The sequence below is a fragment of the Lygodium microphyllum genome, chromosome 26 (genome assembly GCF_053477565.2).
Source record: "Lygodium microphyllum isolate KBCC chromosome 26, Lygodium_microphyllum_v1.1.10, whole genome shotgun sequence".
Taxonomy (NCBI): domain Eukaryota; kingdom Viridiplantae; phylum Streptophyta; class Polypodiopsida; order Schizaeales; family Lygodiaceae; genus Lygodium; species Lygodium microphyllum.
The window spans coordinates 4190131-4262219 of NC_141160.1; the positions used below are offsets into that span (position 1 = coordinate 4190131).

General features: G+C 40.0%; 1 protein-coding gene across 2 annotated transcripts; it reads left to right on the plus strand.

Moving 5' to 3' along the window:
* Window positions 1–23537: 23537 nt before the first annotated feature.
* LOC148012955 (kinesin-like protein KIN-12B) lies at window positions 23538–36975 on the plus strand. 2 transcript variants are annotated; one of them, XM_087667957.1, is made up of 17 exons: window positions 23538–24571; window positions 24793–24936; window positions 25012–25095; window positions 25199–25324; window positions 25451–25510; window positions 32333–32386; window positions 32483–32575; window positions 32674–32769; window positions 32857–33002; window positions 33096–33245; window positions 33343–33472; window positions 33551–33644; window positions 33750–34333; window positions 34449–34508; window positions 34669–34821; window positions 34921–35739; window positions 36075–36975. In XM_087667957.1, the coding sequence occupies exons 1-17, from the start codon at window positions 24125–24127 to the stop codon at window positions 36435–36437; spliced, it is 3603 nt and encodes a 1200-aa protein (XP_087524083.1). In that variant the 5' UTR covers window positions 23538–24124; the 3' UTR covers window positions 36438–36975. The 2 variants fall into 2 exon arrangements, with proteins under 2 accessions (XP_087524083.1, XP_087524084.1); XM_087667958.1 differs by lacking the exons at window positions 23538–24571; window positions 24793–24936 and having other exon boundaries at window positions 25032–25095; window positions 25179–25324; window positions 36075–36974.
* Window positions 36976–72089: the final 35114 nt, after the last annotated feature.

Consider the following 72089-nt stretch of genomic DNA (forward strand, 5'->3'; position numbering starts at 1 on the left):
GTCGATTGTGTTTATCTATTAAAAAAAAGAAAATTAAAGAAAAGAAGAAAAGAAAGAAAAAGAAAGAAAAGGAAAAGACTAAGTTTGTGAAATCATTCGAGTGCCACAATCACTGCACCTAGGATTTTTTACCGAGCCCCATTCTCCACTTCATGCTTAGGGCACCTCAAGGGCAAGACTTCCAGACCTGTCTCCCCCTAAGCCATGCACCGCACCTACAATGATGCACAAAATGGGTCTTCAAGTCTAGGACAACACCATAGGCTTTGACCCAACTCCCAGTTCCACTAGCACGAGCACAATGCACCACACAACAAGGTAGATACTCCCCCTAGGTAGCACACTTCTTTTCTTTTCAGGTACAAACAAAGGCAGTAAACCATCAGCTTCGGAGGCCCCGTCATCCACTCAATTCTCGGCCTCCACCACCTCAACATTTTAATCGGCTTCTCTCCAACGAGATAATCCCCTTGACTCCCCGTCATCATCAACTCACCAACCACCCTTTAGATCACCGAGCCCTCATCAACACAGACACACAAGTGCCATGGGACTGGAACTCATCTAGGAGGGGAGTAATGTTAACCCCAATTCGAGATGGAGAAAAAGAAGTCCAAAGAAAAAGCTAAGTCAAAGGCAAAAGCACATTTTTAAATGCAAGGCGCCTATAAAACTTTTGTAAAAGAGTGCCAGGATCCCTCCTGTGCAAATTGTAAAGGGTAGATGGGTGTAGGTAAAGAGAAAGGGCAACTAGAAGGGAATGGGAAAAAAGGACCTTGCCACAATGCCCGGTCATGTAAAAAAGGGAATGGGTGCCCAAAGGGACACGGGTTTTATATATAAACTCAAAAAGTGAATAAGAAGCTCATTCTTTCTTGCCTTCTTGCTTGTGCTTGAGTGAGGGAGTGTGAATGAGTGTGTGAGGGTGAGGGTGAGGGGTGGAGAAACTCCCACTATCTTCTCTCTTCTCTCTTCTCTCTTCTCTCTTCTTCTTCTTCTTCTCTTCTCTTCTCTTCTCTTGTCTCGTGCGGCTATGGAGGATTGAGCTTGAAGGAGAGGGATTGAGGTTGCTCAAGCTTGCATCATGAATCGTGGAGCTACCGGTGTGCACGAGGGAGGAGGGTACTCGATCGGGCATCGAGGTAAGCTCACTACACTCGTAGAGAGGGATAGCACATCGGCTATGTGAGAGATAGCCATTAGTGCTCGGGTTGAAATGCTTGAAAAAATATGCAATGCGTGTGTCTTGGCGATCGAGCAGCGTGAGCTCCCATCAATGCATCATGCAACCACCTCGCAAGCATGAACTACAGTAACTCCAAACCCTTAGGGCATAGAACATGTTGCTAACATGGAATATGCTCAAATTCTAATCACATTGCCTCTCATTGCCTTCTAATGATCTCATATCTATGAAGCCACTTCTCCATGGATACATGGTGTAACATAGAAAAGCAATTCAACTTCTCCTTCATGGTTCCATCCATCCACTTCTCTATCCCATTTCCAACTACCATGTCCCCATTTAGTCTTTCATCATCCTTGAGGATCCATAGTAATATATTGTATGTATCCATTATCAAAAGCCACTCAGAAACATGTACCAAGTCCTACGACACTAGCTAGCCTTTAGCCATCCTACCCTCTAGATGAGCTCACTATCACACAAAGCCTTTCAAGCTTTTCATGAAGTGCTCCAAAAAGAATATCCATTGGATATGTATTAGTCCTACAACCTCCACTTTTTCCACAAGATGCACTAGGAGGTGGGTCTATATCATAAGCATGCTTATGGGTAAGTATTTCTCAAAAAGAAATATTGTCTCCACTACTCCCTGCCTTACAAATTCAATTGAGAATGTCCTTATCTCCTTCTATGAGATCCACTATACTAAATTCAACAATTTATAAATGGTTGAATGTATCTCTCAAGTAAGCCAACCCACAATCACAATAGTATGACCTATCACAAATTTAATGCATTATATTTTAGATCAATGCAAAATATAAAATATAAGGAGGAGATAATCAAGTTAATGACTATCTTAGCTAGTACAAACCATGCATATATTATGCTAATCATGGGAATGATAGTTGGTCAACTTTAGAAAATGTGGTCATAAGAGAGTGGATCACTCCCATTGATGTGGGAATAGACCTAATGATTTTCTTCATTGTGTGCTCCTGTTTAGTAGATAGGATGCAAGGAGCACGAGGTAGTTGTATATGACCGTTTAGTAGATAGGATGCAAGGAGCACGAGGTAGTTGTATATGACCGTTTGGTAGATAGGATGCAAGGAGCACGAGGTAGTTGTATATGACCGTTAGAGCTTGTTGTGGTGGCTAATACACCTCGATCTTACCTATCTCTTTTAAGTCCATCCTTGCCCTTACAGTGTCTCTCTTTACTATGATATGGTCTCACAATAAGCTACCAACATTCTTAAAAATGTGTATGGAATCCAAAATATGATTGATTTATAAATGAGTCCAATATGGTAGCTCATAGAAAATTGAGAACCATTGCATTCCACTTGGAAGTGACTCTTCATGGACTATCTTCCACTCATACTCACATCATTGGGCATTCATCCTTGCAGTAGTTAATAAGGACCACTAGCCACATACTATAAGAGGTCAAGAGCAATCCGAATGGATTTATGCCATCCATATTAAGACCAAATTGAAAATTCATTGCCTCTCTTACAAAGTCTAAAAACATGGAATTAATGTGATGACATGCAAGCAAGTCTACTAGTTTACATTGGATACCATCCATTCATCTATGTTGTGCATATTATGTTTTCAAGCTTACCATAACTAACATATGAACATGTGATGGGCACTATGAGTAGAAAGTGTTTTAGAACCTTCTAAGGGATAGTTTGACCGTTAGAGCTTGTTGTGGTGGCTAATACACCTCGATCTTACCTATCTCTTTTAAGTCCATCCTTGCCCTTACAGTGTCGCTCTTTACTATGATATGGTCTCACAATAAGCTACCAACATTCTTAAAAATGTGTATGGAATCCAAAATATGATTGATTTATAAATGAGTCCAATATGGTAGCTCATAGAAAATTGAGAACCATTGCATTCCACTTGGAAGTGACTCTTCATGGACTATCTTCCACTCATACTCACATCATTGGGCATTCATCCTTGCAAGAGGTCATCCAAGGAATCCTTCACACAAATCATGGTTTTTTGGTAAGAATACCACATGCCCCTAATAAACTATTTTTCATATTATTATCTGAGACCTTTAGGAGTCTAGCACATACGGGACACAATATGCTAACCTAAGGTGACCAGCCCTTCAACAATCACTGCATCTAGTCAACGTGAACATAGAACTACATTACTAGAGAAAGCAATGATAATGGGGGCTTGTTTACATGAGCACTCCCCAAAAACAAGAAGGTCCTGCATGATCCATATAAGAATGGCCCTTATATTAGTGCATCGCCTCTTAGAATGCTTGCTCATGTATTCCATGATAATTCTCTCCTCCCACAACATCTTAAGCCCATCAACTAATGGACAAAGATAAACATCCATGTTCTTGATTGGAAAAATGTTGTAGTTAACAAGGACCACTAGCCACATACTATAAGAGGTCAAGAGCAATCCAAATGGATTTATGCCATCCATATTAAGACCAAATTGAAAATTCCTTGCCTCTCTTACAAAGTCTAAAAACATGGAATTAATGTGATGACATGCATGCAAGTCTACTAGTTTACATTGGATACCATCCATTCATATATGTTGTGCATATTATGTTTTCAAGCTTACCATAACTAACATATGAACATGTGATGGGCACTATGAGTAGAAAGTGTTTTAGAACCTTCTAAGGGATTGTTTGACCGTTAGAGCTTGTTGTGGTGGCTAATACACCTCGATCTTACCTATCTCTTTTAAGTCCATCCTTGCCCTTACAGTGTCTCTCTTTACTATGATATGGTCTCACAATAAGCTACCAACATTCTTAAAAATGTGTATGGAATCCAAAATATGATTGATTTATAAATGAGTCCAATATGGTAGCTCATAGAAAATTGAGAACCATTGCATTCCACTTGGAAGTGACTCTTCATGGACTATCTTCCACTCATACTCACATCATTGGGCATTCATCCTTGCAAGAGGTCATCCAAGGAATCCTTCACACAAATCATAGTTTTTTGGTAAGAATACCACATGCCCCTAATAAACTATTTTTCATATTATCATCGGAGACCTTTAGGAGTCTAGCACATACGGGACACAATATGCTAACCTAAGGTGACCATCCCTTCAACAATCATTGCATCTAGTCAACGTGAACATAGAACTACATTACTAGAGAAAGCAATGATAATGGGGACTTGTTTACATGAGCACTCCCCAAAAACAAGAAGGTCCTGCATGATCCATATAAGAACGGCCCTTATATTAGTGCATGGCCTCTTAGAATGCTTGCTCATGTCTTCCATGATAATTCTCTCCTCCCACAACATCTTAAGCCCATCAACTAATGGACAAAGATAAACATCCATGTTCTTGATTGGCAAAATGTTGTAGTTAATAAGGACCACTAGCCACATACTATAAGAGGTCAAGAGCAATCCGAATGGATTTATGCCATCCATATTAAGACCAAATTGAAAATTCTTTGCCTCTCTTACAAAGTCTAAAAACATGGAATTAATGTGAGGACATGCATGCAAGTCTACTAGTTTACATTGGATACCATCCATTCATCTATGTTGTGCATATTATGTTTTCAAGCTTACCATAACTAACATATGAACATGTGATGGGCACTATGAGTAGAAAGTGTTTAAGAACCTTCTAAGGGATTGTTTGACCGTTAGAGCTTGTTGTGGTGGCTAATACACCTCGATCTTACCTATCTCTTTTAAGTCCATCCTTGCCCTTACAGTGTCTCTCTTTACTATGATATGGTCTCACAATAAGCTACCAACATTCTTAAAAATGTGTATGGAATCCAAAATATGATTGATTTATAAATGAGTCAAATATGGTAGCTCATAGAAAGTTGAGAACCATTGCATTCCACTTGGAAGTGACTCTTCATGGACTATCTTCCACTCATACTCACATCATTGGGCATTCATCCTTGCAAGAGGTCATCCAAGGAATCCTTCACACAAATCATAGTTTTTTGGTAAGAATACCACATGCCCCTAATAAACTATTTTTCATATTATTATCTGAGACCTTTAGGAGTCTAGCACATACGGGACACAATATGCTAACCTAAGGTGACCAGCCCTTCAACAATCACTGCATCTAGTCAATGTGAACATAGAACTACATTACTAGAGAAAGCAATGATAATGGGGGCTTGTTTACATGAGCACTCCCCAAAAACAAGAAGGTCCTGCATGATCCATATAAGAACGGCCCTTATATTAGTGCATCGCCTCTTAGAATGCTTGCTTATGTCTTCCATGATAATTCTCTCCTCCCACAACATCTTAAGCCCATCAACTAATGGACAAAGATAAACATCCATGTTCTTGATTGGCAAAATGTTGTAGTTAATAAGGACCACTAGCCACATACTATAAGAGGTCAAGAGCAATCCGAATGGATTTATGCCATCCATATTAAGACCAAATTGAAAATTCCTTGCCTCTCTTACAAAGTCTAAAAAAATGGAATATATGTGATGACATGCATGCAAGTCTACTAGTTTACATTGGATACCATCCATTCATCTATGTTGTGCATATTATGTTTTCAAGCTTACCATAGCTAACATATGAACATGTGATGGGCACTATGAGTAGAAAGTGTTTAAGAACCTTCTAAGGGATTGTTTGACCGTTAGAGCTTGTTGTGGTGGCTAATACACCTCGATCTTACCTATCTCTTTTAAGTCCATCCTTGCCCTTACAGTGTCTCTCTTTACTATGATATGGTCTCACAATAAGCTACCAACATTCTTAAAAATGTGTATGGAATCCAAATTATGATTGATTTATAAATGAGTCCAATATGGTAGCTCATAGAAAATTGAGAACCATTGCATTCCACTTGGAAGTGACTCTTCATGGACTATCTTCCACTCATACTCACATCATTGGGCATTCATCCTTGCAAGAGGTCATCCAAGGAATCCTTCACACAAATCATAGTTTTTTGGTAAGAATACCACATGCCCCTAATAAACTATTTTTCATATTATTATCGGAGACCTTTAGGAGTCTAGCACATACGGGACACAATATGCTAACCTAAGGTGACCAGCCCTTCAACAATCACTGCATCTAGTCAACGTGAACATAGAACTACATTACTAGAGAAAGCAATGATAATGGGGGCTTGTTTACATGAGCACTCCCCAAAAACAAGAAGGTCCTGCATGATCCATATAAGAATGGCCCTTATATTAGTGCATCGCCTCTTAGAATGCTTGCTCATGTCTTCCATGATAATTCTCTCCTCCCACAACATCTTAAGCCCATCAACTAATGGACAAAGATAAACATCCATGTTCTTGATTGGCAAAATGTTGTAGTTAATAAGGACCAGTAGCCACATACTATAAGAGGTCAAGAGAAATCCAAATGGATTTATGCCATCCATATTAAGACCAAATTGAAAATTCCTTGCCTCTCTTACAAAGTCTAAAAACATGGAATTAATGTGATGGCATGCATGCAAGTCTACTAGTTTACGTTGGATACCATCCATTCATCTATGTTGTGCATATTATGTTTTCAAGCTTACCATAACTAACATATGAACATGTGATGGGCACTATGAGTAGATAGTGTTTAAGAACCTTCTAAGGGATTATTTGACCTTACAGGTCTTGTCAATACCTATCAATACCACACTTCAAGCATGTAGCCATGGATTCATTTTCTCCTTAAAAGAGCACGCAATCAGACACAGCCATGTATGCTCTTGTAATCCATGGCTAGCTTATGCAACACTAGCCTTGCATCATCACAAGATCATGCATAGTGTTTTCGAATGATCGTGTTGAGGTTTAAGAGCCTCATCGTATCTAGTTGCTTGAAGAGCCCTATCACGCATTGCTTGTGCTACTTAGTCATGTGTGGATCAAGCACAAGATTTTGAGCTCTTGGAGTGAGACTGCCTTTCTTGGGTTGAAGTAATTGGAATTGTTCTTCAAAGCCACTGTCACTATCTCTTGTGGGCTAATGATCCTTGTTGCCAAATATATTGGGTCAAAAGTTGGGGGTGGATTTGGGAGGTGGGTAGACATTGGTGTTGAAAAGTGGATTATCTACTATGGTGTCGTAAGACAACCTAAGGGATTCTATAGTCACGAAGTCCTCATTATGAAAATAAGTGCTTGTTGAGTTCAAGACATCTTCATGAATTGTGCTAAATGGGTGAGCTTCACCAAGTTAGGAGGTAGGGGTATGATATCATGTTATATAGTGGCAAGGATGTGACCTCTCCTTGGAAGCGGAGGCATCGATTACATTTCCCACTTCTTTAGTCTCAACTCTTGATGTTTGGTTGTGGATCTCTTTTGCATGTAGAGGAGAGAGACAAGTCTAATAGGAAACTTTCCCATTGCAAACTCCTCTAGTAACTAGTTTATCATCACTCCCAATCAAGCTCCTTAGAGCTAAGCCATGCTTAGGTCAATTGACCTAGGCATGGTTGGTAAAGTCCAAGTTAAGTAGGTGTGGTATGGCAACTTTGACTTCGAGCTCAAATTTTGAAACTTGGCACAGTCTATGGAGTTGCATTGTTTCTGGTGCAACTAGAGTTTGCTTGGCCACTTGACTGCCATGTGGTAGTCAAGTGGCTGATGATTGGGCATGTTTACTTGCTATTCCAAAAAGGAAGCTAGTCGTCCACACCATGTCTCACATTCTTCCATAGGCAAAAAATGCATGAGAGAGAGAGAGAGAGAGTGTGTGTGTGTGTGTGTGTGTGTGTGTGTGTGCGCACGCACACACACACACATGTAGACATGAGGAAGGCTAGGACATGCACATTCCCATCTGCCCCACACAAAAGAAGGTATGTCCTTTCTCATGTACACCACTCTCTCTTTTTAGTTGCCCACCTCTCATGTGACAGAACATACATCCCCTTCTTATGCATGAACATGAACTGTCATCTATGCCCCGTGAAATGACCCTGCCTTACCTATGTTATGCTGCTTTTAGGGTTACCTAAAAAGAATAATTCATAAGCATCTATCCCCATGAGAAGCCCCTACATGACCCAAAAAACTTGGCATTGACATCAGAAAAAGTATTTGTAAAAAGAATTTGGGATTGCATGGCCTACACACTACTCAAAATGACTACATCTCTATCATAAGTGTTATTTGTGCATTGTAGGCAATAATACAATGTGGCTTGCCAAAATACACAAAAAAAATGCAACGAGTCTACTTTTCTTTTTGTTCACCTTTTCCCATTCTCTACATACCACTCCAAACTACTTCTTTGCTTTAGCAGTCTAGAGCAATCTAAATGTAGCTTCATGTTCCAATTAGGGTTGGATGTTTCAACATAATACTTAAACCACCATGATTGTTGCGTTTGGAATGAGCAAAGCCTTTTTTTCCCTTGCAAAATATGTCCTATGAATGTTCCTTTTGTTTCTATTTGCACTTGTTCATGTTTTGTAAAACGCCTTGTATACAAATATGCATCAATTTGGCTTTCTTCTATAAACATTGCATCTATCATTGTTGTTCTTTCATAATGTGCCAATTGTCTTTGCTTGCAAGCATGCAATGATATGTTCTAATCAAGGTTTTCTTATTTTGATCTCAATAAAACCCTAAAAATAGCATCACACAATTCACTAGTTCATCCCACAATTGTTACATGACAATCTAAGCATTTTCTTCCCACCTTCTGTCTATGCAGTGATGTTCTTGTTGTATTTTTAACATGAGCCAATACATTTATGAGTTGCATATTTTTGCCTTTTCTTTGTGTTAATAGGAGATTAATATTTTCATGTTGGGTCCTCAGAATTGCCCACTCATAGTAATACACATCTTTATTTAAGGGAACATCCAAAACATGTTCTTGTCCATTTACTTTTAATCACACTTGGTTATTTACTTCCATAAAATAGTTCTTGATATATGTTGCCTCAATGAAGTTGTTTCTATTATTGTTTATATTCAGGTTAACCTGTCTATCTATAACATGTCTTTTTGTTTGGCACTTGCGTGCTCGCAAATACCTCCTCAAGGGCCTAGGTCCTCCAACACAAGTGCCACATCCTCCCTTGCAAGTGGAGGAACACTCCCTATCCCAAAAAAATGACTCTATAGATATAGTCCCCTTCTCATAAGATCCTGACAAAGCCTTTCAAGGCTTCCAAAGGTGTCTCATGAACTTTCCCACTTATAAGTCCCCTATTATGTCCCTCGCTCCATCATCTCCTATAGGACAACCCACCAATTTCCACCATCTTCTCATGCCTCAAAGCCTACTAGGTGCCCCTCCCACTAATACATTTGAGCATCTTTCTCCTATTTCCACTCCATTTCCATGCCTAACATGCTCGTTGCTTGTTTGGCTGAGACCTATCAAATTTTCATCATCCTCCTTTCACCCAACCATGCCCTATGACACCTTTACAGTTGGGCGAGATGTTTTAGGTGATGCTGCTAGTGCCTCCTTGCACCAACCTTTCCCCCTTTCCTAGCAATTCTTCTAACACATATATTGTGCCTAATTTTCCCACTCCTTAACATTGGTCTCCATCTCCACTGTCCATAACTCCTTTATATTCCAATAATGCAAGTCCCACAACACCATCCTCCCCACAAGCCAATAGGGCACCTAGGGGCAAGACATCTTCTTCTGCACCACCTAAACCAACCGATGATAAGAATAATATCCAATCTCAGACCACACGAAGGTCTGATTGGGATTTAGGGTTGACTTTTTGCTTTTTTTAAATGCAAATCGCCATATAATGATGCATGTGTACTGGGTGAATTGAGACAAAAACTTGGAATGAGTAGTGGGAGGACATGGTGTAGAGATTGAGAGAGGCAAAGACAGAGTGAAGAGCAAGCATGCTCTCTTCTTCTTTCATCCATTATCTCATAACCACACACATAGTATAAGTGCATACAATAGTACTAAGGATGTCCCACACTTGCTGATACAACTGGACAAGGCTAATGTCGCGGTCATACATACTAACATGAGAATAATATGAGCTTGATATTCTAACACTCCCCCTCAAGCTCAAATCATCTGATGAACTCCAAGTAGCTATCTAAAACTACTAAACTTATCTTTACCCAAAGACTTGGTAAAGATATCTGTAACATGTTCATCAGTCTTTACATGCATAAGATCTACTCTTCTTGCAAGAACCATCTCTCTAATAAAATGGTAGTGTACCTCTATGTGTTTTGTCCTAGCATGGCATACTGGATTCGTTGCCAGGAGTACACTACTGAGATTGTCACATAATAAGGTCACTGGAGCATCCACCTGAATATCCAAATTAGCCATAAGCTTGAGCAGCCATGAAATCTCACATGCTGCCAATGCCAGGAGTACACTCACTGAGATTGCCAGGAGTACACTACTGAGATTCTCACATAATAAGGTCACTGGAGCATCCACATGAATATCCAAATTAGCCATAAGCTTGAGCAGCCATGAAATATCACATGCTGCCAATGCAGCACCCCTGTACTCTGCCTCAGTACTAGACAATGCAACTGTTGGTTGCTTCTTGCTGCTCCAGCTGATCATGCCACTTCCAAAGCCAAAAGCATAACCACTCGTAGATCTGCGATCATATGAGCATCCTGCCCAATCTGCATCTGTGTATCCAACCAGTTTCAAGGGCTTATTTCTCATATAGAACGGCCCATAATCTACAATGGACTTAATATATCTCATAATCCGCCTAACAGCATCCAAATGTGGCTTCCTGGGCTTTTGCATAAACTGACTTATGAGCCCAACTGCATAACTCAAATCTGGCCTAGTGATAGTCAAGTAGATCAGACTTCCAACCATCTGCCTGTACATAGTCACATCCTGAATTTAAGCTCCAGTGCTAATGTCCAACTTGACATTCTGATCAAGGGGTGTATCCAATGGTTTGCATTCAGCCATGCCATACTTTTTCAGCATTTCCATGGCATAATGTTTCTACATCAGCCATAAACCATTTTCAGCCTTAATTACCTCAATACCCAAAAAATACTTCAATTCACCTAGATCTTTCATGTCAAATTCAAATTTCAGCATCTTCATTACATGCCATATGCCCAAGTCATCATTACCAGTGATTATCAAATCATCAACATATATGACCAGCACTACCAAGCCACTATCAGTCTTCTTTGTAAATAGGTTGTGATCACCCCTACCAACAGTAAATCCCAACCTCTGCAAGTAGTTACTGATCCTAGCATGCCAAGCTCTCAGAGCCTGCTTCAGCCCGTACAGTGCCTTTTTCAACTTGCATACATAATGCTAAAAATCAGGGTGAACATACCCTTCTGGCTGAACCATATAAACATCCTTTTCTTAGTCACCATTAAGAAAGGCATTCTTCACATCCATCTGCTATAATTTCTAGCCTCTAGCAGCAGCCAAAGCAATCACAGTGTGTATGGTTGCCATCTTGGCAACAGGGCTGAATGTTTCTTCATAATCAAGTCCATACTGTTGGGCATACCCCTTAGCAACCAGCCTAGCTTTGTACCTTTCCACACTGCCATCCGACTTGCATTTGATTTTGTAGACCCATTTGCAGCCAATGGTCTTTTTTCCTTCAGGCAGTGGCACAAGATCCCATGTCTTATATTTAGCCAAGGCATTCATTTCTTCATCCATGGCTGCACACCAGTTCTCATCTTCCACTACTTCAGCATATGTACCTGGTTCTTTGATCTCCATCACTTTTGTCATGTAAGCATAATGCTTTGCAGTGTAGCCACTATATGTCAACTTGTCAACAGGGTATCTGACCCTCTGTGAGCATCTAGGCTATGGTGCACTACTCGATTCCCCTCTCTCATGAGGCGGAATGTACCTGCTCTGCCTTGAGCCAGGCATATAGACAGTCGGAATACCGAGTTCACTGTCTAAAGTGTCAGCAAACTCATATCCATAAGTCATTCTACCAGGTGTCATCATCCCAGATACATCCTCAGTAACTTTCTCTTTTCCTTTGTTGTCCACGACATCATATCTCTCCCTCACTGACATACTGGTGTCAGTGGATGGTGAGCTCCTCAATCTCCCTGTCCATGGGGATACTGTCTGACTACTAGGTCCTATTATAGCAGTGCTCTGCTACATATCAACTATAGATACATGAGTAGAAGGCATATCTGATGGCATTGTAGCCGGTGATACATACCAAGAACCCATCTTATCAAAAATAACATCCATGCTCACCAAGGTCTCCCTGGTAGAGGGATCATAGCATTTGTATGCCTTCTTCTCCTGCGAATATCCAATGAAAACACACTTATGCGCTTTTGGATCCAGCTTCTTCCTTTTTTCATCTGGAATATGCACATAAGCAAGACAGCCAAAGACTTTCATGTGACTTACATCCGGCTTATAGCCATACAGCTTCTCAAATAGTGTCATCTCATGAATACCTGCAGTGGGAGTCCGATTCAAGATATACATGGCTGTCATAACAGCCTCAGCCCAATAATAGAGTGGCATCTTCTTCTCATTCATCATGGCACGAGTAGCTTCCATCAAGACCCTGTTCTTTCTTTCAGATACCCCATTCTGCTGAGGAGTGTAGCTTCAGGTAAGCTGCCTACATATGCCATTTTCAGTCAAAAAGTTGTCAAACTCATTTGACACATACTCCCCACCGCTATCTGATCTTAAGCAAGAGATATAGCAGTCAAATTCCTTTTCAACTTGCTTTTTAAATTGCTAAAAAATAGCAAACACCTCGTCCTTTGTCTTCAAAATGTAAACCCAAGTATAGCCACTGTAATCATCAATGAATGTCATATAATACGTTGAGCCTCCCATGGATGCATTATGGGCTGGCCCCCAAACATCAGAGTGCACTAACTGCAACGAACGTGTACTCTGCCTTACATGCCTGACAAATGGCAACCTTGACTGCTTACCAAACTGGCAAGCATCGCATATATGACCAATATCTGAATATTGGAACTTGGGTAAACCTGTAACGAGCTGTTTTTTCTACATAATTTGCAGCCTTTGCAAATTCACATGCCCCACTCTCTTGTGCCAAATTTCCAAATCTCTGAGAGTGCTAGAACCATGGGCAAACATAGCTGAATTCAGCTCTGTCAAGGTAGCATCAAGAGTAAACATTCTACCATTCCTGTGGCCACGAGCTATCAACTTACATCCATTGCCAAACTCTTCAATAAAGCAACCATGCTTGTTGAATCTAACTTGCAAGTTCTGCTCCATCATCTAACCAATAGACAGTAAGTTCTTCGTAATCGAAGAAACATGCAATACATCATGCAAATTTTTCTTTCTGCCATCATGAACCACAAGAGACACTTTGTCTTTATGATCAATGCTATGCTGCATGTCATCACCTGTACAGACATATCCATGTTTTTCAACCACCATATCAGTGAACCAATCACCGTGAGGAGTCATGTGGTTCAATGCCCTTGAATCAATGTACCAAACTGCATCATCAGTGCATTTTTCAGCAACTCTGTCTTTTACATACTACATGGCAAACAATCTATCTCCTGAAGTATCATCTGCCTAACTAGACGTAGAAAAATGTCCATGTTGTTTGCCTTTCTAATTGCCCTGCTTCTTCCAGCAATCCTTGGCAATATGCCCATACTTCCCACAGTAATGACAATCCTTATCCTTGTTCGGATTGTCAGATGGACGCTGTTGTTGCCAGGAGACTCTACCTCTAGGGCTAGATGTAGAGATTGAGAGAGGTAGTGCAACACTCTACGAGCTCTTTCTGTCCAAGCTTGGTGTAATCGTCTCTGATCAGCCGTAGGTCGATCTGGGAGCTCACGTTCAGCTTCTGCTCCAGTCTCACCAACTCCCAATAGCCTTTCCCTATTAAGAAGTTCTCCATGCGGAACTTCCATATGGCATAATTGTTACTGTCAAGCTTTTCCCCCACTATCTGGGTTATGTTGTCAGTCCTCTCTGCATTAACCATGTCGTATACTTTGTCTGACTACCTGCAAGCCAACAAGTGTCCTTGACTCACTGCAGTTCTTGATTGTTTTTGACAGTTTTATGCAACAAATTTACTGTCAAAACCAAGGTATTTCAGCCATTTTACTGTTCAAAAACATCCACAAACATGTGGTCCCACCTGTAGATACATTTGTTAATACATATGCTATGTAGTTGCTTCAAGTCTGTAACATGCAGCCTTACTGCCAGGGTTCATACATGCAATCTGAAAACTGTAAACTGTCAGTGACCAGCAACTTATTCAAAGCCAAAACTGAGTTATATACATGTCATACATATCCCAAACCTTCATAGATAGCTGCTAGTACATGTAGCAGTCCAAATATAACCATACGGGCACAAATCAGCGCATAGACAGCAAGTATAGGTGTCAAACTTCCTGCTCATAGATTGCAGACAGCAAATGTTCAGTAAAACCTAGTCTATCCAGCTCCAAAACAGTCTCAAATCATGTCATACATTCACTTTGAGGTGTTAGGTTCAATACATGAGCATTCAGGTAACCATTGACATCCTGTCTTCACAAATCCAAGTCATAGATTGCATTTACAGTTTGTACCCAGCCAAGACAATGTAACTGCATTAATTTCCAACTCTAGACTTCAGTTTTCAGTAGTATTTAATGCTTGTCTTAGTCCTCCAGACATTCAGTAGACATATCCCAAGTCATACATTTGACATGAACCAAGCAATGTCATGTAATGCTTCAAGTGTAAACAATCCTTGCTGTCTACAGATTCATGACAGTTTTCCAACCAAGTAAATGCTTCCAAATTTGAGTGTTTTTGTCAACAAACCTCAGCCCATAAGCATGACAACCAATGTACATGTCTCCTTGAACATACCTATGCTCTAATGAAGTCTTCCAGACATGTCCAAGAGCTCCAAACCCTTTCCAATGTAAAGCATATGCCATATATACCCTGTATACAGCAGTTCAAGAATGTTTCCAGGTCTGCAATTCACTATTACAGCTCAATGGAGAGCTCAATAGGCAAGCATTTGTGTCTAAATCCCATCAATGACCTTCTAAGGTGGTTTTTCAAGCATTAGAGAGCTTCAATAGGCCTTCATTGTGTTCTGCCCAGCCACAACAGCCTGCATTGACAGCAACAGGCGCAAACACGCAGGTAGGGGCTGCTACAACAGCAGTAGATCTTGGTTGTTCTAATGCTTGATGTGCACTCTATTGCACCCAAATCAGATCTCCAAATGCTCTAGACAACCCATAAACAACCACTTGACCAATGGGAACCACAATGAACCAATGCATACCTTTCCAATGAACAATGGCAGCCTATTTGGTCTTTGAGAAACCCTTATCTTCAACTCCTGCAAGTCTTCTTGACTTCCTCCTGCTCTAGAGAGCCCGCCTAGCATGGGTCTGATACCATGTAGAGATTGAGAGAGGCAGAGACAGAGTGAAGAGCAAGCATGCTCTCTTCTTCTTTCATTCATTATCTCATAACCACACACATAGTATAAGTGTATGCAATAGTACTAAGGTCCGTAGGACCATTCACACTGGGTCTAAGACCACCGACTTATTTAATGTCCCACACTTGCTGATACAGTTGGACAAGGCTAATGTCGGTCATACATACTAACAGGAGAATAATATGAGCTTGATATTCTAACACATGGTACACAAATGTGTCAAGAAAGTTCTAACAATGACTTGGGAACAAGCATGGCTAAAGTGGTCTCAATTGTGGCCAGTCTATTAATATATTTTTGATTGGGAATGTCGCATATCAAGTGGAAAAAATAACTATTGGATGATGATGTGAGAAGAGTGAAAAAAAGAGAATTTCCTCTACCTTACTTTTGAGTGATAACTATTCGAGTATATGGAGTGAGAATTTGGACAAGAGAGAGTTGTGGATCCTACTGCCACTATTATCGATGTCTGTGATCCTCCAGGTTGAGTACTCTTTGTGCATGCGAGATTGAATTTTCCTAAGGTCAAATATTTTTCAAATTCCTTCTAACTTATATTGAATTCATAATGATATACTGACACCCTCATAGCCTCTACTAAAGGGACAGATCTAAACACACCAAGACCTGAATTATACACATCTATGATAGGCATCCCCAAGCATGGATGTAAGAGAGTCCCGAAAGTCGAAGAAAGCCACAACTTTGGAGATAGTGCAAGGAATGGAGCTAGTAGAGCAGGGCCATGATAGGTTGCTAGAGCTAGTGGAACAAGGACATGACAAGTAGCCAAAGGAGCCATTAAAGACTACATTAGAAGTTGCTAATGTCATAGTGGGCTCCAATGTAGAAGCAGCCAAATCTATAGATTGGACTGCATACTAATTCTACCCCAATCTATCTCTTTTTTGAATGCCTTGTGCATGCATGAGAGAGAGAGAGAGAGAGAGAGAGAGAGAGAGAGAGAGAGAGAGAGAGAGAGAGAGAGAGAGAGAGAGAGAGAGAGAGAGAGAGAGAGAGAGAGAGAGAGAGCTTTATTCATGTTGTTTGATGATAGCATGAGTGCAAGCAACTTGAAAATGTAAAATCTAAGGGAGAATTTGCACCATTTATAAACTACCTGACTTTTTGCACTTGTGTGTCATGTAGTGGACATCTATTTACATGCCTTTGTGTGTTCCTTTTAAGTGATCACTTTCATTTTTCCTTGCACAAATATTTCACATTGGGAGGCAATGAAATAGCAATCACTATTTCATGTGGCAATGTTAATGCAATTTCAATTTTTAGTTCTCTCTTGACTAGTTGATGTTTTATCCCATGTGTTTCTTTGCGCTTCTTAAGTGATTATTTTCTTATAACTTGCACAATAATCTCTAATTGAAATTTATTCAAATAGCATTATTTATTTTCTATAGTGATCTCAAGTCGAATTTCAAGAATTTGTCCATGCAAGTGTGATTTGCAATGAATTGTAACCTCAAAATAACTTATGAATAAGCAAGGATTTGATTGAATGGCACAAGAAATCATGGCCTCATTGAGAAAAAGCATGGATGTCACAAGTGAGGAGCAATCTTTTGGCAGACTGACAAAAGAGCAAAGAAAGCCAATTAGGATTGCAAGGATTTTCTAGATCAGGAAAGGTGAATTTTGCAAAATGGTATTGATTCTAAGTTGGAAAATTTGGATGTGTTAGAATTGATTGTGCTAGTGGCCATAGGATATACGGTTGCTCACAAGTCCATACAAGATGTCGATGAGAAGATGTTATGCAATGTGGCTCAATCTGTGATTGGTTGTCATGGTCAACCCTAACATACCTACACCACTTCCTTTAGTGCTTGTGCCTATTTGCTCATGCCTCACTCAAGTGCTACTTTTCATTTTTTGTTGCATTGGGCTCAGATTTCTCTCCCAATAGATGGGCCTACATTGCTTTCTTCAGTCTTGTTCTCATCACACTTGTATATAGCACTCTCTGCAATGGAGGCCCTTCCAATGGCCTCTATGTCCTCCTCATTTGTCTCCATGGGTTTTTTTGGGTCTTAACATTTAGGTACTAGCACATTGGAATCCTCCTCATTAGACCCCAAAGACCATTAACCTTTGGGGTGATTGATAGCATATCACCCATTCTTTCGTGAAACTCCCATATTGATGGTCCTACACCCAATATGGCCTCTTTAGTGCGACCTTTCATGTAGGCTTTCTTCAAGTTGTCCAACTTATTTTAGCACTGACTCTTCATGAATTTCATTCCACAACTTGCATTCACATCTCACGCAAATTTAACCCAATGCTTAGCCTTCAGATTCCCTTGATCCAAAGAAATCCATTTATCTTGATAATAGTCAAAGAGTGGAAATTTGGGAAGACAAATCTTATTCTTCTTTTTGCATGCACTTGGCCCTTCCACAACTTGGGTTGGTGCTAGAGATAATTTCTTCCAGGATGGAGTATTTCTTTACGATGAGGATTGTCCAAAGACAAAACTATTAAAATTGCAAATGTGATGCCAATGATTATTCTAAGCATTTGAACTATAAAAATGATTAGAATAATAATTAAAATAAATATTACAAACATAAAGCTTAGGCAAATAGAATAGGTGAAAATATTGATCAAAATAAAACTTACAAAGGTGAATTGCAAGTGGTGAAGGGTGATGGGCAATAGATGGCACCACCACAACAATAGCAGTGAACAAAAACGACAGCTCTTGGATAGGGGTTGGAGGTCAATGAAGGGCACTAGACTACAACAAATGGCAAAAAGGCTTGAGTAAGAAAAACCCTTAGTTTTGTGGGGTGCTTGTTATAGCTCTTCTATTAGGAAAGGCCATGTCCTCATCGTCACATTGCAGTCCCACTAGAGCCAAGATAATGGGCATTTTCCCATTCACGAGGGAAAGGGTAACGGGATGCCCATTTACTACATGCCACATCATAAAAAGTGTATCATCCTAAGGTACCTATAACTCATGTGGAGGCTATTTGACTTGGCGTGGTTGTGCCTTCAAAAGTGCACTGGTCAAAATGTGAGCAAATAATGGCTCACTAAAGGGGGTTGTGGCCTCTCTCTCTCTCTCTCTCTCTCTCTCTCTCTCTCTCTCTCTCTCTCTCTCTCTCTCTCTCTCTCTCTCTCTCTCTCTCTCTCTCTCTCTCTCTCTCTCTCTCTCTCTCTCTCTCTCTCTCTCTCTCTCTCTCTCTCTCTCTCTCTCTCTCTCAGCTTCTAATAGCATGTGCTTTCTACCCATCCTCACAAGAAATATATATCTATTTGCATGAAGGTCCATGTTTGTCTTTATTGCCCCAACTCTCGACCACCAACACCATCCAACAGATTTTGCCAATAAAAGAACTAATTAATAACAATCACTCTCCCTTCCTCTCCTATAGATGTTCCCATTTTCTTTTCTATTGTCAAACATTCCAAGCCCCAAGTTATAAAACAAAGAACTCAGCACATTGTCTTCATTTCATTTCATCCAATGGGTATTCACTTGCTCAAATCACTAAACTCTCATGCCTACTACATAGATGCAAACTTGCAATTAATCAACATTGACCTATAGCTTTCATAAAGGGCGTGTATAAACAACTTCATGCTCCTAATACTTGTGCAAACCCTACTTACCATGTTGTCTAAGCTCTTGATTTCTTAATCCAAAATGTGAATTCATTGGAAGATGATGGAAGAGATGATGACAAGGCCGTGATTGTGCAACAACTTATTTCTTTGTATAGTTAGCCATGAGGGTTGATAGTGGAATCATTACGTGTCTTTTGTGCATGCGAATGATGCTAGATTTTGAGAGATTTTTCATCTATCATTGGGTTTGTTCAAGCTTGTGGAATGAAATCCAATGTATCTTCAAAATGTCCCTAGGAGAATATATTTTTGTGGAGTGCAAAGTTGTCATTATCGTCCTTCGTCTCTCATTTGGGATGCATTGCATAGAGCCATTCTTTCCTAAACACATAATCTTGTATGGTCCATCCCATTTGGGTTCTCCTCTTCCCTACCTCTTGATGTAGTAAAGCCTGCAATTAAATCTCATCAAGATGTGCCAGGGAAGTATACCGTTCCTGTAATGCTTCTTCCGCTCCTAATGAATGATTGAGGGCAAAACACACAGTGGGGAGCTCTATTTCTAACGGTAAAACACACTCCTCTCCATACACTAGCTTGAACGTGGTGTGACCTGTGGCTCTCTTGAACGTCGTGTTCTAAGCCCACACTGCCACATTTGTGTCAAAGCATTTCAAATTCATATGCTTGACGGTTTCTAAAATCGTTGTTAACTTCACAACCTCCCTAGGAGAAAATGGCAGACATTTATTGCAATGGTCTCAAAAGGAGTCCAAGCTAAATGAGGTGAAGAAGGGGATCCAAGCTTTGCATTCCTTTCCCAACTATTGGGGAGCCATTAATGAAATCCAATTGCCTCCCCTTTAAAATGATGTTTTGACTAGTACAATCACTATGGATACTATTCAACTTGATTATGTTGAGAGTATAGGCATATGAACCCCCCTTATGCAGGAGTGGATACAATCACTATGGATACTATTTAGCTTGATTATGTTGAGAGTGTAGGCATATGAAACCTCCTTATGGATGAGTGGATAAGGGCATGCATGTGTGAATGGTCCTGAGGGGAAGGGGAAACCCTAACCCTAGCCAGTTGGGGCTATATAAACAACCTAGGGGTCTACATCAACCTTTGAGTGAGAGTGACCCAAGTTGTACTTTCATGAGCAACTGAATAAGCAAGACTTGTTCTTGTACTTGTTAGCTCTTCTCTCCCTCTTGTGCACACTTCAATCTTGGCTTCCACTCTGATTATTCACATGATATTAGAGCCAGCTTTGATCCTTTAGCTTCCCTCAACTTGATTACACCACTAAGTGCACATGTGCCTTCATATTCTTCTTCTTGCCTCTTGACCTCTATAGCCATAGCTTGACCCACCTATGTTGGAGGACATGGGGAGAGCAAATGAGCGCATTTCAGCTCAAGGTTCCTTATGAAGATCTCATTCCTTGCTCAAGGTGCTTTAGCATGGTGCATTAAACGTGGAGATTGGGCGATGTGGAGGGCAACATTGCATTTTTCTTCCAAAACTAGTGCAAATTTCACTAATGCCAACTCATCTCCTTGACATGGCCTACGATGTGTGCAATCATCCCAGCTATTATGGGGCTTTCATAGTCCCCCAAGAGGGCTATCTAGACCAAAGAGGGTTTAGAGAAATTCCCTCTCTATTGCCCACAATTAGCAAAACCCTAACTGTGGGTTTCTTGGGAGCCATAGCTAAGAAACTTCAAGCTTTCTTATTCTCATTTTTTTCAATCTGGGCATTATCAACCGTGATTTTAATCAGTGAAAAACCCCTGTCAATATTTTTTACTACCCTGTGGAGCTTAAATGCAGAGTTTCTTCTCATTCCATGGGCACTACTAAGCTTGTAGTGCTCAAGATCAAACATGGATGAAGGTTCTAGTGCTTCTAGGACTACTATTAATCTGTACCATATTTGTTGTTTTTGTGTGCCACCATTATGCAATTTAGTATCTTTTACATCCACTGTCACCTTTACATATTAGGTATCTTCTAATATCCGTTAGATTGCATAACTCCCACCTACACAAGTATGTGCAAGCTATCCTATAACACTCCTTAGAATCCGTACTATGGGGCAAGCTTGCTAGTAAGAGGCAGCGGTGCTCTTGACAAGTCCCATTACACATGGCATTATCAAGATCTTGTAATAAGTAGGGATATCTCAGCACACATAGGTAAGCCAAAGATTGTTGCAATCCACTTTTACAAGGGCTTGTTGACCGCACCATCATAGCAAATGCCTAATCTATGATATCACCAATTAGTTTGGATGAGTTGCCAGAGATAGAAAGGGAATGGTGTTGATGCATGAGGTGAAAGTCAATAACGATGGTTACAATAGCAATATAGATTTCTTTAAAACTTGCACTATAATGTGCTGAAGATGCAATCACTTTTGTTGATACCATGTACGATCTCTTGTTTTAATTATGCAAATATTCTTATGTTAGAGAAACATGGTTCTACAAAGACCAAGGATTACCATCTATGTTGGATATCAAAGTTTTCTTACTTTCTTAGTTGCATGGACCATACTTGAGAAACACAATACACATTCACAAAATCATTTCCCATTATTATATTCTCTTATTATGAACAAAATTGTTCAAGTACTTTGTTGAACATCCCTAACATGAGTTTGCTAGAAATTTGCAAAAACCTAAGATATGATGAACTTAATTATTTTGAAAGTTGTTATCACAAGTATCATTTTGGTATTCTATAACATGCAATTCATTTTTGCTTTCATATATTGCACAGAAGGACATAGAAAGTATTGCACACCATGAACTTATAGGATGAAGTGAATTTGATGATTTCAATGACGAAGCTTTATTCAAATCCATATTTGTACTTCCATCAAAACAAAGTTAATAGTATCACTTTGTTTGCGGCTAGAAACTCAATTGCGAATTGCCCGGCTCCTTACCAATACAAGGAATACGAACCCCCTGTGAAACTACATTTGTATTCTATCCTTTTGATATTAATGGAAGATGCCATTTCATCTATAGAGTTGTGTCACTTTTTATCTAGTTCGAAAACACCCTAAAGTATTGTATGTATCTAAAGTACTTAAAAAGTATGTACACTAGTACCCAAGTACCTAAAGTATCAAAGTATCAAGTTACCTAGCTGCACGACTGGCTCTTGCAACACTTGCTTGTACCTCATTTGTTTGTATATGTCAAAGGCCTTCCAATGTGCGACATCATTTATGTCTCCAGGTGCCACAACACATGCATCACAAATTCTTTAGAGAAGAAGTGAATGGAAGTGATTCTTGCACCAGTATTGTGCAGGAATGTGTCACATATTTGGCTTTCTATACAACTTGATGTGTGGGAATGTGTCACACATTTGGCTTTCTATACAACTTGATATGCATATCATTGATAGCTCCACAAACATTTGGAAATTGAGTGAGAGCTTCGAAATCTGTAACTATGCATGCTAGCCTTTAGCTATGTGGAATACAAATGCACTTAGGTCTAGTTTCATTGCAAGGATTTGCACAATAATATGATAATACTTTCTAACATAGGCTTCACAATGCCATAAGTGTCGGCTATATGGTGTGTGGAGTCATTATGAGGAGCGAGTCGAAGCAATGTGAAACTCAATGCCCTCTTTGGTTCAATTGGAGACGACACGAAAAATTGAGGTGGATCCGAATATGGCCAAAAAGGTTTGAGCTCTTGAAGGAGTTGTTAGAAGTTATGGAAGCTCCCCCTATATCTTTTATGATACAAATCATCTAGCACATTGATCTCTTGTAGCCAGATAGATTGCTGCACTTCGATCCAAAACAAATGTTGCCATGGGAAGACCCACCATTCTTGAGATTTGCACGAATCAATGGGACGTTGAAGAAGGGAAGGGAAGATTTGCAGTAGCATAACCACCACCATCACGTTGCAACCTAGAATAAACGATTGGAATTGGGGGTCCTCCATCTCTATTCTCAAATTCAAGAAGAAGAAAGTTGTGGAAGGGTCCATAGATGAACTTGTTAAGGGTTAAAGGGTATATGAGAGAGCTTGAGATGAGAGGAGCTAGCTTTTGCCACCTCTCCATTGGCTTGCATTGTTTGGAGGATGAGCCCTTTTGATGGAGGAGGAGGAGAGGAGGGCTGGGTGCTGGGAGACCCACGTCTTGGTGGCTGGAGGAGGAGGAGGAGGACGAGCAATGTCTTATGGAGATTTTCTTGCATCGTCTAGCAATTTCCAAAATGCTTTTCTCGAGGTTTTCGTCTTCGATTAAAAGTCCGGGGGTCCCCCTTCCTTTTGTCGTCATCCGTTCGAGACATCGCATAAAAAATTAAAGGCGCGTGCAGACACTCAAACATTCAAATTTCGGTCTCTCGACTCTCTGTGTCTCAACGGCTCCATCTTGACCTCTCTCACACCATTCTGTTTTCTTCCACTTCTGTAGAGAGAGGAATCCACTTGCCTCCACTGCAGCCTGCAGGCAGAGACTTATCATCAAGACTCCAAAATCAAATCTATCCCTTCTCTGCTGCAAATTGATTCGGAGCTCATATCATCCGATCGATCTGTTTCTTGGAAATGCAGGCGCTACATCTCTCAATTTGCAAAAGGGATTTACAAGAGGGCATGGCAAGCCTGTCCGATTAGTAGAGTTTCAACCAGATTCTTGTACACCCAGTATAGAAGGAGGCTGCAAGGGATTCGATTTCAGTGATTATGTAGTAGAAGAGAGTATGCTCTGCAGCTCACATGCTCTGTAAGGGTCCCAATTCAGTGATTATGTGGTAGCAGAGCGAGTGTTCACACCTCCTATGCTCTGTAATTCCCCCTGCGTCACTACTTGAGTTGTAGTTCTGGCCATGAGAGAGCCTTTCTCTTCGCGCACCACCAACCGACCTGTCTCATCTTCTGGCATTCGCATCTCACCTCGCAGCAGACGACGGCGGCTCAAACTCGATCCAGAAAATCTTCCACCGGAACTTGGTGCCGGTGCTTCTTCTTCTTGGAAACTACACCCCAGTGGATCAATTGAGGATGCATTGGGTGCTCCCTCCCCTGTTCACAAATGTATCTCCTCTAAAGGCAAATCTCAAGGTGCTGCTACACCCCTTTACAAGAGCCCAGTATGTAGCCAGCCATGTGACATTTTGGTCTCGGAGGTGGGTTCATTACCAGGCAGTGCACATGAAGATATTTGTGCCGATACCACTCAAAGGCAACTCAGCTTTGATAGACCCTTGCAACGAGCTGCCCTCAATCTACCAGACACTGCAGTTCATGATGATGTGATAGATACCAGCGTTAAGGTAGTGGCATACTGTACATCAAAAGGTGGATCAGGGAAACACTCCTAGGATGAGCACCAAACATGAACGTATCTAGTTTGATTTATATACTGCAGTGCTTAATGCACTTAAAATCCATTGAGCTTCTAATGATAGCTGAAATGTCAATGGGCACACACCTTGTTTGAAACCTGCAGAATGAGTTTCCCTTGTAGGCTGTCTTCTGAATCAACGTGCTGCAGGTAATTGTACGTGTGCGCCCTCTGAGTTACAAAGAAGAGCAGGATGAGGCGACTTCTATAGTTGAGGTGACATCAAGAAGTTCATTGGGCTCTGCTGATCAGACCTTCATTTTTGATGCAGTTTTGGGACCAGAAACTTCTCAGGTTTGCAATAAACATTTTGGTAGGGTTTTGTTAATAAAGGCAACTTTTTGATGAGTAGAACCTTGATGCTTCCAGGGAACAGTATTTGAAACTGTTGGATTGCCATTGGTAGAACATTGTATTGCTGGGTTTAACAGTTCTATTTTTGCATATGGTCAGGTAAGTGATATTTGCTTTGATAAACTTCTTGGAACTCTTGGTATAGTAATATTGCTAATTGTGTTCATGCTTCGATGCTCAAGCGGTTTGGGTTTTGAGACAGACTGGCAGTGGGAAAACATTTACAATGCTGGGGGCTATACAGGATCCTAGTGCAGGGAAACCTTTGAGTGACGACAGGGGTCTAACCTTACGAGTGTTTGAGGCACTTTTTCAAAGAATATCAGAGGTCTAGATCAGCTTCACCTTGATAAATGTAACCTAAATACTCGTGAAATGCGTCGTGTTTGCCACTTGCTAATATGTTCCACTGAGAAGGGTTACTCCAATTGACATTGTGCTCCTTTTCGTACAGGAGGAGAAGAAACACATAGACAAGGGGGTCCAATATCAATGCCAATGCTCCTTTCTCGAGGTGTGAAATTGTACCTGCTGTGTAACATCTTGATGGGGGTGGTTGAAGATGCTGTTATGTTTTTGTTGTAGCTTGCACATTGGTTGAATTGAGTTGTTCAGTATGTGTGCATTTTTCGTACTCATTTGGTTCAGCCCTCTGTTTAATTCTCAGCTGCAAGTTAAGTAGTCATAGGTAGGTATACTATGCACCAAGGTATTGGACTGATATGCTTCAACTGTGTGGTCTCGGTTGCAGTCAAGTTTCCTCTGAATTTTGATTGTAGTCATAGGTAGGTGGTATACTATGTACATTGGACTGATATGCTTTAACTGTGGTCTCTATTGCATTCAAGTTTCCTCTGAATTTTAATTGTTTCATAAACTTTGTGTTGAGCTAGCAATGAAGGCAAGGTGACTTTTGAGGCTTTTAATACCATTCAATACTTTTGATGTGGCATGATAGTTGTCTTATAAAACCTAACTTCTTTACTTTCAAGTTGGTAGTTGGGTTGGTGTTGTCAATGTGAGGAGGATCACACAAGGAGAAGCTAATTTTATACAAATTTGGTGCGGGAGGGGGAAGGGTGTGAAGTTTTTCATGAGCTAGAGATTGTAATTGCAAGATGTGCCAAAAGAACTAAGATATGTCCTTGTCGTGAAAATTCAAACTTCGAGATTAAGCATCATGAATTTCTTGAGTGGCATGGATTTTGTATATCCATGTTCTTTGAACTTCTAAAATGTCTTGGAGATTACATGCAAGCTTGGTTGGAATAGTGATGTCTTATAATGGACGGGAGAACAATGTATTGTGTATCTTTATTTTTTAAATGTCAATGTTGAATGCAAACATTCTAGATACATATTGTGACCCTAGCTTTGAGTAGAGCAAGTTAGTCTATGTTGTATCAAGATTGCAGCACCAATAATACTCCAAAGGTTTTGTCGATTGATCATTCTAAATCCATCATTGAAAACCCAATATCAGTGGAAGAAATTGAATAGCATTTGCCCTAGAATAAATAATATTTCACAAGGGCCACACCACCATGCTTTGGGATACTCCAAAGGTTTTGTCGATTGATCATTCCAAATCCATCATTGAAAACCCAATAATACTCCAAAGGTTTTGTCGATTGATCATTCTAAATCCATCATTGAAAACCCAATATCAGTGGAAGAAATTGAATAGCATTTGCCCTAGAATAAATAATATTTCACAAGGGCCACACCACCATGCTTTGGGATACAGAGAAACCTCACCTGACCAAAATTTCTTTTGAGGTTCTAGGATTGCAAATGTTGGTTTATGAGTTGAAATGGGGTACTTTTGCTGGACACTGTTTTAGATGTGACCAATTGGGTCATTTCATTTTGGAATGTGATAAAAATCCTGAGGTATTGCAGCGCTCTATGGATCTTGACATGGATATGCAAGATCATCATCCTCAACAGACGCTTCAATAGCCAGAACTTGATCCTGTGCCACTTGGTCAATATGGTCGTGATGATGGAAAGGACGTTTCCCAAGTTGGTGTTGAGCGTGCTTCGCTTTTAGTTGGTCAAAATTTGTCTCCTCAGGATGATTCTTGGGTCACTGCAGTTAGGACGTAATGTCAGACAAGATTCTTGTTCGGCTCCTACCCACCCACCATCGCACCTTATCACTTAGAACTTTCAATGCAGAGGTAGGGGGTTTTATATGAAACCTCAATCTTCACATGTTCCTGCAGTGGATGATAAAAGGGCTTTTGATTCTGCTTTGCGCTTTGATGTGCGTGGGAGGCTTGTGCCTCCTCAGGATGTTTTCTATTCACAGTAACAGCAGTTTCCTTCTCGTGCTTCGATTGCTTGTTTGTAGAGGGTAGATCTTGTAGATGTAATCCGAAGTGAGATGGAGAGATTCTAGGCAGCTAAAGTTATTGATGTCAAAGGGAAAAGGAAAGTGATGGTTCAGCAGTTTTCTCATTTGTGATTTATCATGAAAATTGCTTTGTGGAATGTGAAAGGTATTTTTTCGGGCAGTAAGTAGTATTGGTTGTGGAAAGTTGTGTTAGCTTGACACTGGGATGTTTTTTGTGTTGTGTGTAGCATAAACAACATGCTTTGGCTGGATCTTATGAATGCAAGGATAATGCAGTCTTTTTTAGTGGTCGTGCTCCACATAAATTTGGAGTTATGTTGGCTGTCAAATCTTCCTTGCAACCATCTTTGGTTTCTCAGGACCCTCGCGGCAAATTTTTGATTTTGAAAATTCTATATGAGGGAGAGGTTTTGTGGCTAGTGGGTGTGTATGCTCCTTCTACTGCACGGGAATGTTGTCAACTTTGGGATGACCTCCACTGCCTTGCCATGGCTCGTCAAGGCTTTGTTATGGTTGATTTTAATGCATGTGTATCTGGGGATCAGACGACTTCTCCGCACTCGGTCATGGATGGTCTTGAGCGATAGGCTTAGGATGCTTTGACAGCTGTGTCTTTGAAACAAGATAAGTGGTCCTGGATGTATCCATCACAACCTAGATATACTTATCGTTCTTTCAGCATCCAAACACTTGGGCCAGACTGGATAGGATCTACATATGTCAGAGTGATTCTTTTCTTCCTGTAGTCATTGACATGTGGGTGGAACGACAGCATGTCTTATCAAATCACTATCCTTTGGTCTTGAAATTGACCATAGACCTATTCATGCTCTTAAGGCTCTCCTTGCTCGTTTGCCTCTTTGTTTTAACCAATCTTTTTTGCAACAAAATCAGTTTTTGGAATGTATTCAGCAATTGATTGTTTCTTTTAGCTGGAGGGTCCTACCTATTTGGAGGGATGGAAGCATGGACTATTTTTAGGGATAATGCATGAGCATTATCTTGATAGTATGGTATTCAACATGCTTTCTCTTTACGAGCTGAATTGCAACATGCGCAATCTTTATTAGCCCAATCGTTGTCTTTGTGTCAATTAGGGGATTCCACTGATGACTTGCTCATATGCATTGAATGGCTAAAAGACACGGTTCAATTGATTCAGGAAGAGGAATATGTAAAATATAAATTGCTGACCAAAGCCGAAGCTTCACATGATAATAACTGCCAATCTCATCAATTCTTTGCTTGTCTACACCAGAAATATGCCCGGGAAAATATTGTGCGTTTGATGGATGAGCAAGGTGTTATGGTGACTGATCTTGCTTCCATCATTCGGATGTGTATTGACTTTTATAAATCACTGTTGGGTACGCAAGAGATTCTTTTTGATGGTGTTTACTCTGTTCGCCAATATATTTGCAAGTTGGTTAGTAATCAGGTTAAACCGGAATGGGTGGATTTAATGGAGGCTGATATTTTAGAGGATGAAGTGGAAGAAGTGCTGTCCCATTTGCCTTGAAGGAAAAGTCGTGACTGGGATGGGATTGAATGTCTAAAAGGCACGGTTCAATTGATTCGGGAAGAGGAATATGTAAAATATAAATTGTTGGCTAGAGTCAAAGCTTTACATGATAATAATTGTCGATCTCATCAATTCTTTGCTCGTCTACACCAAAAATATGCCTGGGAAAATATTGTGCGTTTGATGGACGAGCAAGGTGTTGTGGTGACTGATCCTGCTTCCATCATTCGGATGTGTGTTGACTTTTATAAATCACTGTTGGTTTTACAAGAGATTCTTTCTGATGCTGTTCACTCTGCTTGCGAATATATTTGGGAGTTGGTTAGTAATCAGGTTAAACCGGAATGGGTAGATTTAATGGAGGCTGATATTTTAGACGATGAAGTGGAAGAAGTGCCGTTCCATTTGCCTTGAAGGAAAAGTCTTGGCTGGGATGGGCTTCCTAATGAGCTATTTTCAGCCCATGTTGATGAGCTTAAGGACACATTAACTCGCTTGTTGCTTACACTCTCTCCAGTCATCACACTCTCACGCTTACTCCTGCACGGCCTCCAACTCTCTTTGTTGTGCCCCCCTTAGCGAGTGGTTCATATTGGACCTTTAAGTGGGAGGTTGTTGGGATATAAGGCCCGGTAACCTCCGTGTATAGTACACGCACATTGTACATGTGAACACACCCTTTACGTGCCCTAAGTATAAATACATTTTATTCTTTGTGTACCAATAGATTGTTGGTACACTCTAAACGACTCGCACCTTTCACTCTGCTTACACTCTCTCCAGCCGTCATACTCTCATGTTCACTTCTACAAGACCTCCAACTCTCTCTGTTGTGCCCCTCTTAGTCCAACATTTTTTGGCATACTGATCTTGGGTTCTCTTGTCGGGGTTGATAAACACGTGGAATCATCTGATCACTTCGTTTGTTGTTCTGCAAGTCTCGGATCTGATCTTGTATCTGTTGAAGTGCAGGATGTAGATGCATAGGGTGTTCTATTTGAAGTTGTGCTTGTTGTTCATTCAAGTCTTGAATTTGTTGTTGGAGGTTTTGAAGGGAGGCCTCAATTCTTTCAAGGGTCGTCTCCATGGTGCTCAATAGGGCTAGAAAGCAGTCTTGCCAAACTGTTATGGGAGCACTAGACTGCGCAAGATTTGTTACAAGATTTTTGATTACAAGATAATCCCACATAGGGGCACAATGCACAATGATAACTTAACAAGATAGAGAAAATCCCATAACTTAGGATTGTAGGTATAGACAATAGGACTTGATAGGATATGAAGGATCCCGCAACTCGGGATTGTAGGTATGGATACAAGATATCAGAATTACAAGATCTCTCTCAACGGGTTTGAACAAGATACAAAACAGTACTAGACAAGATCTCGTACTACGAGATTACAAGGTGACAAGACAACAGGAGTATAATGGGAGACAAGACAAGACTAGATACTATGACTAGACAAGAACTAGAATTGGAACTCGAAGTTACTTACTTGGAGGTCTGGACTCCTTGAGCTCCTAAGGTTGACTTTGCCAAGACTAAGGAGCTCTATGGTGAGTTCCTCCTTTTATAGGTGTTGGAGGGTGGCTAAAGGTATTTTAAAATGTTCCATGATGACATCATCGATGATGCAAGTGATAACATGGCATATCTTTTAGAAGGTTCTATGATGACATGGCAAGGGTGGGTTCGCATGGTTGGCTGGAGGATGTTTTAAGGGTACATTCGCATGGGGTGTGGATTCATATGGCATGAGCAAGAATTAATCCGTACACTTGATCATGGCATGTCCATGACATAGGGTAACTCATAGAGAGTGAACATAATGAATAATGAAGTGAACGAATATTGAATATACAATGCTCATGTAGCAAATACGCTATGCAATGAATACTGAACCTACAACTCTTGTATCTCTGGGATTAAGGCAAAGGTTATGAATTGTAGAGTCTCCGAACAGATCTTGAATCGCAGCAAAGGCAGCCTCCTTGTGTCAAACATTAGCAAACGTGGCCAGGAAAGGCTGGATTTGATGTAGATGGCAATGTAGGAGAGAGAAAGAAAAAAAATGTAGGTATTGGAGGAGAGAAAAAAATTGGGCGACAGTTGTTAGGTGCAAACACAGCTTGTGGAGGAGAGAGAAGATGAACGCGGCAGCCATATACTATAAAAGTCTGTGGAGGAGACATATTGTTGGGCAACAACACAAAACGCTGACGTCAGCATGAAACACAACAATTTGATTGTAGGCAACAGCTCCAAGGTACCAAGTGACAAATATAGTTGGAAGGCGAAGGTTAGAATTAGGTGCCAGATGGTAGGAGATGGTTGAGGGAAGGTTTGACTGTGATATCCTCTGCGAATGGGGTGTGGACAACAGAGATACTACTCCTGAAACTTGTAAAAACGAGATTGAGAGAGAGTGGTAGGTTGCATGCCTATTTATAGAAAATTTGGGGCACCGAAATTAAGGTTTTGCATGTGGGACACAGTAACTGTCTAGAATCATGCTTCTTTTCAAAATTAAGAAGGTTTCTTCATTAATTAAGCGTGTTTTGGGGCTGTTTAAGTCAGGCTAATGCATTTTTAGCTCAACAATCGTTTGGATGGCATATATGTTATGCATGATGATGCTTTCTTGCCTGAGATTTTGGAGATGAGGGTATTGTAGTATTATGCATTATCTGATTACTTCCCATTGCAATTTGAAATAGAGAGAGAAATCAACGGCTTACAATCATGTTACAACCCCATCATCCTTGTCCCTTTCATGCGAGTCTTTGGCACATCCAGTGGACTCGTAATGCATTCATTTTTGACTCAGCCTCGAGTATCCGCAGCCATGTGGGTTGTGTGCGAGGATTGCTACTATGGCAGATTTCTTCCGTGGTTTTGGCTCCCTATTGTTTTGTATTTTATCACTTGTTGGCTTCATTGATATTTGTTGCTTATTTTTGGATTCTTCTTAGCTGGCCAGAAGGCCTGTTGTAAATACGTCAGTTCCTTAATTCAATCATCTTCATGAAAAAAATAAAAGAGATATGAGCAGCATTAAATGACAAGGGGAGTCACGAGAAGTCGTGAAGGGGATTCTTGGCATTTAGTAGCTGCTTATTGGATAAAACTATTAGTGTAACTTACTTCTAAGGTCCCCTTAAATAACTTTTACAGTTAACCTTGATCCTTTGATCCTTTGCCTTGCCCTTGTTCTTTCACATTTCTCATATTAGTGTAGCTTGGAAACAAAACAAAGAAGTTAATTCAATGTCTTCCAAAGGCAAATGTGGTCTATAAGACAAACAAAGAGTTACATGTCATCTATTACAATGACATAGAATTTCCTGGATCTTTCAATGGTGGGTAAATGGGTGGTCTGTAAGAGATTGATAGTGAGGGAGGGAGCGAGGGATGGAGAAAGGGCTAACCTTTGTTTGTGGTCATGTGAGATAGATTTATAACGAACAAATTACTGATTTACTCGATCCTGTCCCAAAGAGCCTCCATGTAAGATTGGTTTATGAAGCTCAACCTGCAAATCTCTTTTCAAGTACTACCTGAAAGGTAAGTCATAAGTTTTTTTCTGTGTCTTAAACTTTGCAGATACGAGAAGACTTGGAGGCAGGTGTGTATGTGGAGAATCTTAAAGAAGAATGCATTAGTAATGTTGATGATGTACAACGAATTTTATTGAAGGTAAACGGAACATCCTGCAAAAATATTAGTTTAAGATTATACAGTGATTAGAGTTTTGATATGTACATCACCCCACTAAAAATGTATTTGTGTAACAGGGTCTAGCCAACAGAAGGATAGGAGCAACCAGCATGAATGCAGAAAGTTCTCGCTCCCACAGTGTCTTTACATGTGTTATTCGATCCCACTTCAAGGTCAAGTAGGATTAATATGTTGCTTGAGCAGATAAATTTTACACACCTTTGGTATCTAATTGGAGTTGGTGTTTTTGCTACCTGCAGAATGTAGAAAATGGGACAAAGAGTGTACGGACCAGCAGGATGAATCTGGTTGATCTCGCTGGATCAGAGCGTCAGAAGTTGACAGGAGCTTCAGGTGAACGGCTCAAAGAAGCTGGGAATATAAATCGTTCCCTCTCACAACTTGGGTGTGTATCTCCTTTTTGGTCAAAGCATCTTTTGAAGCTTCTTTATCTGCTGGGAGAGTTTCTTCATCAGGGGTTTTCTCATTGATTTGGCAGGAACCTGATCAATATTCTTGCTGAGGTTTCTCAAAGTGGGAAACAACGGCACATTCCTTACCGTGACTCCCGTCTGACTTTCCTATTACAAGAATCTCTAGGTGGAAATGCAAGACTTGCCATGATATGTGCTGTATCTCCTGCAAGCAGGTAAAGGGGTGAAGGGATAGAATGCATTTTGTGATGCAAACCGGTAAAAGGGTGAAGGACTAAACAGCATGTAATACTTCTTAAATGGATTTTGTAGTTGTAAACATGAGACCTTGAGCACTCTACGATTTGCACAACGAGCTAAAGCCATTACAAACAAAGCAGTGGTGAATGAAGAGACAGAGAATGATGTGCATTTTCTCCGTGAACAGGTTCGCAAGCTCAAGGTAAGGGTTTGCTACTTCTCAAGTATTATGAAAACAACATTGGCGTTCATTTAATTTCCTTCCATTCTGCTTCACCAGGAAGAACTTGTAAGAGTTAAGTCAGCTCTACCCACCTATGGCCCCTTCCATTCGGGTCCCCAGAAATCTGACACGATTGAGGGAGATCAAGCAGGTGATATGTCACTTCAATCTAACCAAATGAAGTGCAGTCTAGACGATTATAATGCTTTGAAGAATGTGACATACAATCATGAACTGACTTTGCCCATTTCTACAGCTAGGAGGGCGAACCTAAAGCCCTTCACAAATCATGTAGATTCAGCAAGCTGTACTTTATCAGTAGAAAGGTATGAGGCTAATGAATCTACCCGGACACATGATCAGTTGATGGAGAGAGAGTCATGCTCGGACAAGAGTACGAACTATTGCATGGGATTGAAGTATCTGGACATCGATGAGGAGGCAAGATCTCAGATGAATCTAGAACTTGATAACAAAAAAGCAGTTGCTGCTGGATATTCTCATTTGGACCGTCCTGAAGATGGTGGTAGCCCAGTTGGTTATGATGACAATGTTCCTGTTTTGAGGTTGAGAGATGGATCTCCTATATGCAATGTCCTCCATGATGAGCTTGATGATGAATTTTCATTGCCAAAATCTTTAAGCCATCAGTCCTTGGATGCCAATCAAAATGTGGAAGAGGTTGAGACGTGCAAATTGACTGACCAATTCAAATTTCAGTCTTGTGCAAATGCAAACACCACTTTCCTTACAGATGAGGTTCTAGAAATTTCTCCCAATAGACCAGTTGGGTTGCACTATACTGGAGGTCAGAAGATGGCCCCCATGAGTTGTGTGCAGGTATGTTGCTTGTTACATGCTACTTATCAGCAGCATTGTATAGTAACGGTAAATGCAACTCAAAGTTGCAACTTTGGTTTCTTGTTTCCAAAAACAAGCCATGATTTGCCTGCAGGTTGATCTGCAACAAGCCCTTTGCAGAACACAAAATGAGGCTGAACAACTTCGCCAATTGGTAGGTGGAACAACTTAATGTCTACTCTGGACTTGCTACCACAAGCCCTGCTTAAGGAATACTGTAACCACTTAATATGTTTACAAGGAAAATCTTAGTGATGTTCTTCTAAATATAATCTCAAGCCATATCAACCGGTTTCAACTTATACACTCACCAGGTTAGCCACTACAAACGTGAAAGAGACTCTGATATATTTCTACGCCAGATCCAAGAGGATAGAATAGTGCGGCTTCAAAATTTGTTGAAGTGCACCATGGATGTACATTCGTTTTTCAAAGAAGAGCTATCAAGTATAACAAAGGAAAAGCAGGTGACTGACGGCATAACAAAGATACATGTTTTTAAAAATGCTAGAATGGTGGACCAGATAGGGTGCTCATTTATTTATTGTTGTGGTGATATATAACAGCTGTTACAGGAGAAACTTGATAACAATGTCGAGCTTGCACAAACAAAGCTAGACCTGTATCAGGTACATATAGAGCTGGACAGATACAGACGATATTTTGACTTGGGAGAACAAGCAGCTGTCCTAGAAGAGATTGATAGTCACTGTTCAGAATCTGATAATAACATAAATTCTAAGAAGTGCACTATGAGCCAAAATGAACAGGCATTTGGTGGAAAGCCTTCTGCTTTCAGCTCTTTTGTTCGATATGACAGCTGTGATGCTACCATGCCCTCCCAATCTCAAAAAATACCAAAGTTAGATAAGATCTATGAAATGTGGGAACTAGAAAAGCAGGAATGGATTGAATGTGAGACTCAGTGGATGTCAGAAGTTGAAAATTTGAGGAATCAAAATAAGGAGTATAGACAGCTATCTGATGAAAGGAAAGAACTGCTTGAATGTGAGCGGCAGCATGCAGAGGAGATGACACACGCTCTACAACTAGCTATGAAAAGTCATGGACAGTTGCTTGACCAGTATGTGGAACTTCAAGAGGAGCATGTTGCATTGCTTGCAAAATATAGACAAATCAGGGATGGGGTTGAAAATGTGAAGAGAAAAGCACGGAAAGTGGGTATAAAGGAGACGAGGTGGTTGGAAGCTCAAGAAGCAGAGATTATGTCCCTAAGGCTGCAACAGGAGCACGAGAGGAAATTCACAAAGAAACGGTTTGAGGAGATGCAAGCTCAGCTGCACGAGACATCAACTGCAGTCCATGCTGCTGGTGAACTTCTTGTGTGTCTAAAGCAGTCTGAAGAAGCTCTCTCCACTGCACGGGTGTGTCTAGAGCTCTTCAATCATTTTGTGTTTTGGGTTTTGGAGGTCAATTTAATCTGTCTGTTGTTTCCTTGTCTGATTCCTTCCGTATTAGACACTCTTTTCCTACAACATGATAAGAAGTGAGCGAAATCTTCAGTTTGAACTCATTTGTCTTGTTGCAAAAAGAAATTCAGAAACCATTGTAGCATGTTATAGTGAGGAAACTTACATCCGACCATGGAGAACTATTAAGTGCACGTATTTCTGCATGAAACAATGTGCAGTTTTGCTGATGAAGTGTCTGTGTGCTCTCTAACTCTAATGCCTAAGAATGGTTATGTTGATGTTTGCAGGAGTCTGCAGCCTCTGCTCAGCAAGAGGCAGAGAAATGGAGAACTGAATTGGAGCAGCTCAAAAGAGTTCATACAGGAGAAATCAACAGACTGCAGCAGCCGCTTTCAGATGCGTGCGATGATCAGAAACAAGCTGCTTTTCCCAGGTATGATACCATTGATGGGATCATACTGAACTTTGACGGCATTAGAAGTCAAGAGGAAGAATGCGGAGGAGGCATCTTTGAATCATTAGGCACACAGAAAGAGGCATGGCTGGTGAGTGAGAACAAGGAATCCATCTTGCTGAATGCGGTCAATGATCAAAGAGCTCAGTTTGAGCCCTTTCCACAGGACTCAGATTCTTGTACAAGCAGCTTGTGAAGTTATGTGCATCTGCTTTGCTCCTCTCTCTCTCTCTCTCTCTCTCATGTTTAGAGATCAGAGATGCAAATGGGCTGTTTGCAGGGAATTTGCAAATGCCTTGTCCCTTTCATTAAAATTTTCCTTAGTTGGCTTTCCTACCATTCTTCCTTCTCCTATTCCTTCCAGCACATGCCAGGCATTGAACTGTGATCCAACAATCAACACTTGGATCTCTACCCTACTGGGCTACTGGGCTAGGCTATTGCTTTGAGGATGGCGCCGCCACCCCACCCCCCAAACCAAGCATAAAAGAATAATGCAGCTTCCCCATTTGACATGTGAAGCACCAAATGTGATTTATACTCCTTATCTGATGTTATAACCTCTCTCCCTCTCTCTCTCTCTGTCTGATGTTATAACCTCTCTCTCCCTCTCTCATATCGATCATTTTTTCACCTCTTTTGATCCTCTGACTGCAAAGAATGATAATCTCCTCTCTGATTGTAAGCTCCATGAAATCACAATATCAAGAGAATCGTATTTTCTGTAATGTAAGCACTGAATGCCATTTATAATGCTTTTAAGGCTGACATTTAAAAAATGGAAACGTCATTGAATCATTTAAGAGAGAACTAGTCACTACGATAAGCTGTTCCACTGCACACCATCCATGATCAATCTATCCATGAGGCTGAAGTAAAGACTAAACTTCAAAGACAACCACAATCAATAACCCAGGTCGCAATGTACTGTGCGTGTGAAGGCACAATATATCCTCTTATGCATCGAACATGATTGCCTTGATCATCATCATCCTTTGGCTCTGTAGCACAACAAGGGGTGGAAGGCTTGCAATGCTCTCAGTAAGCTTTTGTGCAAGGACGAGAGGGATTTCGAGGCCCCAGTGGCACAGTTTTGGAAGGCCTCCACCTTTGTCTTCCCTAATTTTGCCACCAAGACAAAGGTTACTTGCAATGCAGCTATTTTTAATTCTCTCATCCAAAAATTATTTTTGTCAGAGAAATCTCACTTCCCTCTTTTCTCTTACTCTCTCTCACACCTGAAATATTCAAAGATTTGTTAGTAAAAGTTAAACTAGTCACGTAGGCACTCCCAATGTTCGTAGGTGCTTTTGATGTTGCGCATCGCTATGGTCTAGGATAATTCTCAAATTATGTGTCGCATTTTGGTATTGTGGTTTGCACACTAAATTATTCTTACAGCTACCGAATATCAATATGTTTGGTTCGTGCATGAAACATGGCATTCATAGCTAGGCATACATTGCTTTGGCTATCACATCTAAGTACAGGTGTTTTGGTGGGTAGCCCAAAATTCTTGACCAAATGACCAAGCCAAACTGTTTCTTTTGAAGTCTCAGTGGTTGAAATATATTCAGCTTCAGTGGTAGAGAGTGCTATTATTTTTTGCAATCTAGAGCACCAAGAAACGTCCCCACCTGTCAAGGTAAAGATATACCCGTTAGTAGATTTATGAGTATCCAAGTCACCTGCCATGTCTATATCACAATACCCTTGCAGCTCCGACATGCCCTTGCCATAGCAAATACATTTTCTTTGTGTGCCCTTAAGATACCGTAAGATACATTTCATTGCTTCCCAATGAGCTTTGCTAGGATTTGACATGAACTTGCTTACAACTCCCATTGCATAAGCAATGTCAGGTCTAGTAGCAACCATAGCATACATGAGTGATCCACAAGCTGAAGCATAAGAAACACCCTTCATGGTATTGGTTGCTTTATCATCTTTTGGGCAATTTGGTTTGCTAAGCTCAAGATAGGGTGGAAAAGGTACACCAAGAGGCTTAGCATCAGACATAGAAAAACGATCAAGTACTTTGTTGATGTACTTTTCTTGTGAGAGAAATAAGAGTTGTTGCTCTCTATCTCGTGTGACATGCATGTTCAAAATATGATCAGTTGTATCCAAATCTTTTATAAAAAAGGTTGAATTCAGTTGCCTTTTCAATGTAGTAATCTGGCTTTTATGTTTACCAACAATAAGCATATCATCCACATAAAGCACAAGTATAATAAGGCTTCCATCATCAGTCTTCTTAATATATAAGCAGTGATATGCACTTCTTTTAAAACCATGTGAGAGTATGAAGGCATCAAACTTTTTATACCATTGTTTAGGAGCCTGTTTCAAACCATATAAGCTTCTTTTAAGCTTACATACCAAATGCTTCTTTCCATGTATAACAAAGCCTTCGAGTTGTTTCATGTACAACTCTTCTTCAAGATCACCAAGTAGAAATGTAGTTCTAACATCCAATTGATCAAGTTTAAGATCCATAGATGCTACAATGACAAATAACACTTAAATAGTGGTCATTTTGACAATAGGAGAAAACACTTCCTAAAAATCAATGCTCTTTTTTTGTGTATAGCTCTTAGCCACAAGTTTGGCTTTGTATTTGGGTTTATCATCCACACATTTGATTTTATAGATCCATTTGTTAGGAATGACTTTTCTATCCTTGGGCAATGTAACCAAATCCCAAGTATTATTTTGATACAATGATTTTATTTCTTCTTGCATGGCTAGCTCCCACTTTTTCCTTAACTCACATTATGATGCATCTTTATATGTAAGAGGCTCATCTTTATCTGTGAGCAGTATGCAGTCCAAAGAAGGATCAAATCTCCCTATAAGTCTTCTGACACGTATAGACCTTTTTACCCAATGATTTGTGTTATCAGGTAGTGGATCCACATCCAAGGGAATGACAATGATCTCATTGTTTGGCTGTTGAACTGCATGTTTAGGTTGCTGTAATTTATTTTCAGCATGTTGATTTTGGTGCTCAAGTTGATGTTTAGTCTCCCTTGCTGCCCATTTTTATCTTGCTCAATAATGATACACTGATTGTCATAATTAGCATCGAAAGGAGTTGAATTTTAAGTGGTTGATGGCTCCTCAAGTAATTGATCATGCTAAAATTTAACTTTCTTTTTGTTTGACTCATTAGATGTGACATTTTTTAGCAGTTATCGAGTTTAGATTCCAAGCATAAAAATGTTGCTACACAGTCGGATGTGATATTCAATGAGTCGCAGGGCAAAGACTCTTACGTGGTTATATGAAGCACGCTTGCCAGACCAAACCTCTTTAGAGATGTCACTTTCAAGTGCACAATGTGGAGATCGATTGCAAATATGCACCTCGGTTTTAAGTGCCTCTCCCCAAAATGATTGCGAGAGATTAATTGTGGACAGCATGCACCGAATCTTCTTACATAATGTGCGATTCATTCGCTCAGTCACACTATTAGAAGATGGATTATAAGGAGCTGTAAGCTCTCGTTTAATCCCATTGTCATCACAAAACTTATTAAATTCTTTAGATACATAATCTCCCCCATTATTTGTTCTTATGCATTTAACTTTAGGCCTTTTTGAGTATTAACCAATGCATAAAACCATTTAAAAGCATCCAATGCCTCACTTTTCTGCTTAAGCAAGTAGACCCATAGCTTCTTAGAATGGTCATCAATAAAAGACACAAAATAACGGAAATCACTATGAGTTTTTATTAGCATGGTGCAAACAATAGAATGGACTAATTCCAAGAAACATACCTTCCTAGGGGCTCCATGAGAGTAGGGACTCTTTACATGTTTACCAAAGACACAATCATCACAAAAATCAAGCTTTGAGCTTTTCACATCAACTCTTCCACGTGAAGAGAGTGCCTGCAAACCCTTTTGGTTCATATGTCCAAGACAATTGTGCCACAATTCCATGTGTGATTGTACTTTAGCAACTGCAACAAACTTTCCAAGAAGCGCCTTGCAGTAGAGATAATACAGAGTTCCCTTTTTACCACCTCTAGTGACTAGCATAGATCCTTTTTGTATTTTCCACATACCACCACCAAAAGTAGTGAAATAGCCTTTGCTGTCTAGTTGCCCAACAGAAAGCAAGCTCTTCTTGATGCCAGGAACATACCTAACATCATGAATATAGGATCAAAAGTTGGCAAACCTGCATCCTGTAAACTGACTCAAAATACTTGTGAAAGCATTCAAATGCTCTGAGGTAGGTTTGGACTCATCAAGCTTCAAGTTGACCAACTTCCACATGAGATGTACATGATTGACAGGAGTTCTATTCTCATAAGTAGCCTTAAGCTTTTCCCAAACTACATAGGCAGTATCAAGCCCCTTTATATCAACCAAGTTATCATCTATGACGGCCATTTTAATGTAAGTAATGGCCTTTTTATTAATTTTAGCCCAATCCTCATCTGACAAAGCAACATGCTTATGTTCTTCTAAAGCATCATCACAATCCTTTAGAAAGAGTATACACTGCATACGATCTTTCCAAAGATCAAAACCATTTTCGTCAAATTTATGAATCTCAAAGAGATTCTTTGTGCTAGATGTAGATGCATTGCTAGCCATCTTTAGCAATACACAACTGCAATAAAGGGATGAATGCTTTCAACCAATACCAAGGTTTCTGAATTGTAACAAGTACACACTATTGTACTTCCAAAGTGTTTAAGAAGTAGATGTTTAGCTGCAAATTTCAGTCTCAAGTACTGATTATAGCATATGCACGAATCAAATTTGATACATTTACATTTAGGATAGCTCCCACTTCAGTAGTACATCACCAAAATTCCCAAATGCAATGACCCAAATGCTGTATTTACCACTGTTTCATTGCATAATGAGTATTCAGCAATGCATGTACCAAGAGAAGCTGCCCTTTTTCAACATTTGAAGCATTCAAAACTCTAAAGACTCCCACTTTAAAGTGAAATTGCTGCAAATTTCACTGTTCAGTCTCAAAATGACTCAAAAAAACATCACCAATGTGAAAAGCCCCAAAATTTATGTAGTGAATCTACTCCAATTACATAAATACATCATCTTGAGCACCAAATGCGGGCTAATGTTGCAGAAATTTCATGATTTATGTAAAAGCCCCAAATTTCAAGGTCCAACAGAGCACAATTTCTAAGAAATTGGCTCATCCAAGCAAAAATTTCATTTGTATTTGAGAATCCCCAAAAATTTCTGAGGCATGTGCATTCAATGTCTACAATTTATGGTCTAGAGGTCAGTGCAATATGTGTCAGGCACCAAATTTGGGAAAAGCCCCAAATTTTAAGAGACAGATCTGCATAGATTTGCACTCTGTGCTTGTATGTGTGAACACTCGATAGAGAGGGGAAAATAAGATGAATTAAATTAAAGAAAAATGGGATGTTGACCTTTTGCCTTTGCCCGTCATACGTGTGGTCGAAAAACCTTGTCGCTCATCATGTGACAGCCTTCAATCCCATCATGCAACAGCGGTTGCCTCCAACCCTATCGTGTAGTAGTATCGCCTCCAGCCCCGTCACACAGCAACGTTGTGTAGAAGTCGCATGTCAATCGTTAGTTCGTCTAACGCCCGTTATGCTTGCACCCGACCAGTTGTCTCCACGTTACGCTCGACTAGACACTCGACCAGTCACCCGACCTGCTCGTCTACTCCTCAACGGCTTGCGTGAGCCATTGGCTCTGATACCAATTTGTAGAGGCGAAGCGGAAGTAGATAGAGAGAGAGAGCTGTGAGGTGAGAGCAAACTCGGTGATCGAGGAGTTCAATGACCTAGAGATGGAAGAGTGTTTGACAGTGATAGAGTGAGAGTGAGTCGTCGGATAGGTGTGTACTAGTGTGGCACACACAAAGAATAAAAGAATGTATTTATACTTAGGGTACGGTACACTTACACCCATTAGGGTGGGTTCACATGTGTGAAGTAATATATACAAGGGAGAGCGCGTAAAGGGCCTTTACACCCAACGTACAGCTCCCACAATAATTTCATTCATCACACTTGTATAATGTGCGTGCATGTGTGTGTGCATGTATGTGTGAGACATTCATTAATACTTAATTGATCTAAATTATTTGAAGTTCCTTCCAATTGTATACTCTTATTCTCTCACTCCCACTTCTATGTGTAAAGAATTGGGAGAAATGGTTGGCGCATTGCATTGGTTTAGCAACAATTAGGGCATATTAGATTATAATACATATATTATATGTAAATATGATATGTATATACAAATATATTTTATATAATATATAGTGAAACATTAATATATCATAATATATATTAATATAATAATTTATTTTTATATTAAATATATAATATAATAATAATAATAATTATATATATATATAAATAATATCTTACCCTCTAGAGGTTTGAAAAGCCTCAAACCTCTAGAGGGTTTCTTGAACCTACCCCCCTTTCACAAATCTCTCATTTTTAATCAAAACCTCTTTTCTCTCACGATCAACCATTCCCCCTCTCTTTCCCCTCCCCCTTTTAATTAAACCCCCTTCTCTCTCTCTCTCTCTCTCTCTCTCTCTCTCTCTCTCTCTCTCTCTCTCTCTCTCTCTCAATTAAATCAAAAATTTCAAAGACGTCTCTTTCTCCCCCAAAAAAGTCTATTCTTTTCCTTAATCTTTTTCTTTTTCTCATTATCTTCTAATTAAATATTTTTACAATTATTTTGAAACTTTTTTCTTTTAAATTAAACATTTTCAAAAGCCATTTTTAAAGTTAAAATATTTTTGACATAGTTTTAACATACTTTGAGAGAGAGAGAGAGAGAGAGAGAGAGAGAGAGAAGAAGAAGAATATGAGAGAAAATAAACTAAAATAAAAGGTAGAGAGAGAAAGAGAGAGAGAGAAGAAAAGAAGAGAAGAAAGAAGAAGAGAGAGAATATGAACACAGTGAAAGGATTATAGAGAGGAAAGAAACAAAATTAAAGAGAGAATAAAGAGGGAGAGAGAGAAGAAGAGAGAGAGAGAGAGAGAGAGATAGAAAGAGAGAGAGAGAGAGGGCGGGGAACAAAGAGAGAGAATTATAGAGGAAAGATAAAATATAAAAGAGAAAGACTTATAGAGAGAGAAAAGATAAAAATTAAAAGAGAATAAAAAAAGAGAGGAGAGAGAGATAAAAGAAAAAGAGCAGACATGGGGAGGAGAAAAGGAGAGAGAGAATAAAAGTGGGGAGAGAAGAAAAGGGGAGAGAGAGAAAAGAAGAAGAAGAAGAAGAGAGAATATGAAGATAGAGAGAGAATTATAGAGAGAGAAAATATAAAATTTAAAAGAGAGAGAGAAAAGAGAAGAATTTAAAGAGAGAATGAAGAGACAAATGTTGAAGATGGAGATGGTGGCTCCAAGCTCAATACACATAGAGTGAACAATAGAGAGAGAGTGAGTATAGACTTAGCTTGACACACGATTCGATTCAAAGTGTGCAAGACAAAGTACAAAAGTACAACCCTTAGACTTTGGGGTTGTGTAAGTGCCTTAAGGTGTGTTCACATACGAAAGTGTATAATGTGTGATAAGTGACTGAACAGTGTAACATAAATACAAAAATAAGGAGTAATATGACCGGGAGAAAAAACCTCTCTTACGGAGAGTAAAAAGTGCCCCAGTGTTCTATTGCAGATCGTTGACACTCCTAAAGTGATCAACATACAATGGTCATCCCACTAAAGGAGATCAAATTCAAAGCATTGTGAAATGCTTCAAATTTTTCGCGATGAAGAGCTTTGGTGAAGATGTCTACCACATTGTTGTTGGTGGGACAGTAGAGACAAGGCTAATATCCCCTACATGTAGCCTCTCTCTAACAAAGTGATAATGTATCTCAATGTGTTTGGTACATGCATGAAACATTGGGTTTCAGTGCCATTGCAATGGCACTTTGATTGTCAGTAAACACAAGTGTAGGCTCCATTACTGATACATCAAGATCAGTAACAAATGTCTCAGCCATACATATTCAATTGTAGTAGTGAAAGTTGCCTTATATTTAGCTTCACAAGATGATGTGAAAATAGTGGATTGTTTCTTGCTAAGCCAAGAAATGGAAGATGAGCCAAGATAGAAATAATTTCCACTTGTAGAATGACATGAATCAAAATCACTAGCCCAATTGGAATTACTATAAGCATATAATTGCAGTGGCCCCCCTTGGCATAAAGCAATCCAAGAGTCATGGTGCCCTGCAAGTAACGAAAAACACGCTTCACAGCTTGACAATGTGGCATGTGTGGGCTATGCAGATATATGCTTAGGGATGGAATCACAAAAAGCTGAATATTTGGCATAAATAAATGAGGCATCCAACTGCTGGAGCACATGCATGAATGTTAGACAGATCATTGTTATCATGCAAAGACAACTTGAGTCTAGTCTCCATCAGTGTGCTAAATGGCTTGCAATCTTGGAAGCCAAATCTCTCCAGGAGTTTACTAATATATTTGGACTACAACAATCCAATGCCTCTAGTATAATGAATAAACTGAATGCCTAAGTAGTAATGCAAAAGCCCCAAAGTTGACATTTTAAAAGTTTCATGCAAATTTTTCTTGAATGTTGAAATCTCATCATCATGTGCTCCTGTGAGCAGTAGATCATCCACATAAAGACAAATGACCAGCAAGGATCCCCTTCTTTGCATACATAAAGAGTAGACTCTAATGGGCTGTTAAAAAACCCTTGGATGAGTAAGAAGGCATTGATTTTGGCATAGCAAGCTCATGGAGCTTATTTCAAACTATACAAAGCCTTTTTTAGCTTGCATATTAAGTGTTTGGATCCTTAAACTGCAAAACCCATGGGTTGCTGAGCATAAACTTCTTCTTGAAGTTCCCCATGTAAAAATGCAGTTTTAATGTCAAGCTAGTGCACAATCCAACCATAATGGGCAACCAGAGCAACCATACACCTAATGGTGGTGATACGGGATGTAGGAGTAAATGTCTCCTCATAATAAATGCCCTTCTTTTATGCATAGCCTTTTGCCACAAGCTTGGCTTTGTACTTATCAATGGATCCATCTGCTTTTCTTTTCGGCTTATAGACCCATTTAGTATCAATGGCTTTCTTTCCAACAGAAAGTGCAACTAAATTCCATGTTTGATTCTTCATGATGGAATCAAATTCAGTCTGCATTGCTGCCATCCAATGCACACCTTGTTGTGCATCCTCAAAAGAATCAAGCTCCTAGTCATCAAGTGTGTTTACTGCCATAACAAAATCCATTGTGTTAGTACGATCATGCATATGTGCTTGTCTTTGAGTATGACCAAAGCAACAAGGGGAGCATCGAAATGACTGTCTTTTAAAGTATGTAAGTACCATCTAGGCATTTGTTTAGCCTCTTGATTATGCACATGCTCTTAATGAAACTCAAGTTCAACATCTTGCTGAATATTTAGATCAACCATAGGTTGAATTTTCACATTGCTTAATGTAGTAGCTGGCTGAACATTTTGTTCATTTTAATGATGCTCCAACTGTATCACCAAAAGAAACAGGTGCAACAACCCTTCAAACACATCATTTGCAGCTTGATATGTGTCAAAACTAGCAATAGATAATTATGATTTTTCATAAAAAATCACATCCCTACTAACAAAGACTTTCTTGGAAACATGATCATACAATCTACACCCTTTGCTTTCATTGTTGTACCCCACAAATAAAGCACTTGATAGTCTTATTGTCCAACTTCTTTCTCAATACTTTGGGAATATGAGCATATGCAAGATACCCAAAAGTATAAAAGTGACCAACTAAAGGTTTACGACTATTCCAAGCCTCAAAAGGTATGACATTTTTCAATGCCTTAATAGTAGGGCACCTACTCAAAATGTGACAAGCATACATAATTGCTTCCATCCAAAAACCATGTGTCAAATTTTTAGCTTTTAGTATACATCTGACCATCTCCATGAGTGACTGATTCTTCCTTTCTGCAAACCCATTATGCTGTGGAGTATATGCAATAGTATGCTGATGTGCAATGCCTTTTTGCTTCAAAAAATCATTTAGCCAAGGGAAGACATGTATTCCCCCCTTGGTCCTGACGAAGGAAATTCAGTATGGCAGCCTCTATACTATGCCAAACTCCCTTCTGCCACAAAGTGAATGAGGTAAGGGCACCACCTAGTCATGGAAGAGCGGACTAGGATGCTATGCAAGAGGGAGAGGAGCTTGTGAGGGAGAAGAGAGGAAAACTGAGAGAGAGAGAGAGAGAGAGAGAGAGAGAGAGAGAGAGAGAGAGAGAGAGAGAGAGAGAGAGAGAGAGAGAGAGAGAGAGAGAGAGAGAGAGAGAGAGAGAGAGAGAGAGAGAGAGAGAGAGAGAGAGAGAGAGAGAGAGAGAGAGAGAGAGAGAGAGAGAGAGAGAGAAAGAAAGTTATATTAACATCTTCTAAAGGCCAAAACTTGCCTATGAGACAAACTGTGATACAACTGATGAGGTCCAACTATCCAAAATAAAAGTGCTGAATGAAAAGCTAAAAACTGGAAACTGAAAATACGGTGCTGTGAGTGTGATAAGTGTCGTGTATGTGTATGTGCGTATGTAGCTCTGGTACTCCAGATAATGGCTACAAAAGGGGAACAAATGTCGGCTGTGATAGGGGAACAACTGTCGGCTGTGATAAAGTGGTGCGATGTGTATATGTAACAGATGCAGGGAGATATACTATCCTAGTAGCAGTCGTCGAAGTCGCTAATAGCAGGCGATCCCTCCTGGATGCAGGATGTGGTACATCGACGGTGGAGAAAGAGCAAACTGGAGATCTGAGATCCAATGTGTCGAGTGTCGTCGGATCTCAGTCTACTGTCGATGTAGATCAAGAATCCTCCGGATCTCCTGTCGGTGTGGCTGTGGGGTCCGAAACCCGCAGATCCTCGTGCGGCGTCGGGTACGCTGGTCCTTAGCCTGCTGTAGTGTGAGCCCGGAGGTCAGGCTGGAGGCTGGTACAGTAGCTCTCACTCTGTCTGTCTGAAAGAACTGTGTAATAGTCGTCTGGGTGGGTCCCTCTCTGACTGGGACCCGCTGTGTGCTCTGCTCTCTGATGTGCCATGCCTCTCCCAGAAAACGGCCAAATGATCTCTTATCCATATCAGTCATACATCCCTGAAGTGAGCTGCTCAATGTGTATCTAGATCTCAACTCTGAGTATGCCGGGCATCTAAGAACAAAATGCTCCTCACTCTCCACCTCTGATATGCAAAGGGGGCATATCCTCTCCTCCCGCGGGATGCCACTGGCTCTGCCACTCTCAATCATAAGCTGATGTGATGATACCCTGAGCTGTCCAATAAGAACTCTCAATCGATGTGGCATATAGATCTGCATATATCTCGGAATCTCTATGAATCCCTGCTCTGATATCCTCAAGAACTGTGTATAATAATGTGCCATCTTCGATGGCAGTGGCTGTGCAGGGCTGACCCATGTCCTCTGTATATAAAAATGCCATATCTCCTGTCTGATGACTCTGTTCCTCTCAGAGAGAGAGAGGGTGTAAGTGGGAGCCTGAGTATCATATAGAAGAGGTGGGAGTCTATCAATGTCCAGCCCATGTCTGTCAAGCCAAGCTCTAGTCTGTGCATACCATGATGTGGTATCCACCGCTCGAGCCATCTCCTGAGATGCCATATATGCTCTATATGCAATGCGATCTCTGTCCATATCCTGAAATCTGTGTAGGAAGCAGACTGTCTGAAATAATGCCTCGACTAGCATGGGCGGTGTGGCAAGCTCTGCTCGCACAATGTCATGTGGGACTGAGGCCTTGCTGCGAATCAATCTAGATATCATGATCACCTGAGGTCTCTCCATCAATGTCCATACATAATCGGCAAGGCCTGGCCCCCATATAGCTGCTCCATACATCAGTGCTGGAGTGATTAGAGAGAGAGAGAGAGAGAGAGAGAGAGAGAGAGAGATGAATCAATAAAACTTAAGAGGGGACAAGAGATGGAGAACCCTCAAGACATAACCAATATACACAATATGGACACCGATAGCATGGGCTTATTGCACTGTAGAGCATGCATAAGCTATAGTAAGGGAATGAAGTGCATAAGCTCATGAGAGAGAGTGGGAAAGGCTCAATAGGGCTGAAGAAGGCCTCTTGGGTCTCTCTTGCAAATTACAAAGGAGAAGGCCTCTTTATATAGGCCTTGAGGGCGTTTAGGGAGGAGGTTAAGATAAAATAGGAATTAACACTACCAAAGCTGCATTAAGGCGGTTCCACCAATGTGGAAGCTCCATCTAGATGTTTTGTTGACCAATTTTGTACTTAATCAAGTTTCATCAGGTGAGTTGTCTCCATTCTCCCCCCCATAGCTTGAGTCCAAGAGCTCTCCTATAAAAAAATATAAAGAATCTTCATAAAATAAGATCATATCTAGCAATAATGGAGAGAGAGTAGTGAGAATTCATACATTACTACTACAATTAAGGATGATTTGGGGGTGATTTAGGAGGGGAATTCTAATGGTTTATTAGCTTGAGAGAGAGGAAAAGAGAGGGGAAAGGGTTAGGAGTCTAATGAATGATGTTTTATGGAAGTGCTAAGTATGGGAAAGAAAGTGTGGATGTGTACAAAATTGGGAGGTGGTCTCCACCGCAGTTGGAAAAAGTTGGCGTCCACCATTTTGGCCATATCTCTCGACTCGTAGCTCCAAAAAATTATAAAAAATACCAACCAAAACTTCAGCTCACGCGCTACAACTTTCATGTTGAATTTTTTTTGGATCGGAGTGAAAGTATTTTAAAAAAATATTACAAAATCATGTGCTTGATTTTTCTTTCACTAATGCTTCCAAGAAGGGTCCCATTTGTTTGAATTATCGTAAGGCTCCAAAGCCATGACATTATGAGCCTCACATGTCCTTTGGATGGCTCCAAATCCATTTCATGTCTTTTCTTTTCACATTACAAAATTTCCCTTCACCTTCCTCCATTGATCTTTACTCTTCACCCCCCCTTGGTAAACCGATCCATAAAATATTTCCATCCAGTGATTTCTTGGATTTCCCAAGAGGTTGTTCCCACCCTCTTCTTTATTTCAAACCTCCAAATATAAAAAAATCAACAAAGTGTTAGACAAATATTTTTTTGCGATTTTCTTGGATTAGTTCGAAATGGAGAGTCTTAATCTAACAGCTAGATTGATTTTTCACAAGTGCAATAAAAGCCAAAAATGCATCATACACTTTTGACTTTTTCACCAATGAATAGACCCAAGAAAAGTGAGTAAAGTCATCAATGAAGGTGGCGAAATAATAGCACCCACCCAATGACTTTGTTTGCATGGATCGACACACGTCCGAATGCACAATGTGCAACCTAGCCATTGCCTTAAAAGCAACATCACGAGGAAAAGAGAACCGATGAATTTTTTCCAATATAAATTCCTTAAAATATGCTTAGAAGGTCTCTCCAAGAGAGATGAACCATCTAACATATGAGTATACTGCATAAGCATCAAACTACCATAATTAACATGTCCCATGCGAGCACGCCATACCTCTTTCTACGACATAGCAAGAGTAATAGTAGATGCCAAATAGACTAATTGATCAATCAAATGAGCATCTAACTCATAGAGTCCATGACATAATGTGCCAGTAAGTACCAAAGTCAAGAATTCTTTATCTCTCTGACCATGCATTTTTCATCATCAAATGTGACTTAGATTCCACATTTTTCTAAAGAAGAAATGGACAACAAATTCTTCTTTATTCTTAGCACATATAATGCATCTTGGAAGTGGAGAGTAGAGCCATCAATGGATTTTAAGAAAATCTCTCCAACACCTCTAATAAGATAAGATGCATTGTTGGCACATTGCACAGATTTTCCAATAGGAGCTGCAACAATAGAGGTAAACCAATCCCTAGGGGATGTAATGTGCTTAGAAGCACCATTGTCAAAGAACTAAGTGCTAGCATCCTTTGTAGGGTTGAATGCTCTATTTACCTAAGAAGAATCGTAATTGCAAGTGTAAAAAAAGTATTCATGGCGGTCAACAACAAACAACACAGACTTTGTAGCAGTAGCAATAGAAGGTGTATCAAAAACAAACATATGAGACTTTTTTTGGTCCTTGGCAATGTGTTTCTTGCATTCCGTAATGTAGTAACCTGGCTTTTTACAATAATGGCACGTGCCCTTCTTGGCTTGCATGTCTCCTTCCTTTCTTTTTTGTGAAGTGCCTGAGCTTCCAAAACTCTATGGAGCATTCCTAGACTGACCACCCTTGCCCTTCTATCTTGCCATAAAAGCCTATTCTAAGGCTACAATATCCACCCCATTGTTCTTCCTTGTTTGCTTTTCTTCTAGTAGCAAATTGACCAACTAAAAAAAGGTAAGTGGTTGTAGAGAAAATCTCATTGTGAGATTCAATGCCATGTGAAAGGCCAAATAAGAAGGTCGCAAGGTGTTGAATGTTGAAATGACTTGGTTTTTTGGTTGATTTTTGTTGTTTTTAAGGGCTGAATGGTTGATTTTTGATGGATTTTGAATGATGTTTAGTTATTTTGGAAATTTTTAAGAGTGTTTTGGATGAGATTGATTATGTTTTGATAAGCTCATGATGTTTTTCAGTAGGGATATGAGACTCAATGATATTTTGATAGGTTTTGTTTGGTTTTGATAGCTTCTGTTTTGTTTTGTTTTTCTTCTATATGAAGCATGGAGTAATGATTGATGAAGTTTGAGGTTGTTTGAATGCTCATTGAATGGTTTTTGATAGTTTGGAATGGTTTTAGTATGAGTAATGTGGTTCTGATACTTTCTGTTGACCTTCTATAATCCTCTGTTGAGCTTTTGTAGAGCCTCTATTCTTGTTCTGTTATGTTCTATATGCCTATGAAAGTGTTATGTGGAATGTATGTGTGACTTTGGAAAAGTTTTCTAGCCTTGAAAAGAGGTGAATGAAAGTTCAAAAGATCTCAAGGAAGTGGAAGAAGCAGTTGTTGAATACTCAAGAGAAGACTAGAGTGAAGTGACAGTAGTGAGCTATGAAGAGTCATTGTAGTGGCTCTAGTGACCTTTCATGTCACAGACACACCTCTTGGAAGGAGCATCCATGACCAAAGAAGGGTTATTATGAGGGATTATTGATTATTTTAGTGAGGAGACGATGTACTATTGATATATATATATATATATATATATATATATATATATATAGAGAGAGAGAGAGAGAGAGAGAGAGAGAGAGAGCCAATTCTATACAAAACAATGTATCTAGATATGAGAGATTGTGAGAGAAAGCTATGAAAACTTTGAAGATGAATCATATGTGATATCTTTCCATTCAAAGTGGAGTATTCTTTTGTGTTTTCAATGTCTATTAAAGAATTCTATGAAGAATATGAAGAGAATGATGGATTTTGTTAAAGTTAAAGCCGTGGGAGAATTGTTTCTATATGACGTTGCGTGAAGATTTCTTATTCCTGGTGTTGTTTTCTTTGTTGTGATCATATAAAAGATGAAAAATATGGTTGTCGATGATACAAGATAGATTTTCTTGCAATAGAAACCTTGTTTCCTTGGTGTTTCTTTTGGGGCTCCATGGTTTTAGTACATAGCCGAGGAAAACTACCATCAATAAGCATCATAAGAGGCTGAAAATGAAGGAAATGACATTGGAAGAAGAGAAGAATTCAATGGGAGTTTGCAAAGTTCCTTCAACTACTGAAGAATTGGAGATTTTCATTGCTAAAGTCACTTTCCACAATAAGTTCATTCCACAATGACCGGAAACATATCACCATCTTGATGGATGCTCTATATGGAGACGTGCATCTTGGTAGCAAACTGTTTGGGAACAAAGTGAGGACACATTGGATGCATGGTGCACTGACAATCTCTTGTTTGTCGAATTAGCAACCCATTGGAAGTTGGTGTGGATAGAGTATTCTTCACAACATACACTATTGAAACCATCAGAAGCTGGCATTACTATGATGATGGCACAACAACGATCCTCAGAAGAATGAGTTTTGATACCTTTAGAATGGAATATATTCCCCTCTGTAGCGGATTGAAAGCCAAATTCAGAGATGTAGAAAAGTAGGAAGTAGAAGAGATGTTGGTCAGAGTGTCCTCTAGAGACTGAAACCTCCCATGATTATGCTATGTTAAGTACAGACCAATTGGGTGGAGCCAACTCCCTAATGAATGATGCAATCAAGAGGCAATCACTAGAACGAATCTAGAGGTACATGAGAAGAGAGAAGGAAAAAATCAAAGCAGAGAATGAGCTAGCAACGGAAGCCTCCTTTGACGCCCTAAAAGCACTCTTTATAGAAGTCCCCATGGCGACTCAAGGTCTCCTTCCTAGTCAAATTCGTCCTTGAAATATTGATGATAGGCCAACGAATGTAGTCCCACTATTAATTTTTAAGGGAGAGTACAATGAAGATCGTGATCTTCATGTAGCAGAGTTTATGGTGGCATGTGTGACTAACAATACCATAACCCTCGAGCGTTAGCAATATTCCCCGCCACTTTCAAAGGCGCGGTATTTCAGTGGTATGAAAGACAAGCAACATGAACTTTTGGCACATGGGACGACTTGAAGTTGGCCTTCCTCAACTAAATTCAGGTGTGAAGGTTTTGAAGAGGGGATGCGAGAGGAGTTCATGAATCTAAGTCAGTCCTCTGGCGAACAAGTAGAAGTTTATGTCTTGCGAATGGAATCTATATTGAAGAGATGGACCGACCATCTTTTGGATGAAGGTATGCAGTGGAAGGTAGAAGACTGTATGATGAAGTTGAAGGAAGGTTGTCAATGACCTCACGAAGAGGAGTCTTACCTCCTTCCATGCTAGGAATGATACACCCGCCAAATGAAGTCCTAGGGATAGTTCCCTACCTCTACCCCTAGATGCAATCAATGCCGTAGTACAGTGCACCTAATCCACAGTGGCTGCAGATGATAGTGCCTCAATAAATGATGGTTCAACCACAACAAGAGTGGCCTCAAACAATTCCCCCAATGGTGACTCCACAATAGTGGAATCCTACCCATTGGAATCAACAACCCCAAGTTTGAACAGGAGCTTTAAATCAGAACCAAAATAGAGGACCCTCTGGATCAACCCAATCGATGTATGTAGTGATTACAGAAGCTTCTCAAAACCCTACTACAAGTATTCTAAGAGGTGAAAATATGAAGGACTACATGTCCAATTTAATCGCAAACATTAAGAAAGAGCTTATGGATGGGATTTACAGAATAACTACAGATGCTGAAGGTAAATACCGCCAATATATCCACTCCTGTAGGGGGTGGGAGAGATGTGATGTGGTCGAGGATGCAGTCTAATACATGGTGTGGAAAGTGCCATCAAGAGGAACATTTAGCCACTGAATGTACTAAAAAATCAACCATTCCTGGAGCATTCTGTTCATACTATTTGAGGAAAAACCATATATAGGATATCTACTTTTTAAAAGAGATGCACGAAAGAAGAAATAAAGATGAAGATGCAAGATTCAACTTGATGGAATCCAAAATGACAATGTAGGACATTGGATCAAAGCCTAGGGAGTTCGGTCCTAATTTCTGTCCAAAGAGGTTTCCCTCTCAACGTTATAGAAGACGACAGTCTTGGTGGTGGCTAGAGATTGGAGGTGGAGTGTTATAGATGTGGAGAAAAGGGTCATATCTCATCGAACTGTCAAAACCCTAGAAGGTCTATGGACTACAAGCCCTTATATAGTCAATGCAAAGGAGAAGGCCACACTACAAAAGATTGTCCAAGTCCAGTTCCTGTGAAAGTTACTCCTGACACCCCAACAGAAGACCCAAGAACTTGCATCCAATTTGGTGGAATTGGAAGTTGCTGCAATAACATGTGCAAAGAAAAAAGAACCCATAGTTCCAAAAGAGAACGTTCCCTATGCCAAGATCGTGAAGTTCAACCTTTCTAGGGAGAAATCAAACAGTGCATCGCAAAACAATGTAGTATAGAGCCCTACAGAGCCACAGAGAACCACATAGATAGTTGTAGAGACATGACCAGAGGTCCAGGAGATAGAGGATGCTGAAGTACCTCCTTAAGGAGAAGAAGCATAGATGTTTCCGTTCATAGAAGAGAAAGGGAAGATAAAGGTGGATGTTGCCCCATTCTCTAGCCAATTGGAGAAGCTTGTGGATCCTATTAAAGCATATGATTTGGCCTAATACCTAGACACTTTTAAACCTAACCTAACATTCTAATAGTTGTTGATGTTATCTCCTAACTGTCGAAAGAAATTTAAAAGAATACTGACAAGAAGACGAGGCTTATGGATTGCACCTTCCACAACAACCAAGCCCAATAAAGCCCTAGAATATGTGAAGGAAGTGGATGTGGCTAATGCCTTCTTGGATCCTGGAACCCTAGAGATTAGCGTATGGATTGAAGGATGTTTTATAGCAGACACATTGATTAATGGAGGCTCATCAGTGAACATAATGACTGATATGACAATGAAGGATCTAGGCTTGCAATGAATGCAACCTACATAGTGGCTTACTTGACTGACAGGCCAAAGAAGAGTCAAGCCTTTGGGCATTCTCCCTTATGTGAAGATAACCCTCGTGGTTCAAAGGAACCCTAACCCTAGGCAGAGGACCCAACAAAGTGGTATTGAAGTTGTACGGATTGGAGAAAGGCAATGGATCCGTTCTGACTGACAACTCTAACAAATGGAAGTTCGATCAAGTTACAGAGTCTGCTCATGGATCACCATTCACAAGAAGAAGCCACCTGTTGTGAAGAAGGCCAAGGCCCATGGTCCCAGTATATAATAAAGAGCTCAAAAAACTGCCACGTGCACTGATCAGGACGGCTGGCTGAACTCAAACAAGGAGCTATTAGAGGGAGGGAGCAATCATGCCCCCCAACAACGATCCTCTGTGGGGTCAAGACGAAGCCCTTGCACGCCCTTAGACTATGGATGCCCACGCATAAGGAACGTGCTGAAACTGACCCTAATAGAAAGAATGAACTTCTGATGGCAAAAATTGCAAGCTTTTTTGGTTTCTCTGCTCTGGCTATGGAGAAGGCAAAGCTGGCACCATATCACAGCCCAAAACTGTGATTGCCTGAACCCCTCCTGTACTTTTATAAGACGATCGATCTTTCCTAAGAAAACAGAGGCATAGTCCTTAACAATGGGCATTGTAAGCCAACTATCGAAGGAAGCAAAGTCTTTGTCCATGGGAGAATACCTATTGCCTGGATCCAAATTGACTTCTGAAATCACTTGTGAGACAGCGAGATAGAAGCATGGATGTATTGTTCTCCGAGTTACATGATAGTAGCAGAGACAAAGATAGAGATAGAGGCAGAAGTAGAAGCAGAGGACATAACAAGGAGTCTATTCTTCTATTACAGAGCCCCCATAGAGGTAGAAATAGAATTTGAAGAGGACGAAGATGATAATGTAGAAAAAGACTATGAAAGAGAGCTAGATGAGTCTGTCTTCCTTGCAGAAGGCAGAGATGAGGAAGAAGTTCCAGAAGTTCATGAAGCCTTAGAAGCAGAAGATCCCTTTCTGTTTGACAGAATGACTATGGTACCCTTTGGACTGATTAATGAGTCATGTCATAAGCGAAGCCTCTATGAGAAATGGATTAAGAAGAATATGACTTTCTTCTATAGTGACTCTTGTCACACAAAGTTACCCTTCCTAAGCGAAGATGACAATGATGCACCTTGCCAACAACCCCCAGTTCGTTGGCAGCTCTCAAACAAAACCCAGAAGGTTCTTGTTATGTGACATTTTTGGATGCATCCTCGAAAGACAAGTTTTCGTGCCAAGAAGTAACTCACCCTCAAACCAAACCCGAAACCACTCTAATACCCTTTCAGCTTCCCAAGGAGCAAGCTAAATCTCCACTGAAAGAGGAAGTTGGTTCCAGTGAATCGTCAGAAGAGGAGACCACTCCCTTGAAGGAGTCGGATCTCTACCCAGAAGCAGTACATGGGACATTTATCCATGAAGTGGAGGCAAAAATCAATTGATGTTCATAGATGTTAAAGCTATTGAATGCCACTTGAAGGTGGGTCTAAATCTTTTAGAAGAAGAACTATTGGTCCTGTGTGACCTACTAAAGGAAAACTTAGATGTGTTCTCATGGTCATACAAAGATCTGAAGGGGATTGATCCCACAATATGCCAACATCACATCGACCTAGAGCTTGGTGCCAAACTTGTGAGGCAAAGAGAGAGGCGTATGAATCCAAATTACTTTGCCCTAGTGAAGGTTGAATTATTGAAGCTCCTTGAAGCTAAGTTCATCTATCCAGTGGCTAACAGTGAATGGGTTTCACCCATTGTGGTAGTACCCAAGAAGAATGGAAAGCTACGAATATGTGTGGACTTCCGAAATATGAATTCCAAGATGAAGAAGGATCATTTCCCTATCCCTTTCACAGACCAACTGTTGGGACACAGTGGTAGGCCATGAGCTCTATTCCCTGTTGGATGGATTCAACGGATACAATCAAGTCCAAATTGTAGAAGGAGATCAATCCAAAAAGACATTCACCAAAAGGAATGGAGAACCTATGCTTACAGAGTGATGCCATTTGGGCCGTGCTACTTTCCAACGAGTGATGATGGTTGCCTTCTAGAACCATCTACATGATTTCATTGAGGTATATCTAGATGACTTATGCATCTATAGCCTAATCCGTGAGCATTGGGGACACCTAGAGCAATGCTTTGACAGATGTCGAGAGTATGGGATTTCTCTCAACCCTGTCAAATATGTCTTTGGAGTCTTGTCATGAGTTCTTCTAGGCCACATTGTCTCTGCACAAGGGATAGCAATAGATCTTGCCAAGATTGAGAAGATTGCCGCCTTAATAGCCCCAACTAACCTTAAACAATTGAGGGGATTTCTTGGCCATGTGGGCTATTACAGACGATTCATTGCGCACTTTGCAAAAAAGGCAGTCCCTTTGCATAAACTCCTAAGAAAAGATGTAGATTTCACTTGGACCAATGATTGTGACGAGGTGTTTAACACCCTAAAGCAGTGTTTGATTGAAGCACCCATCTTGCAGCCTCCTGATTGGATGAAGGAGTTCATTGTGCACATTGATGCATCAGTAGAAGGCCTAGGTGTACTCTTATGCCAACAAAAAAGCCCATAAATAAAGTTACGAGATTTATAACGATAGCTAGAAAGACATTGCTTGCAGGATATCGGTGGGGCTGACCCTCCATAAGGATGCCTACGACTACTGTAAACATTGTGATTCCTATTAGCGATAATGGAAAAGCCTACCAAATCTAGTGCCATGCCCTTGCAACCTATTCTTCCCCTAAGTCTATTGACTTCATTGGTCCCATTGATCCGCTAAGAAAAAGGAAACATAATAGATACATCTTGGTCTGTGGAGACTACGTAACCAAGTGGTGTGAAGCTAAAGCTCTGAAGTGGGACGATGGCAATTACGTAGCCCTATTCATGTACGCGAACATCATCACCCATTTCGGTAGTCCTATAGAGCTCGTAAGTGACCAAGGTACTCACTTCCTCAACAAGATCATGGAAGAAAACTGTATAAGATCCGTCATCATAAGTCCACATCCTATTACCCCAGAGCCAATGGCCAAGTCAAAGTTACCAATTGCATTCTTTGCTCAATTTTGACAAGGACGATTGCTGCACATCGTCATGATTGGGATGATTGACTTACAGAGGCCCTCTGGGCATATAGAACCTCCCATAAGGCTGCTACATGACAAACCCCTTTCCAGTTTGGTGTATAGAATAGAGGTCGTCTTTCCTATTGAACTTGATCTACTCTCTCTCTGCATGGCCATCAAAGAACGGTTGGGAGATGATGAGTCCCTGCAAGCAACGCCGTCTCTTGCACTTGGAATGTCTCAATGAGTCTTACAGGATAGCCCTACATTGTATGGAAGCCACGAAATCTTGCAAAAAGGCCTATCATGACAGCTTCATCAAGCAGAAGGAGTTCAAGGAAGGAGATTTAGTCCTAGCATATGATTCCTGATTTGGCAAGTTTCCAGTCAAGCTTCAACAATGCTGGATGGGTCCCTATAAGGTACTTGCTGTCAATACTAATGCCTCCCTAGACAATTGATGATTTGGATAATCCCCTCCTAATTAATGGGTATTGCCTCAAGAAGTATTACACTCCTCAGGGATCCTGACAATCAACGTTGATAGTTTCCTTGTTCCTTGCACAATGGTTGATATGGCTTTACCTAATGCTCTTGATAACCCTCTTGCTGATCTTGATGATGTGGTTTTGCTTTGTTACCCCCTCACTGCACCTTCCCCTCCTCCTTGGCTTCCTTTCCATTTGATACATCAGAGGTGGCAAGGATGGTTCTGATACATGGCATTTTTGCAATTCTACTCTTTAAAAACAACAAGAAAAAAAAACTAGTAATGGGAGAAAAGGACTTCAATCCCTATCTACGCTGACCTATTCTTCGAGAAAAGGTAGAAACACCCTTGGGAGTAGGGAAAAAGAAAAGAAAAGATAAGAAAAGAAATAACAAAATAATAAAAATAAAACTATTATGGGAGAAAAGGAAGAAATTCCCTATCATAATAGGCCTCATTCCAAGAAAAGGTGACACACACCCTTGGATGGGAAGCTGGCTATGGAAAAGGTGGTAACACCTCGCAGTCAAAGACCACTGAATCTCTAGCAAAACTCTTGCATAAGAGGTTTTTGAGCCACCTCCCTTGGTATGCTAGATCTTGTAACCCCATCAGTGCTTTTGATCCCTATAACAGACTAAGTTTCCAACATGCAATTCAAGTACCGACCTTGTTGGCTACCTCCTTGGGTATGCCTCATCATCACAATCGATGCAAGTGACATTAGCAACCTACTGACACTGATCTTCATTGACAAACCTAGAGCGATGTGAGCTTTCATCATAACCGGATTGGGATGTGAGTATGGGCTTCTCTTTGTATTTCTCAACAAAGCATGAGACAAAGGGTGGGGTCAGTGACTAGTCCTTGCGCTTTATATCCAACAGAGAGGTGAGATGTGTGAATGGAGAGTTGTATGCACGGGATGGGCCTCTCAATGCACAAAGCAAAAAATTGTTAATGTGCATGGTACTATAAGGCTCCATGGCCTTCTTTCTTTGCAATGTATGCCAACACACACATGGTGGGATGTGTGAATGGAGAGTTGTATGCACGGGATGGGCCTCTCAATGCACAAAGCAAAAAATTGTTAATGTGCATGGTACTATAAGGCTCCATGGCCTTCCTTCTTTGCAATGTATGCCAACACACACATGGTGGGATGCACAATTGCACCATCAATTGCGCATAAGGCATACACCCTATGCACAAGTGACAGTGAGGATACCATCAATGAACACCATATTGGGGAATATGAAAATTTTCCATAAGTTTGGGACACGTGGTCAAATTTTTGAATTTCTCATAACTTGAACACTATAACTCCAAATCAATTACTCTATAGCTCAATAGATTCAATTTTTAAAGTGCTTTCAAATGATAGGTCACATCATATGGTTTTGAGAAACTTATGGGCATGTTATCCGGGTGCCACCTTTTTAGTATTCAAAAAATGGGAATTGGGAGATTCCCAAACTCACTAATATTGTGTTAATGGGTTTCAGGAACGGGTTGCTCTCCTATATCTATCAACAAAGCGTGAGACAGAGGGGGAGCTGAGTGTGATTGATGTTTCCTCAAACAATTATCAAGAGGTGCGGATTGAGGGACGTTACGACACTTGGCGTTAGATATGTTCTTGTTTCCCTATGCACATACGAGATGGGTCTCTGCTGTCATGCCAGGACACGCACCTTGTTCTGTGCACTGCACTATAAGCCTCCCTGGCTTTTCTGCTTGCACCTATGCCAGACGAGGTGGGACACACTAATGCACCATCAACTATGTACACTGGCATACTTCCTCTGCCATCTTCCTTGTTGATTTCTAAACCGAGTGTGAGACTGGGTTTCCATCATTATTCAATCGAGCAATGTCCGTTGTGGAGCGAGTGACTGTTCTTTCATTCCATTTGAGTGACTGTGAGTCAAGTGCAATATCCTTTACCATCGACGATTTCCCACGATTCCCTCTGTAAGCTGCCTCCCTGGGTATTGTTGCGTGGTCCTTGCCACGTTGGCGTGTGCTGTGAAGACACTTTGGTTCCTCCTACAGAGCCGGCTGCCCAACATGTGACATTGACTATCAACTTCAATTCTTGGCAACATGGGCCAAGTTTTTCTAACCCTATACCTTCTGTTTCTCAGCAGTGACGGTCATGTTTTAAGTATGGGGACATCAACGGTTGGTCTAATGTGTGGTCTTAGGTCCTTGTTGTTCGGTTCACCCTTCCCGTTAAGGTCTTAAGTGTGGGGACACATCCCTACACATCTATGTTGCATACCCTTATGCATCTACCATGATCTGATTATGATGCCAGGAGGCATATTCCACGGTGGATTCCGTGAGGTTTTACGGTGGATTCCGTAAACTTAGATGACCGGGGCTCATACGCAAAGAGGATTCTTTGTGTGAGAAGTTGATGGGGACGCCTGTCCTTTTCGGGCGTTTCATTAATTTAGTGTGTACATGGGTGATTCCATAGCGGGTGATTCCGCAAAATGCATATTAAATTAATAAACGTTTATGAGTTTAGAGTGCGCACTCGTAATAAATTAAGGTTAGGATTTATTTCTAACCAGTTGATTTATTTATGTAGCTGAAGACTGCTAGGTATTCACTTTTGTCGGTTTAATTGTGTTATTTTACTAACGATTGTGAATGCTTCAGTTGATGTGTAGAGATAGCAGCAGTGGCGGAGGAAAGCATTGGAGTCTAGCGGGTTTTCGACTATATTTTGATAGGCGCCACGCCTATATTTTGTTATGTCTATAGAGACATCGATTATTTATTATTATTTTGTATGCGCTTATGCGCCTGGATATGTTATTTCTATTTGGACATTGAGATTGGGCGTGCCAGACACTATGGGCACCGTCCATTAGCTTTATTTTCCTATTTTTGGTAGAAAGCAAACTCAAAAGCTAAAAGCTTGTCATATTTTTGTAATTGGGCTATTTTTGAGCATAAAGATTGGAAATATACATTAAATACATGCTTTGTGAAGCGCTCACACAAGGCATGGGGGAGATTGAACCCAATTTGTCTCTTGTCTCATGTCGTGCTTGCTTTTACATTGGTTTTTGTGCTAAAAAGTAGAGTACTTTGTTCTTGGGGACCTTCCGGGATTCACCACGTGAGCTATCTGCGTCCGATCTGCGCACTAGTGGTATCAGAGCGGAGCAGAGATCAAGGGCTTCCAATCGCTATCAATCTCGGGCGAAGGCGGAGCTCCAGGAACAAACGGCCTCTACAGTCAATCTCGTCGCGAACCGTCGATACAGGCAGACTTCTGGCGATCAAGAACCCCTATTTCCACTGTCAGATCGCGAAGGACCAATCTCTGTCGGCGGAGGACCACTCATCAATTCTCTTCATCAAGTCGTTGCAAACAGAGATAAGATCTTTCCTAATCAAGCTTATTAATACCTTAAAGCTTAGTCTTAAGCTTAAGAAGCTTTATAAGCTTCATAATCATCAGTCGACTGGCAAGAGGAGGGCCCCGAAAATCACGTGCGGAAAAAACGGACCCCCCCCCCTTCACGAAAAAAACGGCGGCCTGTTTTAAGCTTATTAAGCTTAAGCTTAATTCATTAAGCTTAAGTCCCTCCATACTCTGCAAGTCAGTTAAGCCAAACAAAGTCAGTAACTCCGGGTCCTGCGCATCAGAAGTCAAGTTTCGCAAGTCGACTCTAATCAAGTACTGCAAGTTCTGCAAGTCGGTTAAGTCCAGCAAGTCTACAACTCTGCAAGTCTGCTAAGTCTGCAACTCTGCAAGTCAGACTAAATCAGAACTGACTAGTGCTTAAAACTCATAGAAGACTTGTTCGTATGCAAAAACTCTGAACTGGAAAGTTGTTCGCAGCAAGCTGTTTTACTTATCTACAAGTTCGTTGAAGTACTTTCAGCAAACGGAGACAGAAATATTTCAGAATTTCTGAAAATTGAAGAAGAAAATACCCAAAAATACATAGCCTTGTAACCCCAAATTTGAGCTACGCTCATCCCGCTAACTGATTTTGAGTGAGAAAGGTTTGTTGAGTTTTACAGGATGACTACCCCACATATGGATGATCCTATGGCTGAAGACGACCTACCCGAGCCTACCATGGAACAAAAGCTGGATCTTATCATGTTGCAATTGGAAGAAGAGCGAAGAGCTAGGCAAGACTTGCAAGCGCAATTGACAAAGCTACAAGGAGCGTCCACTGATAAAGAAGAACCCCAAGCTGAAGATTTGATTCGCCGTACCATCGACGCCACTCTTGAAGCACAAACCATTCGCAAGGAATCCAAGATAAGTAAACGAAGTTTCAAGTTTCGCACTTTCAATGGCATAAGAGAAGGAAAGACTGTTTTATCATTCATTAGCCAGTTTGATGACTATTTCCATGAGGAAACTTATCCCGAGAAAGATAAAATCAAGTGTGTTACTAATCATCTGATAGATAGAGCATCACTTTGGTGGACTGTAGTCCGCAAGAGTATAGAATGTCCTGCTACATGGGAAGATTTCAAGAAGAAGTTCATGCAAAATTTCTTACCACCGCAATTTCATGAGAAGGCTATCAAGCAATGGGATTTACTTCAACAGCGCGATCGTGAGTCTATTCCACAGTATACAGAGTGTTTTTGGAATGCACTCCTACAGCTACGCATGCTTGAAGACGTACCTGAGACGACCCATAAGCGGAAGTACATGTCTGGACTTCTTGGACATTACTACGCTGAGGTGAATATGTTCAAGCTTGCTACCCTTGAAGATGCCATCTCCTTAGCTCATGACACTGAAGATAAGTTACGTGGAAGAGATCGACGACCACAGCCATTCCAAGCAAACGGTAATTATGGATCTAAACAATTCAATTCAAATTTCAGAAGGTTTAATCCAGGTCATTTCTCATCACCATCTTTCCGCAAGAATTGGCCTAAACCACCTGCATTACCATCCACTGTCAATTCAAATCCTAAGCCTATCCAACAAGCAAATCCAAATATACCCAGACTCCTAGCCATTGCAAATAATGTGACCAAAGCCAAGCCCATCGTATGCTATAAGTGTCACCAGCCAGGCCATCTCGCAGCAAATTGTCATTCAAAGAAGCCATCAGCACATATCAACTACCTTGGAGCTATGGACGAAGACGAGCATGAGGATATGCCGGATTTCACTGAAGAAGAAGATGATCCTACTACTACTTCCGACACTTTACCAGGTATGCCTACCTCACATTCATTGTTGACTATGAAATGTATGGTGCATGGAAAAGAAAGAATTATATTGCATGATGACGGTAGTACCCATGACTTTATTTCAGCAAAATTGGTAAAGGAATTGAAATTGCATACAGTACCTACGCACTATCGCATAAAAGCTGCATTTTTAGGCACTAGGTACAATGGCACACAAGAAGTTCAAGATTTAGAAATTCAAATTGGTCCATATATTGAAAGAAGAAATTTCTTAGTTGTCCCATTACAGTCTAGCGACATTATTCTAGGAATGCCATGGAGACACCAACATAATCCCAATATAGATTATTCCACACACACAATGAATATAAATTTTCAAGGAAAATCTATTACATTATTTGGTATGCATGCATCTCATATGTTTCCACTGCTTTCGCATACTCAAGCAAAACGTGCACTACGCAAGAATACTAAATCATATCTCATTTGGGTGAATGAATTGCACGCAAAAGAAACTCATATGCACCCTAGGCATAAGGAATTTCTTGCATATTTTAAGGACTGTTTTGCAAAAGAATTACCACCAGGTTTACCTCCATCACGTCCAGAAGACCATAAGATTGACCTAATACCTGGCACACAACCACCTTGCAAAGCCCCATATAGGCACAATCAAATAGAACAAAAAGAAATCCAGAGTCAAGTTGAAGAATTACTAAATAGAGGTTTAATTCGACCTAGCAGTTCCCCATTCGGTGCACCTGTGCTCTTAGTCAAGAAAAAGAATAATACTTACCGGATGTGTATTGACTACCAAGCATTAAACAAGATCACTGTAAAGAATAGGTATCCTATACCTAGAGTTGATGACCTTATGGACAAACTGCAAGGATCTTCTATATTTAGTAAAATTGACCTTAAGTCTGGATATCATCAGGTGAGGCTAGATAGATCCGACATATTTAAGACTGCATTCAGGACACAGTTTGGCCATTACGAATTCTTAGTTATGCCATTCAGATTAACTAATGCACCTGCTACTTTCAGTAGAATGATGAACCGTATTTTTCTAAAATATCAATATTGTGTGATTGTTTTCTTTGATGATATTTTAGTGTTCAGTCAAAGTGAAAAAGAGCATTATGAGCATTTATCATTAGTTTTTCAATTACTGAAAGAAAATCAATTGTTTGCAAATCCTGACAAGAGTGAATTCTTTAAGACAGAAATAGAATATCTAGGTCATATTGTATCAAAAGAAGGAATAAAAGTTGATCCTAAGAAAATTGATGCAATATTGCATTGGCCTATTCCTAAAAATGTACATGAATTACGCTCATTCCTTGGTCTTGCTAGTTTCTATAGGAAGTTTGTACGTAATTTCTCATTACTTGCTTTACCATTGACCAAACTTCTTAAGAAAGGCATTGTTTATCAATGGACTGAAAACCAGTAGAAATCCTTTGATTTACTTAAACGTGCATTGACCAATGCCCCTGTTCTACAATTGCCTGACTTTAATAGACCATTCTTTCTAGTTGTGACCGATGCTAGCGGATCAGGAATAGGAGCCGTGCTAATGCAAGACAACCATCCAATAGCATATTCTAGTTGTAAGCTGAAACCCTCTGAGCTTAAATATTCCACTTATGACAAGGAACTCTTAGCAGTTGTCCAAGCATTAAAACAATGGAAGCATTACTTAATGGGTTCAGAATTCATGATAAAGACCGACCAGCAAAGCATTAGATATCTACTTAGCCAACCCCAAATTTCTGACCGTCATATCAAATGGGCTTCATTCATTCAAAGTTTCCATCCTATCATTCAATACCAACCTGGAAAAGAAAATGTAGTTGCTGATGCATTGAGTAGAAGACCTGCAATTCATAACATTTCTATCATATCTTTTGATTCTTTGATTGCTATGAAAGATACATATCACCAGGATATTACTTTTCATTCTGATTGGCAAAAATTAGTTCAAAATAATTTCATTCCTGTTGATTCATTGTCATATAATGATGGATTCATGTTCTTTGAAAAGAGACTATGTGTTACTATTCCATTCCGATCTTTTGTTTTAAATGAAATTCATTGTCCCCCATATCAAGGTCATAGAGGTATCATTTCTACATTACGCATGTTAACTGAAGATTTTTATTGGCCGCATATGGATGCAGATGTATCTAATTTTGTTTCTGAATGTCTGATTTGTCAAAGAATAAAAAGACATCATGGTAAACAGTATGGATTATTAATGCCTTTATCTATTCCATCTAAACCTTGGGAACATATATCTATGGATTTCATTACTGGCTTACCAAATACTAAATCTAACCATGACATGATTTGGACAATTGTAGATAGATTTAGTAAGCAAGCATATTTCATTGCATGTAAGAAAACTTTAACAGCATCACAAGCAGCACAGTTATTTTTGAAAACTGTTTTTACTAACCATGGATTGCCGAAAGTGATTATTTCAGATAGAGATTCTAGATTTTGTAACAATTTTTGGATTACACTGTTTGCAAATCTAGGCACAAAGATTGATTTCTCATCTGCATTTCATCCAGAAACAAATGGACAAACAGAAGCCACAAATAACACCATTCTAGATCTTTTACGTGCATACACTATCTCTAAACCTCAAACATGGGATACTCATTTGCATTTATTACAGTTTGCATATAACAATACTCCGCACACATCTACAAAGAAAGCACCTTTTGAAGTTATTTATGGATATAGATTATCTACACCTGTTGCATCTTTGTCTAATAGAATACAAAGTGCCGATGATATTGCTGTTATGCATAATACTATTTTTGATGAAGTAAAGGATATGATTGCTAAAGCCCAACAATCATATACCAAACAAGCCAACAAGAAAAGACAAGCCATGAATTTCAAAGTTGATGATTATGTTTGGCTTAGAATAGAAAAGCGTAGACTGCAAAGTGTAGATAGACATCCAGTTGTCAAATTAGCCCCTAGATTCTACGGACCATTTAGAATCATTCATAAGATTAATGACAATGCATTCAAGTTAGAACTGCCATTCCATTGGAAAATTCATAATACATTTCATATTAGTTTATTGAGACCATTTAGAGGACAATTACCTATCCACCCTGTCTATGAAAACCCACCTTTACTAGAAGAAGAGACTGAAATACTTGAACCAGAAGCCATCATAGACACAGACTACATGACCACTAGAACTGGCCGAAGGTATTCTAGATATCTAGTGAAATTTAAGAACCATCCTGTAGAGGAAGCACAATGGATGCACGCTAGAGACCTAAATGCTTTCCCCACTCTGTTAGCTCCACATTGAGCTAATAGCAATTGAGGTCAATTGCTATCCCACCCCGGGGGTATGATGCCAGGAGGCATATTCCACGGTGGATTCCGTGAGGTTTTACGGTGGATTCCGTAAACTTAGATGACCGGGGCTCATACGCAAAGAGGATTCTTTGTGCGAGAAGTTGATGGGGACGCCTGTCCTTTTCGGGCGTTTCATTAATTTAGTGTGTACATGGGTGATTCCATAGCGGGTGATTCCGCAAAATGCATATTAAATTAATAAACGTTTATGAGTTTAGAGTGCGCACTCGTAATAAATTAAGGTTAGGATTTATTTCTAACCAGTTGATTTATTTATGTAGCTGAAGACTGCTAGGTATTCACTTTTGTCGGTTTAATTGTGTTATTTTACTAACGATTGTGAATGCTTCAGTTGATGTGTAGAGATAGCAGCAGTGGCGGAGGAAAGCATTGGAGTCTAGCGGGTTTTCGACTATATTTTGATAGGCGCCACGCCTATATTTTGTTATGTCTATAGAGACATCGATTATTTATTATTATTTTGTATGCGCTTATGCGCCTGGATATGTTATTTCTATTTGGACATTGAGATTGGGCGTGCCAGACACTATGGGCACCGTCCATTAGCTTTATTTTCCTATTTTTGGTAGAAAGCAAACTCAAAAGCTAAAAGCTTGTCATATTTTTGTAATTGGGCTATTTTTGAGCATAAAGATTGGAAATATACATTAAATACATGCTTTGTGAAGCGCTCACACAAGGCATGGGGGAGATTGAACCCAATTTGTCTCTTGTCTCATGTCGTGCTTGCTTTTACATTGGTTTTTGTGCTAAAAAGTAGAGTACTTTGTTCTTGGGGACCTTCCGGGATTCACCACGTGAGCTATCTGCGTCCGATCTGCGCACCAGATTATGCATGTATGCCATGTCTTGATTTTACTCTGATGGGGTCCCTTACCTACCCACTTGTCCTCCTTTACCCCCTTTCCGAGGCCGTTCTTTCTTTGTTTCCCTTTATCCCTTGTTTTGACGTTCTTCCATGTGAATGCCTCCTCCCTTTACCAAACCCCACATCCAACCTTATAGCCCTATTCGTCCCTTCAAAATTGGTCACTTTTCCTTTTTACAGCCCCCTGTTCTGAGCCCCAGCTCATGTGTTATTAATTTTTGAAGCATTTTTTTCCCATTTCATATGTTTCCATGCGAACACATTTTTTTTTGCATCGGAACTCCAATCTGATATTCCAGCCTTGACCTACACCTTCCCTTGGATATTTTTTATTTTTATTGTCTCTCATTTCGATATATGGTTTGTCAATTATTATTATTTCTATAATTTTGGGTATTTTTGTGTGCGTTTTGGACTATTTTTCCATGAGAACTTGCCTTAATCCTCACCGAATTTTATTTTGATTGAATAACCACGTCTAGCTTAGTCCCTTGCATGATTTTCCTTTTTTCCCCTCCCGATTTTGTCTACCGATTTTATTTTATTTTTAATTTTTTCGTGCGTTTTTATGTTTTTTTTTTCTTTTCCCCATGTGAATGCCCCTTAACACCATCAATTTCTAGAAAAATAGTTGAAAAATCTCAAAAATGTTTTGAAAAATTCATACAATTTTCAGCAGTTGAGAATGCCATTAAAAAAATAAAAAAACATGAACAAATCTCATTAAACAAAAAAAATCATAAATTCTTAAAAAAGTATACTAAAAATTTGCAAAAAATCTAAAAAAATTCCCACAAATTCTAGAAATTTCATCTTTCAAAACACATTTAATGATTATTATTTTCATAAGAAATTAACTCTTAAATGAGTCCATTTTTCACAAAAATCTTTTAACAATCTAAAAAAGAGCTGGAAAATATTTGAAAATGATGGAAAATCAAGTGGATCTGTTTGTTTAATTTTAATCATACTTTTCTTGATTCAAATGAACAAAAACTTTCAACTTTTACATAAATATGCCTACATCAACCACATTAACTAAAAATTATATTAAAAATAAAAATTTCAAACCTTAAAAAAAAAAACCCAAATCTAAGCCTACACCTTCTATACCACATCCCATAGATCCGTCTCGCTAAAAACCTAATCACCACATTAAAAACATGTTGAAAATTTTTATGTGGTGTTTCATTTTTTCGCTTATGTCCTCAATTTTCCAACTAGTCGACCTGCTTGTTGGATTTCATTGTGGTTGCATTCATTCAGTTCTTGCATCACATTAGTGGACGAGTGTGCCAAGTTTTTCGTTGTATATACACCCCTGCCACTTATTTATTTTATTTTCTTTTTTATTTTTGTTACCCCAAAACCACGATTAATTATTAAAAGAAACTTTAATCTACATACATTTTCACGTGTGTCTGTGCTAAACACACATTTTTAAATTAAAATAAACTCACCATTCACTTAGCATGTGCTTCATGCACTACAAACACATCTAAGTTTATTTAAAAATGAACCGTCATCTCATAAGTGCATGCCCTAAACAAAAAGTGCTAAACACACACTTAATTCTTAATAAATGAATTTGCATTTAGAGACCCCAATCAAGGTTCAAAGTCCTAGTTACAATAAAAAGCATCGTTTCACACTTAATAAATTTTAACTAAAGGATAAGAAAGAACCGCCGTTTTCTTTTTAAAGGTTTATAATCTAATAAAATTTCACCCCTTATTCATAAGTTTATTAAAATGAATCCTTCATTATATTTAATTCCCCTACACTACATATTTCCTTTTTAATGAACGCGATTTGTGGGGATGGGTCACGGTGGAGTCTTGTCTAGTGTCTTTTGTCTCATTGATGGTGGTTAAGACTTCCGGTGTCATGTTAACGTGATTAGTTCCTTTGAGATTTTCTCTTTTTGTCTTGGTCATATGGACGAGTTGGGGATATGGTATATCTTTTTATTTTTCTTTTCTGCCTCATACAGGGATTCAGGGTGGTGTGTGATTATATTGCATCGCATGAAGCTTTTGGTTGCACGTATGTAGAGGTCATGTCGGATTTTTTAAGGATATGAACTACTTGGAGTGGTTAGCAAGTCCGTGTAAGTTTTTTCAGATCGATATCTTATTCCTATCTTGTTGTTTTGCAGGTATTCGTTGTGATTATCTGTGTGTGTGGTGTATATGTAATCCATCATATATTTGATTGACAAGTCTTGTATCCTTAAGAATAGCATTGAACTAGGTTTTAGTTTCCTTAGGCTTAAGCATTAAGTAGTTTACCTGTGAAGTGGTGTGTTTCAAAATGCATGTGAAATGGTCTCATGTTTTGTGAAGTTGAAGGTGAAGTTGTTTGCATATCTAAAGTTGATGTTGTTTGCATGGTTGTTAGTATTAATGTTGGTGTTGTTTATATGTAGATGGATTCCATTGTCCTTCACAACGTGTTTAGCTAGAGCATTGATATGAAGCATTGTCATGTCAAAGTTGGTGACTACATTGACACCTCAAAACTTAATAGTTGTGATGTCATATACCTTAGTTGCTACTTCTTTATTTTTGTGTTGATGATGTCTTATTGAACGTGCCAATGTACATGTCTTTATTCCTATCAACACTTCCAATTTCAGCATGCCATCTTGCGTATTGATTATGTCTGGGCATTTCAAGTGTTAGTAGAAGTTATACAACATAAAGGATTTAGTGGTGCAGGTGGTGGAGTGTGAGCACATCTTCATGTACGAAGATGATCCCACGAGCCAATGCATTGAAGTCTACATGCACAATAGGACTATGTGAAGAAGAACAAGACTGAATCAACTGATCATTAAGTTGCTGAATTTGAATGTTGCTTGTTCTAGGGTGATATTAGCTAATTTAAGCTCCTCTATCTGGGCAGCTATCAAATCTTGAAGCTCTTGAGATTCATGCAACAATCTATCCCTCTCCTCAGTCACATTAACCACTTGGGATTTAGTGTCAGCCAACTGAGTTTGCAAACTAGACATTTTCACTTTCTGAGCATCAATGATCTTAGTCTGCTACTCCATCTGGGTACAAAGACCAAAAAATCTTCCTTGAGCAGATTCTAGCTCATCATTTTCTTTATTCAGATCTTCTTTGGTCTGTTGAACTTTGTCATAACAAGAAGAATAGAGCTGTGGATACAAGCAGTCCACCGAGAGCTCAATAGAACTCTGGATGTCTTTGCATAAGAAAGGAATTGCATCTCCTACTACCAAGTTTTGTAAAGAAGGAATGGAAATCTCCAAAGTACCACCACGATGTGCTCTGAAAAGATTTGGTGTTGTGATGAGGAAAGCTGGCAGTTGACTGCTAGATTGAACATGAATGGAGACTAGAGGAGGAACTGGGGCTGATTCAGCCACTCGTTTAAGGCGTTTCCTTTGAATTACCACAAGAGGGATAGGATCAAGATCCTCAATGACAACATCAGTGCTTTCAGTAGGAGGAGGAGCTTCTGGTGAATCAATTAGCAATCACGTATCTGCTTCTGCAGCAACTTAAGGATATCCTTGTTCAAGAATAATTATCGAGCAGTAGGGAAAGAGTCTCCTTGATAGGTTAAAGACAGAGCCTTGCCCAAGCTTTTAGGAATCAGCTGGATAATTGTTCCTCTTACAGGGCCAGACCTCTTACTATAAGAGGCTAGAAACTGATCTCACAGATATCAGTATCCTTCCGAGATAAGTGGCAGTGAAAGTGCTACAAACTTGGTTGAGCCCGCTTTAGTGATAAGATCTGAATCCAGTAATAATAAAGAGTAGTCATGAGACACCAACGGAACGTCTGAACTAGGGGAGGAGTATGAGGCGCCCAATACATCCCAATCCAAACTCTAACAAGCCAAGTAACATCCAAGACTACTCCAGATAATCCAAAATGCATCCAAGGTGGAGCTTCAATGAGCACTCAAGCTCAACATATGCAGAGGGTAATCAATCGTGACATGAGCATCAAGCGGTAGGCAATGGGTATGCATAAACCCAAGAAGCATCACTATCAAAGCATATACCAATGTCAATAAGTGCGGGCTAAAATAAGCTCAAGCTTCCAAAAGCATCCGGATTCAATGACAAGCTCAAAGTCGTCCCTCGATGATCAATACATCATAGCATAACCCAAGACATACATCCGAAACCAATAGGCAT

Excerpts from the sequence above, each read along its gene's own strand:
- LOC148012955 (XM_087667957.1), top strand. The coding sequence starts at position 24,125 with ATGAGAGAGCCTTTCTCTTCGCGCACCACCAACCGACCTGTCTCATCT. Across the intron at positions 24,937-25,011 it reads TGGGACCAGAAACTTCTCAG|GGAACAGTATTTGAAACTGT; the intron begins GTTTGCAATAAA and ends TGATGCTTCCAG. Across the intron at positions 32,576-32,673 it reads TACAACGAATTTTATTGAAG|GGTCTAGCCAACAGAAGGAT; the intron begins GTAAACGGAACA and ends TTTGTGTAACAG.